Raw genomic sequence first — 72089 nt, forward strand, 5'->3', positions numbered from 1 at the left:
AATTTCTGATAGAAAAGCCAACAACTCTTTTTTTTTTTTTTTTTATTCATTCTATATGTGAATGAAGGCTTCAGTACCTTCTCAAGGAAACTGGTGGCATGTTCTTCTATTTTCTTCAAGATAATGACATCAATTTTAAAGGAGCTTGTCTTTAGCATTGCTTCCAACTCTAATTAGAGCTTTTTTTATTATACAGATTCTCCAGAAAAAATAACTTTGTATGTTTTGGGAATGTAAAAGGTTAAGAAAACCATATCCAATTCCAGAATCAAACTAATTGATATATTTATGCATTCAGTTCACCAAAGCAATGCTAACAGGTGCTTCTTTGCATCACATTCTGTTGAAAAGAGGTCCAACAGAAGAATTCCCATCCCATTTAGGAATACAGAAACAAACAACAGAGTTCAATAAACACAGGCTGGAAATAGAAACAGACTTGAATTTCTGGAGGTGTTCCTCTTTTCTCACGTCTGGGAAAGTAAGAATCAGCTCACATGTATGATCTTTGTTCCTGTCCTGCTCTATCAGTTAGTTCATTCTGTTTTCTCCAGAACATGATTTTTTTTTTTTCTTCTCTCATTTTCCAGGGAGGTTCAGCCTGTCAACCCCAAAGTAGTGCTTATATGATTATTACTATCCTACAACCATGGGACCATTCAGAAGGATAACCACTAAAGTCTTATATAAAAGAAGGGCACAGTATAGTTCATATTGTTTTTCCTGTATCAGCAAAAGCAGTAAAACAACTTGCATGGTCTTCTCTCTGTATTGGTGAAGTTGGAGTTTTATAACTTGAATTTGGAAACAGGCAAAGAAAACAAGATGCAACTCAGTACCTGACAACACTGTGTGAAACAAAAGGGGGATCAAACACAAAGCAAAACATCTTTAAAACTAAAATGAATTTTTACTCTTGAATTAACTCCTTGCAATTAAATATCTTTATAGTCATATTAGCCATCATACATCACAAATGCATTTTGTCCCTTCATAAAAAAATGCAATCAATCATGATTTTAAAAGAAAAAAAATACGAATTTCTTATTCCATTTGGCAGAACAATGAGTAGCAGGTTAATTATACAAGTATCATCTCACAAGCCTTATTTTCTTAAATGCCACAGTTTTCTTCTACTTTAATTTTTATTTAATGATACCACTTTCCTCAGACCTACATCCCTGGTCTTACTGTTTTACCAGCTGATGGTTGAATGAATCAGCCTTAGATATAAAAGACTGGCTTCTGGAAGGCAAAGTTACTGGGGACAACTGATGACAAACCACTGAAGGTAGTAGGTGTTAGCCATTAAATTGCTCTTAGTGAATGAATCCCACAAGCAAAAGCAGTATTCACCAGACAGTGACACTACAGAAAACACAGTATTCTAAACTGGAGCAGCATCCACTTCTCATTCAACAAAAGCATGTAGTGTACATTTATTACAACAAAAGTAAGCACAAAGAAAAAAAAAGTGATAGAGATGTTTTCTTCCACATGCCACAAATAAAGACCAGATATAAAATACAACAGGGAAAGTTAGGTTAAAATGAAAGCTGACATCTCACAGACCTTAATTCATGCATAAGTGTTCCAGTCAGATCTCTTGGATCAGAGCCAAGTTATTGAATTTTAGCCATATAAGCTAACCTGAACTCTAAAGCATTTCAAAAGAAGAGAATATAGGAGGTAGATGACAAGGATGTGATGTCCACATTGTTGGTGACAAGGATGTTGTGTCCACATTTAGTTTTTAATGTTTTCCTGAAAACTAGGCCTAGCCTGATCCTGCTTATTCCTCTAAGGTCAGCAAGGGAATTCACACTCTTGCTGCTTATCCAAACTAGAACACCTAGACATAAAGTCTATAGATGTGTCTGCCTTATATCTGTAGTGTCTACCCAGCTGTAGCTTTAGGGAACTCACATTTGTGAGACTACATTCTCAGCCTCCTTCAATTACATATATACTATTAATAAGGTATTATGACCCAATAGCTCCTACATTCTTTGGCTCCAATTTTATGGTAGCCCATAAAACAGAGTCATATCTTCCTTTCTGCTAAGGAACTGATTGAACACCTGCTGAGCTTGTGTGGAAGTCTTTCTGATGACTTCAAGCAATTGTGGAACAGCTTCCAGGTAAAATGCTCACTCAGTTGCTTTGAGCTGGGTTTTTAAGTGAATTTAATTGTTATTCAGTAGTGCTGCTTTGTCTCAGAATCAGTGCAGGACTTATTTTGTATTGGCAGGAGCAGAGATTCCTTCTGCTGAGAAGACAGGAGATGGTACAGAGCCAACTATAGTTTCTGTAGTTCCAGCACTTTTCCAACACTTTCCAACACCAACACCTTGGCAGCTGTTGCAGCAAAATCTGACCTTAAGCACTGTATTAGTTTTTTACATCTACTGCTCTCTGCAGTAACATCTTTTTTTTTTTCACTTTTGCCATGACTGGGTGTATTTTGTACTGATCTTTTCCTCTAGTGGCCCAAGGCTTGACAATAGTGTAATTTCACAACTACTACAAATACTATTTACATTTAAAAAATATTCACCTGTATGAAACCCAAAATTGCTCCATGCTTCACGTTGGTCTGTCTAATGCTCTTCTTCCCTCTGTGACTATATTCTTACACCATTGCATCATGAGGCATGTACCACAGTAAAGTACTGCCAGCAAAGCCACATCTCTGTCCAGGGAACATATCCCTTTTCACTCAGCAATTTCTCTGCTGCAATGGGTATGGTTCATTTCCTCTAACTGAAAAGCAGGTCCCTAGAGGAAAGTGCCTGCTGCACATGAAAATACACTGTCAGGCAAAAATGATGCATACTTGGGTTTTAATGTCTAATGTGATTCCATGATGACCCTGAGCCCACACAGCAGGAACTTTTAACCTAGATGATACTGGCCAACAGAGAGAATCAGTTAAACAAATGTGCTTTCCATTCAGCAAGTCACTCCCTGTATGTTCTACCACTGAGCATTTTTTATTGCAAAATTAGGTTTGTTTGAAGTAAAGCTGGCAGATAATTTTGTCAGAAAATTTTGTCAGAAATTTTGGCAGATAATTGTTTGTCAGAAACTATTGATGTGTCCAAATAGAAAGGTATTACTGAGAAGTACTCCCTCTACTTCTAAAGGACAAAGCCAGACTGCTCAAATTCAGACAGAACACAGATGTTCACTGACCTTAAAGGAGTTTTAGGCAGGCACTCAGGGGTAAAATCCAACTATGACGTTCTTGCCTTGCGTATGTCAGTTCACAGATCTGAAACTCACACACCCACATACTCAGCAGGTTTTCTGTTTTCTGGACTATTAAGTCATCTTCCCATATGCTCTCTCCAAACAGACAATGCAGTTATCGATGTGAAGTGTAGTGTCTCCCAAAGGAATGACTGAGGTACAGAGATCTACTCAGAACTGTGGGAACCCAGGACATCCCTCTGGCTGCCCTGGCTGTCTCAAGACCTTGGCAGGGGACTTGGAGACCTTGGCACGAAGTCAAAACACCTGTGGCTTTGATTTTAGCCCATGGACAAAACTGTCAACTTTATGTGAAGATTTACAGGTCACAAGAGTTTATGTAACACAGGGTGAAAAAGTAGAATTTTGGGGTTTTTTAGAATGGGGTTCAGGAGGCAAGATGGAGGAATTTGGGTGTGTCTTGTCCTTCTTCTCCTTCTTCTTGTCCTCCATCTTTCACTGTGATGGTGACACTTTTTATTGGTTTAGAGTAGAGACACACTGTCTAACATAAGGGATAGGTATTGGGAATTAATCATAAATAAAGTACATAAAATGTAAACACCACCCTAGAGGGCACACAGAATGCCACGATCCAACTTGCTAGACAGAGCTCAGCAGGTCAGAGAAAGAATGTTACAGATAAGAGAAAATAAACAACCTTGAGAAGCAAAACCGATGCATCTGGGCTTCTTCTTTGGCTGTGGGGCTGGCAAGAAAAACTTTTTATGATCTCGGGGAACCCCAAGACAGAACCATGATTCAGGCATTTGACAAGAAAGAAAAGAAAGAGAGAGAGAAAGGGAGAGAGAAAGGGAGAGAGAAAGGGAGAGAGAAAGGGAGAGAGAAAGGGAGAAAGAGAAAAAGAGAGAAAGAGAGAAAGAGAGAGAAAGAGAGAGAAGAGAGAAAGAGAGAAAGAGAGAAAGAGAGAAAGAGAGAAAGAGAGAAAGAGAGAAAGAGAGAAAGAGAGAAAGAGAGAAAGAGAGAAAGAGAGAGAGAGAGAGAGAGAGATTCAATCTTCTGACATACTTGAACAGAACAGAGACCTTAACAGAGCTCTAGATTCCTAGGATGCTAGTTGTTGAGATATTACATAATATGGTCTGTCTTTTTTACTGGGAACTTTGAAATATCCTAATGCCATCTCAATGTATAATATCTACACATGCCTCAAAACATCAAATCTGCACCAAAAAAAATCACCATGGAAGATGGAAAAGATTTTTTATGGAGTTTAACACAACTGTCTGTACTACAAGAGTGGGAAAATCAGTACTGCTTTGCACTTGTGTGATCCTTTGAGAACTCATATTCATTTTTAAGGAGTGAATGGATTCCTTGAGGTAGGTATTATCCTCATTTTGAGAAAAACATAGCATCAGTGTGAGTAGTTCTCCATACTAAATAAATATTCATTGACAGAACTGCAAAAGTAACATAAATATATTGATCTCGGCCTTACCTATGACATTATCCTTTACTAAAAATTGTTCTTCCCTCTGAAGATATCCCAGTTAGACTTGAAAGGAAAGATGCTCTTTCAGCTCATCTATCCTGAGTTTTCTCCTTTTCTCCTGTTCTACCAAAGGGGTTCAAGTGCTGCCCAGGAGGAAAAAGAGAATTACATAGACTATCCAGTACTCTGTATTATAAAGTGTATCCATAAACAAAGCAGTTTGAAATATTTTGGCCTTGGATCTCCTTTCCCAATGTTGAACAATCTCTACTGTACACTAGAGAAATCATGATGGATTTTTTTACAACTTTTTCATTAGAGCATCACACTTCAACAAACTATTTCAATGAATCACCTTCTTTTTTTTCCAATGAAAACACATTTTGCTGAGAAATTTCTAACTACTTGACTTTCAAAATAAGTTAATAACCTGGACCTAAATCCTGAATTTCTTCTTGAGGCACACTTCATCCTTTCAAGGGTTTGATCTGCCAAATAAAAAAAAAAAAAATGGAGTAGTACTAGAAATAACAATGTTTTATCGTTTGTATTTTGTTAAGAAAGCAATTTTATTCATAATGAAAACCCCCTGATGAGTTTCTTTTGACTGCAGTGACATCTACTGGTACCCAGAAAATTTTATGGACATGAAGGAAAAAATCAAAATGAAACTAAGCATAAGGCCCAACAGCTTGACATTTTTACTTCTAAGGAAAGACATCAAAAAGCAGATTTTCCAGAGTTCAAGCATATATCCTCTCAAGGACTGCAGGCTTGTTCATGTGTCTTGATGTCAGAATACATGGTTAAAATGGAGAGAGAGCAAATGCAAGTGTTTTAAAAGGCAATGGAACCTGATGGATCACCTGATGAAGGGGAGGGGATCACTGCTCACTTTCTATTCCAAAGTGAACAAAAGAAAGGAAAAGACTGTATCAGGGAAAAGAATTCAAGAACGCTGAGCGGTTTATAGAAGCAGTCCATAGTGCTGGCAGATGTAGCAGTGGGCTAATGGCTTGAACTGTCAGACATCTCCTCCCTGAGACTAAAATCAAACACCATTAAAGTGAAACCAGCACAGTGGTTAGCTGAGGAGCTGAAATCCTGCACAGACCACCTTTGGGAATCCAAACCCCATCTCGTGCTTTGTTTGAGTGGTGCATAGTTGATTACTGCATGTACCCTCCAGGAGATTACATCCTCAACAGCACTGGAGTTGGTGGCTACACCTTCCTTCTCCTCACTAACATAGTCCTTGTTCTGCCTCTACCTCTCAGATAGATATTGGGTACTATACCATAGTATACTATACTATACTATGCTATACTATACTATACTATACTATTCTATACTATACATAAGGATTTTTATAAGATACTCATTTAGCTATTTTTCATTGTAAATTCTCTCCTGACATGTTTTTTCTTTTGGGGTTTAACTGCAAATTCATAAGAAGTACATACTACATTCATAAGGCATCGTCAAACATGCTTTCGAAGCAACACCACATAGAGTAATACCCTCAAAAGCTATTTGTACATAAGGATCTCCCCATTTTCTTTTTCAAACAGAAAATCTTTTATACTTTAGCTGAACTCTATGTGGAAATATGCACAATGAAGAAAGTATTTACAAATATGTCCTTTCTTTAATAATTTTGAAAATCAGTACTGAGCATATTTAGATATCAAATTCTTACTAGATATTTCTGACATGACTGAGAAATGTATCAATAAATATTGTCCAATGCCAATAATTTAATTCCAGTCAAAGTAAGAAAGCTGTCTTGTCTAATGTATTAAATTCTTCTGTTCTCTTCTGCCCTTCAGTGAAAATGAAGAAGACATACATTTATGAGAGCCACCTCTCTAAACTTCCCAAGCTTCCACATTATCTATGCCTCTATCCTGCAGCCATTTGGAGAAGCACTGGGAGCAAATGAGTTATGAGTCATTGGAAGAAAAAAAAGTCATGTCACAAATATTGAAATTAAATGCAAAGGGAAATGACAAGTACTGGAAATATGAGCTGCCTAACAAACGACAGATAGTAAAATAATGCAAGTGCTGGGAATGGCAAATAATACAAGAAGACAAATGCTGGTAAGAACACACAATAAGAGAATGAAAACAAATGTAGAACTAATGGCACCGTTGATCCTAAGGATTCTTGAAAAGGTAAGACAAAAACACTGAAACAAGCAATGCTTTAGGGAAGGTGTTAAATTAAGGCACAGTACAAAATAAGACATCAAAAGATTCACTTGGAGGCTTGATCAGAAGCATCAGATTTGTCACTGATGAGCTCTTTGTCCTTTTTTTCCTTTGTTGTTGTGATGATGGTGGTGGTGGTGGTGTAACTTCAGTATACTCTATTTCCAGGCATATGAAAGTACACTCTGATACTGTTTCCAGGACCATGGAAAAATTTTTAAGATCTTTGGCCATTGTTTTAATGTGGTCATTGAGATTTTGATTTACACCTTGATTAGTCTTAATGACTTACAGAAAGTACACTTGCTAAGCAAAGTAGAAATTTCTCCAAGCTCATTTATTGATTCTAAAGGAAAAAGAAAGAGACCATGAAAATAAAGATTGAAGGCCACAGCCTCAGCTGAGATGCATGAATGTAGTTAGATGAACTTCTGATTTATATTACTCAGGAACTCACCTTGAGGTTCTGTCACTGGGACAGAAGTTCTGAGGGTGAGATCTGCTAACTGAGCAAGGTCTAGGGAGGAAATAGATTTGTAATTAAGAGCACTATTTACTTTGCCTAACCTAAGGCAGCTTCATCAGGCATCTGTCCTGAGTCCCACTTGACTGGACACTCTCTATGCACCGACTTTAGGTGGAATCAAGGGAAGATACAGCAAAACTGAAAAAGCTTGGAAGTAGCTACACCAACACATTCATGGAAAACCTTACTAGTGTGAAACTAATACGTGAACATGAAATATTGGAGAACTTAAGGAAAAGGTAGAAGGTTGACTTACACCACTATAAAGATAAAAGTGGATAAAACAGTAAAACTCTCATCAAGACAAACACTAAAATTATCATAGTTAAATAAGTAAGAAAACTACAAGAAAGAAGACTACAATGATAATTCAACTTCCTAATATTTTGCTTGATTTTCACTAATATAATTTCTTCCGTGATTTTCACTAATATAATTTCTTCCTGAGTCAATATATCACCAAGAAAAGTTTGTAGGTTGTATTTCCATGATCATGGACTCTAATATAATGATGGCAGGTATAATAGATCAAGAGATTACTGAAAATTCAACTTTATTTTACTGAATTTTATAAAATTTGTCAAACTAGCACATTCCAGGAGATTATCTTTTGCATTGATTTACCTTTTAATTAAAAAATAATTATCTATATTTGCTTAAGAGGCGCATGTAAATATCAAATTTCATTGATTTCAGCCCTATCCAGGTTGCCTTAATCACGTGATTTTTTCCCCACAAAACCAATAATGAAACATGAACTTTGTTGAAGAGGGTGATTTCCAAGACTAAGAATTTACAAGTTTGCATAAGGAATGAGACATATAAAAATAATGCTCAGCCACAGGATTCTTGAACACATAAAACTTTTTGTCATCTGCTGAGATTGCACAGCCAGATTAATGTACTTGGGACAACTTACTTACACTCTGAGTTGCATCATTTGTTAATAAATACATGAACAAACATGGCCATGTGCAATTCTTACAACTTTCCTGCAGCACAAGCCTTTGAAAATACATCTAGAAAAACAAATGGTAATATTTAAAATTACTGTAGAACTACATTTGAGAACTTGCTTTAGTCTAATAAGAATTTTGTTTGTATAATAATACTGATTTTTTATTTCAAGGATAACCTTTGAAGCAGGTAAGAAAACTGTTAATATTGTAAACTCAGAGAAAAGGTTATTATGATACTTCAGACCACTACAAATACTCTTACGTGGTAATAAAGCCAAAAATTACAAGCCCCTCTGTATTTCCTTGTGGTTAAATCCATATGCAAAATTAATTCTAACCAAACCAAAGGTGGCATGTCAAGATCAAAACATTTGTATTTTAGTCTTCCACTCCTTAGTGCTAGAAAGAACAAATTACCAAGTTCATAGTACCATGCCTCTTATCCAAAGATCTTGATGTGCTTCATAAACTTTAATTAAGCTTCACAGCATGACTACCAGTCAGGCAGAAATCTTATCATTTTCAGAAAAAGCATGGCAAGGCCTTCATTCCTTGCACAGTTGCTCTGACTACATACTGCATTTTCTCTGCTGTGATGTATTGTGGTTAAATATATAATAGCAAAGCAAAAGGCCCCAGTGTGCCCAACATCTATTAGCTTAACTTTTTTGCTTTTATTTCTTTTTTTTTTTGATAATACCTTTCATGGACTGTTGTATTTTTAACTTTACCACTCGATTTTGTGTATGTATATCTAAACTGATTTTTTAAGTTAGAAAGAATTATAATTTAGGTTGCATTTTCCTCTAGAATCAACTGTAGAAAATACATGTGAGAAAAGCACACAGAGTCTACACAGATTTTTTAAATTAATTGCTAGGGCAGTTGTACTTCTCAAAGCACAAACCCTTTTTTGCCCACATTTTCATGCACGTAAAGCAATACAACCAAATTTTCTTTTGGGATACCAGAACCCCTCAATAAAAGAGCCCCATAGAATTAAGTGATCTTTTTCCTTCTTCAGAGTGTGCCTAAATGTTTATGCTTCTTTTGAATACAATGCTATAAAACAAGCCACCAAAATGAGAAGGATATATTCATTAGCTTTTTGCTAATTGCTGTTGCAATTTTAGTGATCTTGTGATACTTCTGACCAAAAACATGTTCATCTGGATACAAGCCATTTGAACCAAAGTTTGATATAAATAAGAAAAACACATTTATGAAATGCTGGATTTAAACCAAAGTGCAAATACCTTGAAAGAGACACTAAATTATGAAAGTGTATGTGATCAGCTTTCCTAGGTATCCATGGTTCAGAGCAACAATTAAAAATATGTCTGAAATGTAGCATATGCAGCTCAGTCAACAAAATATAAATCAGAAGAAATACTGTGCAGTGTGAAAATTTTGCAATAAATTGTAATATTTGATGAGTTAATGAAAAATTCCACAGGACTGTTCTTAAAGCATGGAGATGTGAGTAAAAATGCAAAGCCCACGGAAAAAAATAATTTGTGATAGAGCTCAAAGTATTTCACAAAAATATTGAGAGACTATGTATTGTCCCAATTTATTTGAGGAACAGATGATGTTAGCATTTAAAATTGAACTGTAAGGCAATATTTTCTTCAAAGCCAAAACAAAATAGGAGCTGGTAGCATGAAGAAGTTTCTGTTTTAACAGACCAGGTTTTCTCAAAAGGACAGTATAAGCAGTGCTATAGTTCCAGTTAGCCCAGGGTCACTTCATGGGCTCTCCTGGTGGCAAATGGTCAGGTTCATGTGCAGGAGATACCTGTATCTGTGACCCTCCATGGTGTTATTCACGGACAAGGCAAAGGCAGGAAAAGGTCCCTTTCTAATCTTTTTATGGAAGTACATTTCAATGTTGATTAAAATGTTATCTGAAAGAATTTTTAGCTTACATGTACTTACTGCAGTATTTTCTGAGAAGGAACATGTATGCAGATCTGTGTCTGTATGTTTGCTTACATTATTTTTTCTGTTATGAACTCTGATAACTTGAAGCTGTAATTGCTAAATTTTACTTTAATAAAAGATGTTATCTATAAAGCTATGTGTACCAGCTTTAATGAATCACATAAAAAATTTCTGGCAGGATATATTTAACGTTCATCTCATTACAATGTAGCAGTATCGATGATGTATAAAATGCTAGCAAACGGCTGAATCTCTATTTTTAATTCCATTACCTACAAAGTTTACTTTGTAATGGAGCTCATGGCTGTCACAAAAACCTCTTTATTGCCTTTCTCCCTCCTGCGGGTACCTGCACTCCAGAAGCGTCACTCTGGGCTCTGCAGCCTTGCGGGCTGACGGAACTCGCTGCAGCCCGAGAGCCGCAGTGAGAGGCTGCCTCTGGGGACTGTCCGTGCGCAGGGACAGCTCACGGCCCGAGGCTTGCCCCGTGCAAGCTAAGCACTCCAGCGCTGCCTCTGCTGCAGCAGCCACAGCCTGCCAGGCCACGAACATGCCTCTCCTCGCTGCTGACAGGCTCGGCGCTGGGATATTGAGTGCTTGCTCAGCTGCTTTGCTAATGGATAGGGATGAGCTGGCAGCCGGCAGCGCGGCCGTGCCAGAGCGGGGAGCGGGCTGGGCCGAGCGCCCGGCTCACCTGCAGCGGCCCAGCCCTGCCGGGGCTCCGGCACAGCGCTGCGCCCAACACGTCAGCCTTTCCCTTCTCTGAGACTGGCAATTAGACAAGCGCCACCATCTCCCTTCCTGTAAGACCTGCCCTCATATTATTGGGAAAAAAACCAACCAAACAAACAAACAAACCAAAAAAAACCCCACCACCCAAAAAAAGTCTTCCCCAGCCTTTCATTTCTTTAGTTTTAGGACATGAATGTTTTCTGCCTTCAGGTATCTCAGGTTACATGAGACACTTTGCCAAAGCATTATTTTATATAAGGGCCATTCACTTAAGAGTTGGATTTAACAGTCCTTGTGGGTCCCTTCTAACTCATGTTCTATGATTTATGAGTATCTATCTTTAAAATTCTTTTGCATGCAAACAGAAGAATTAGTTGATTGCTTTCAGTCCACAACTTCTGAACTGAAAAATCTACATCTCCAGATTCTACACATATGCTATATACCAGTTTAGCCTCTTAAGACCATTTGGTTGCTGAAGAGATAACAAGGAATCATTAATAATTTTTAAATCTATCAATTTTAAAAATATTTAAGAACATGCTGTCATGGCAATAACTGCTTGTGATAGCAGCTCCTAAAAATACTCCTAAATTTATTATACAATTAGCATAGACATGATTCTCAAAAGAACCATTTCATAGAGTACTTTTGAGGGCCTGATGCCAGTGCACTAATGTTTTTGGTGCTATAAAATCACTGGAAGAGAGTCTCTGTTATGAATGGAGACATTTCCTTTGCAGTGAAGGAAAGTCTAACTGATTTTCATGATCAAACCTTTCACAGCTTCTTGGAAAATCTGGTACCTAATAAAATTATATAGTAAGGGAAATTCCCCCCACGTTGTAATTTTTTATCAACAATAGTAAACTTTCATCTATTAAAAATGTCTTTAAAATCAGGTCAGACACAGTTTCCAAAATGGTTGATTCAGCATTTAAACTCACAATAGCTCTTACCTGTAATATTCAGGGAATTCTGCTGCTTTATTGACATACAGGGCAAAGAAAAAAATTGAGATCTCATTTAAAAATTGGATCCAAAGGGGTATTCTGATGTTCGCCTGGAGGAGTATGGCATAATTTAAATATGATTTTTATGTGCAGAGATAGAGTTTCAAAGCAAGGAATATAACTCACTAAATCATCATGAGTGCTTCACTTGTAAAAAGCTGCTTGCCTGAGCATTTTGTCAGTAGCTTAGTTATATCCCTCTGCCTGACAGATGTGGAATAGTGTGTAACAATAGGAGACTGATGCAGCATAAGCTTACTCAGCACTTTCCTGATGGCAAAGTGCATTAGTGGTAAAGTTGTCACAAAGTACCCTGAGACAGAATGGAAACTATGGCTCCGATTAGTGCCAGATACATCCATCCTACATTCTTATATTGTTAAACAGAAGTGGCATTTCAGGCAATCGTTTAAATGTCTCACAAGATTTAACTGGAGAAATGAGTTATTTTTTCATAGTTCAGAGAAAAGGAAAGTTTAAATTCCAAACAATATTTTCTTATTCATCAATCAAGGACATCAGCAATCATAATTGCTAATCAACTGGTTCCAGAACAGCAGGGAACAACACAATCCCCTTTTTCATAGAGTAGCTGCCACAGCAAAGCCACTGCTGCATTTCATTGGAAATGCAATACTAGGTTCTGGAAAATGTGTCTTTGGAAACCAGGCTACAGATCTTCCAGCTACTCCTAAGACATTAAGAATCAACAGGACAAGCAGGTTGTCAGTGGGCTATTTTAAAATTTAGCCAGCCCTTCTACATTAATAATTAGGAAGAGAATCCAGTCTCCAAAAATTTAGTTCACTAAAAGCAAGAGCAGCAGTGTGCACTGGCTGTGGAAACAACAGTTACAGTCCATTACAGGTTGAATTATTTCACAAACTAAATATCCCTCCCAAAATTTTAATTGGCATTGGTTAACAACAGATTGAGTGTACCACTGTACAGGTAGCAGGAAAATGCAGAAATTGCACTTTTGAAGCACATGTCCTAGGCATCTACTTTAGAATGAGATAACTGGATTCAGAAGTGGTGATTTCTCTAATGAGACCATAAAAGGAATCTAACTTGTTTAGATGAAGACACATCTATATTTGTTTAGGTTATTCACATATCAGACTCTACAAGAAAAGAAAATCAGTGTATACTTAAGAGAATGGGACTTTGCTGAAAAGCAAAAGTCTTAAAACTGCAGGTAACTTTGATGTGCCCCTTGCTTAGACTTATGCAGTACGTTGAATGAGAAGCATCTAGGAGCCAAAAAACCAAGCAAACAAAAAAAAAAATCAAAAACAAACAAACAAAATCCAAAACAAACCCAAAAAACCCACCACACACACAGCCCTTACAGTTGATCTTATACTGAGGAAAGCCCCAGATAAAATGGAGAATAGAATCTGATAATTTATTTGACAAACTGCTGCTTCTACTGCTGTTCTCACAGAAACTATTGACAGTCAATTAAAGACCTTTAGGTAAAACAGCATATAGGTACAGGTTACAATTATAAAGAAAGAGATCTCCCTGCTTTTCAGTGCTGTGACATGCCTACATATACAAGCCTTTCTATCGGCAAGCTGTGCTGGCATTTGTTGTCACTGGCACTGGAACTAGATGATCCTTCTAAGTCACTTCCAACTGAAATATTCTAAAGTTTTAAAGACTTTTTAGAAGGAACACAGGGCTTTCAATTTGAATACTCAAATAACAGACATTTGACACCCTCAAGGAGTCAACAGAAAGAAAAGCAAAACTCACTTCCTGCTCCTTGGAAAATCAGAACAATACAGTCCTAAAAACAAAGATAAACCTCCTGGAACGAGCACACAAACACTGAGAAAACACAAACACACAGAGACATTGTGAATACACCCAGCTAGAATGGCTTTACAGAGCAACATTTACTGACCTCCTCTGGGCCAACGGGCTTCATAAATGCACCTGTCAGTGATAAGTACACAAGTCATGTCTCTTGAGTAATGCCCAAGTTCATGCAACATGTCCTCTTCCTGCTCGTCCAGCTGTTTTATTGCTTCTATCAGCTGTCAAGGCTCAGGTGATGGTGCTGCAGGCAGCACTTCCAATGGAAGCCAAGCTTAAATAAATAATTGATGCAATTGCAAGCACATGAAAAGTCTAATGCAAGCACATGAAGAATGACTGACAGAAAATTACCACCAAACCAAATATTGTAATAGCTGTCAACTTATGGTAGTGAAGTTTAATTTGTAGAATACCCTCAACTGCAATGTTTTTTGATGCAGGAGATTCAGCAGCTTGCTTCATTAATTAAGTCTCTCCAAAAAACAAAAAAAATCTTCTTTCAGCACAGGTAGGGCACAGGATTTTGAAAACTTCTTTGTGATCTTTATTAAACAATGCTTTTATCAAAATCATGAAGAGAAAAGATATTTCAGATATAAGGCCACACAAATTTTTTTTCCAAAAGAATGAGTACCTCAATTAAACTGAATACTCATCTGGATAAGAGAAGTTATGAAAAGTTATCTTCTTGGCCTTAAAAGATTAGATTTTCATAGTATGGCAAAATAAAATACATTCTTTTAGAAACACCTCCTAGAGTTTAAACTCTGAAAAAATAAGATAAACCAATGATAAAGAGGTGAGATTCACCACCCTCAAGGATGCTTATTTTGTATTTATCTGTTTTGATGTCCTTTAACTTAAATCTTTATGGCTGCTACAGAGAGAACAGGCACATTTCAGCAGGGAAGTATTGGCTTTTTGGTAAGGGTTTTTTTTTTTATTTTATTTTCAATAATTTAAATGAGATGTCTCAAGTCGTGTACTTCCAAATTATACTCCGTTTTTCCATCTCTGCTAACAAAAGGTGTGGAAGGAATTTCAAACCTTATTTTTGAAAGCATTTATTAACAGTATTAAAACTTCTGTTACTGAGAAAAAATAGAGCAGCACATTCATATTTTGAATACCTGCCTTAAATGCACACTCTCAGATATCTAGAAAGTTCAGTGTGTTCTCTTAATAAATTTTTTAAAGGAATACAACTAAAAATTAATTTCTAAGATATCCTTCAAGAGATGTGTTTCATCAAACTGCCACAGTACCTAGCACCTTTCCCTCAGTGGTTATCCTTGTTTTACAAGACTCTGTGGCTTCCAAGCTGTTCTGCCAGTGATCAAGTAAGACAGAAAACATACATTAAAACATCCCCCTCTTCAGGATAGAACTTCTTTGGCAAAGGCAGCACAAACTCTCTCATACAAGCTTTGGCACCAAGGGGAAGGAAGGACAAAGCCTTTTTTTCCACAGCTAAATAAGGTTCCCAGGGGCTTAAGCTATGCTAAGAGTGAATAATATGTGTCAACAAGTGTCTAGTCTTCAAGACTTTATGCATTTTTCTGTAGAGGCCATAAAATAAATACCTGACTCAGAGAAATGTATCTAGGTCTGAAATTTCTTCACTCTTTGTAAAGTTCTTCAGGGATTTAGACAATTATACCTAAATGGTTCTGTCGTTCTGGCACTTCCTCCCCAGTCTGAAATTCATGAGTACACTGAAAGAGACTTCTCTTTAATCTCTTTCTTGCCCTCTTAAACCCTTTGATACAGAATTCAACCAACTAATGCAAAAGCTGATCAGCATTTATTTTGATTTTCCTTTCAAATGCAAATTAGACAATATACCAGGAAAGAAATAATATCTGAGCGATTATTTTAAAATATTTTTCATCTCTTCTAATACAATAGTTAATAGCAATTTATGGCAAATAGTTACCAAAGATGATAATAATGTTGTTCAAAGTTGTTCTACCAAAAAGTCATGTGTTCTTTTCTAGCACTACAAAATGTACATGAATACTTAAAACTGCATCAAATAAACACCTCTATAAAAAATTAAAATACTGAAAGATCTCTTGAAATGTGCTTGTGTATGAAGGATAGTCACTAAAAATATACTAACATGTAAAAGCTTCTACCCATAGATATGTAATACACATAGCACCTTAAATTTGCCTTTGTATATTTTAAAAGGGATTTTACAAAAAATAAGAAATGTAGATCACAACATTTTTATACTTATATTCTAGAAGTACTTGAGGAATACACAGAAGAAAAATCTGTCCTCGAGTGTGTTTAATAAAGCTGATTATTTAAACAGCAGTTTGAAAAGATGTGTCAAGCTGCTCATCTGAAATGCCACATTCACATCCTCACGAATATCAAAACACAGCTGAAGTCTTTTCAAGTCTGGATTTGAATGACAACAGTGACATCGAGCGGTCATTGTTAAGCGCCGCTGTGTACTGGCACGAAACCCCTGCTGCGGTGGCAATGCCAATGTGTAGACAATGTGAGTGGCACACAGCGCTAGGTCAGCTCACACTGCTTGTACAGCAGCTGCAAAGGATTCATTACAGATTGTCAGCGTGCAGTTTAACTTCACTCTTTGCTCTCTTGGGCAGCAGGAGAGGGAGATCACACTGTACCAATTCGTGGTTTTGGTGCTCACTAAATCATGTTCCTAATATGTTGATTCTTCACTCCCTTCCCAGTGCCCTTGCCACAGTGAGACAGGATTTATACTAAAAATTCCCCATCCTTTTTAATTCTGTATTTTTTCATTAGTGTGTTTCATTTCTACATTTTAAAATGCTGCTCACGCATTAAGGCTGTATGTAGCCTTAGCTGCAAGGGCAGACACCTTCCATCAGTGACAAACTTCAGAAATCACTGGAACTCTTCACAAGTTTGAGTGCAAACATGGCTCTCATTCAGAGCACATCTCAATAACACATTCTCTCCTCAAACACACTTCCATATCATGCCCTGCATTTGCAGGCTGTGCCTTCATCAGAAAGTTCTCGTCAGTATCTAGAGCTATACTGAGGGAACATGCTAAGAGTCCAATGCAAAAACTTCGATCTTCATATTTCAAGGAGGGAGTGGTCTTTTGTCTGTATGACATGTAACACCTTCTGCACATGGTATGAGATTTTAGACGAGCTGAAGGATAATGCAGAAAAGGAAAACCTTTTTATCATTGTAATAACAACCCATATGGATAAGCAGACCCCTTCTCAAATTCATATGGTATGCACAAAACATCCTGTTTCATTTGCTTATTGTTTTCTTGTTCTGATGTTCCCAAGTCATTATTGCCTGATATGCTACATTGGAACAGCATTTCTGTAAGAAAACTAATTGAGAGTACTAAAATAATGAATATTTACAATGGGGCTTAAGGAGATGAAAAAAAAAGCAGACTTTGGTGTGTACACAGGAGGTTGAAGTATCAAAAAACTTTCTGCAACAGAGATTATTCCAGCACAGACCTGCAGCAGTACCCTTCCTGGAGCACCTCAGTGCAGTGATAGAGATAACCAGCACAGGAGGCAAGGGAGATGTCTCTCAAGCTCCCAAAGAACGTACAAAAAAACAATTTAAAAGGATGGCTGTTGCTGTAGGCTCCTAACTGGGTAATAAGTAGTATTGACTCTATGATTGCAGAAGGCTGATCAATTGTTATATTAATCATATAATATCATATCATATTATATTTATTAAGAAACTCAGTAACCCTTTCAGTTAGTCCGATACAGCTTTGGCTTAATTGGTTAATCAATCTCAACACTATCTAGTATCTAATTAGGAAATTATCTTTTGGTAAACAAATTTTTATGACGCATTTTACATGCGTACAACAGCAGGTGTAACAAGTGGAGATAAGAATTGTTTCTCATTCTTTCTCTGATCTGTCATGATCCGTTCATGAGGGGTGTCATCATGGTTCATTAACCGATCCCAAAAGTGCAAAAAGGCAAAGAGCAGGGGATCATCAGTTTAATACAACAAATGCACCTTTATTTAGGTACCAACAACAAATGCAGTAGAGGGGACAGAAAAGGGAAATAAAGAGTAAAGAGGGGAAGGGGAATATAGCTACCACCGTCTGAGACGAGATCCTCAATGGTCCAGCCATGTAGATTCACTGTCATCCGTGGGGGTGCACCGAAGTCTTTCCAAAAAGTTACAGTTTATATAATCTTTACCCAAAGCGAGTGGCATCTGGCCAGAAGGCGGGAAGATTGATGGGCCATTGTGAAGAGCCCGTTGGTCTGTGAAGCAGGTGCAGGCATGCAGGGACAAGCCACCGCTTGTCACAACCTGTTGGAATGCAGCGTTCTGTAGAAGCACCACGAGTGCACCTGCTAACAGTCACTTGGCAAGCGTCCACGTCCACCTCGGCCAGGCCAGAACTCCTGTCAGGGGTCTTCAGGGTCCTTGCGATGGTCATGAGGCAAATGAAGGACACTTCGGACTGTCTCTCACATGATCTTCTCACGGCCTTCCCCAGGAAAATGCCCGGGAAAGTCTGTGCCTGCTCTCTGTGGTCAGAGAGCTGCTGCCACAGATGGCAGCTGGCTCCAAAACATAGCCTGTATTTATAAACATTTGGAGGAGTGGAGGAGGCCCATGGAATGGGAGAATAATAAGTATCTGTTAAGTGACCCAGGATAATACTTAATGAGAATGTATAAATCTGTACATTGAGTATAAAGATCATTTAAATAATGTACCATAAGCTGTGTTGCTGAGATTTCAGTAATGAGATTTAAACAAAAAAGGATGGTTAGAAGATGTATAATTGTATTAAATTATGTGGGACATAAACATGATGCAAATGGTATGGAATAAGGCATGGAGATTGTGTTGAGTGTGGCTGGGATGGAGCCAACCTTCCCATAGCACAGTGCTGTGCTTTGTACCTGTAGCTAGAAAGGTGACAGTGTCACACACAAGTGTTTTGGCTGCTCCTGAGCACTGCTCCCACAGTATCAAGGCTATCTCTCCAACATCTCCCCACACCCCTAAAGGCCAGTAGCCTGGGGGTGGGCAAGAGGCTGGGAGATGACAAAGCCAGGACAGCTGACTCAAGCTGACCAAGGAGATATTCCATACCAAATAATTATTGTACTCAGCACTAAAACTAAGAGAAAGAAGTAGGAAGAGGGGCATTTGTCATTTAGGTGTTTATTTTCCAGAGAATCCACTATGCATACCAAAGCCATGTTTCCCAGACATTGGCTGGATGTCACCTGCTGATGGGAAGTAGAGAATCGATCTTTTTGTTTCCCTTTGCTTCCTTGTGCAGCCTTTCCTTTTTCTTTATTAAACTGCCTTCATCTCAGCATATGAGTTCTTCTTACATTCCTCCCCTGGGCCCTGCTGAGGAGTGCAGTGATAGAGCAGCTGGATGAGAACCTGCAGACAGTCAAGGTCATCCCATCACTCCTTTATACAGCACAAAATCAGCTCTTTCCAGCCAACCATTCCCTGTGAGAACATTACACAAAAGTACTTCTGAAAGGTCACAGCCCAATTACAGCCCAATATATTCTATGTGTGTCTTTCTAGGTCTCCTGGCCATTTCCATCAATAAGGCAATTAATCATGTGTATTATTTGTCTGACACCAAAATAGACTGCTGCAAAGGTATCCAAAAGCTTAGAAGCAGGCATCTACTCTATAACAGGATAAAAATAAAATCTCAATTTGTACTCCAAAATGCACAATGACCATGGTTTTCAAAGAGGTATGAGGCACTTAGATATCAGAAAAGGCTGATAATTCCCTTTTAATTGTCAGGCAGACATAGCACATAAAAAGCAAACACTTTTAGAAGAGCAACGTATGATGATATACATTCACGAGCACAGAAGTTTTTAGTGAGTTTAACATCTTACATAAGCCAAACTAAAGCTGTTATCTCCTTCCCGTCATCCAAGCTGATGGTCTTAATAAAAAGAATTGGACAACTAACAGTTGCATAATAAATGAATAATTAGGACACTGGAAGATTTTTTTAAATATCAGATGCACAAAACTCATCTTACCTGTCCTCTGCCTTGTTATTTTCTCCCTCTTTCCCATCTATCCCTTGTACTCATCAATTATCTTTGATCAATTTAGACACTATTGAAGAAAACAGAATATATCTTTTGGGTTGTTTGTGCTATTTGAAGTACAAATATTTCTAACCCAAGCTTAAGCCTTTGAGTCCTAAAGACATAATGAATTAAAAAAAATATATTTATTATTTCCTGCTTAAAGAACTTTAAACCCTTCTAGCCTTACAGAAACAGGTTAGACTAAAATTTCCAATCTCAACTTCTCTCAGAGGTTCTCATTTACCTGACACATAAATGAGATAAACTTCCCATTTTGACACTCAAGATGCAACAGGAAAACAAACTTCTTAATTGTTTTCAAACTGCAATGTTTTCCCATTTGAAAATCTAACTCTTTTTTAGGTAGTGAAAATCTTCTATAATCCTAACAATTTGATAGATTTTCCCAAATCAAGTTCTCATGACAACAGTTCCTGAAAAGTCAGTACTCCTGACTAAATCACAGTTGTTTCCTTGCCTATGCTTCTATGCTAGAGCTGAAAAGGATTCACATCCTGTATATTTCCTCTTTTATTTTGCCTATATGTACAGCACAACGTCTACAATATAAATACCTTCATCTTGAAGGTCAGGTACTAAACTAATTTGTATTTGATGCTATTATTGTATATTTTACAAAAATATACAAAATATACAAAATATTGTATATTTTGTATTTTATAATGTTGTGTATTTGTATTAAAAGATATTCTTTATAAAACTCTTGAAAAATTGGCTTCAATAAATTTACTGAGATACTAATCTATACTAGAGTTTTTCACTTATTGAAAATATTTTCACAGAAATATATTTCCAGTTTGCCAAAGCATACATAATTTCTCTTTTTTCTTGAAGACCACAAGGTGGCATGTGAAACATACAATAACATCAACAACATACTTGAAAGACTACAGTAGAGAAGTGGTATGCAGTTCTATCAGATGACCACAACTTGAATATTCACACAGTTTTAAGAAACAGTCTGTCTTTTGTAGGAGCTTGCCTTTTTCAGTCCAAGCTCTTTGCATTGGAAAAGGAACAAGATATGCAAGCCTTTTATTAATAAGGAGGGATTATTCTTTTTAACATAAAAGTATATTAAGGCATTCTAACAGACAGTGGACCTCACTACCCACAGAGTCATCAGAGTGAACTCCAGCAAATTTCTTCCAGGATTTCCATTTAGCCATAAGAACCAGATGATCATCATGCATGCAGCTGTGCAGATATGCAGCTGTGTGGTGTGCTAAATCTTCATTTTAGTGAAAAGTTATTAGGAGGTTTTCTTAAGCATGAAACTTTATTTTAAAATGAAGACTTATGGAATCTGGCACTGTTTTGCTTCACCATGGAAGTTCTGAGCCTATTCACACTGATGTCTGAGTACAATTAAAAGTTTTTCACTTATCTCACATACTTCTAAATTCAGCAGATTCAGGAGATGCCATTGGGATGCCTAAAGGACACCAAAGATCCAACATTGTTAACTGTTAGGAGTGATTGTTGGGGTTATCTGCTTCTCACATGCTTTACCCAAGATGATAATATTACATTTTTGCCATTGCCAGCAAGAATTGAATCATGTTGATGTGTCCAGTTTTCTGAATTGCACTCCAGAGGAACACCTTCATTCCTCAGATCACTTCAGATGCGTTCCAAACTCAATCTTTCTGCTCCAGCCCAACTACAATCTCAGCCCTTCTGGGTTATTTTACCCTGTACAAAGGTGAGATGTGGTAACCCCAGGCCAGTTAAATCTTTACAGGAATTTCCTATATTGACCAAGTGTCAATATGTTCATGGAAGACAGCCACAGAAAAGGTCCATCTGCTCCACTCTATAAACAATTGTGAAAGGGTCATGTTAATGACCTATGGGCATTCAGACAAATTGAAACTGTAAAAGTGTTGTACTCTGTATAAACAGAGCCCTCACGTAATACAGGTTTTGCATATATATTGTTCAAGAAAATATTCCACCTTCATTTCTGTTTTGTTTTTTTGGTCTGGTTTGGTTTGGGTTTTTTTAGGCTTTTTTTTTTTTTAATATACTATTTTCTAGAATTTACCCCACCGCTAAGTGTTACATTTGTGATGAAAATATGCCTTACGTTATTCCCAGATGACACATGCTAATCGTTTATGCAAACAGGAAGTGAAGGCCATGTGTTTATGCCTGAAAAAATGATTAACAGGTTGATTCATTGTGGCTTACCATAAATCCTTCAAAGTATAAGCGCTGTTGCTAAAAGTCAGAGACTTTCAACATAATACTCATTAGGAAATACCTGCTCCTAAATGAATGAGAAGTAATTGCACTTACTAAAAAAAATTACTGAGGCTTTGACTATCAGAATCAAAGAATCTAGGCAAAATTTGACCTTGAAAGGTTTTCAAACCTGGAGCTGGAAATTTGGGCTATTTTTCCTATTATGAATGCAGTTCTGTATGCTACTAAGTATGCTAAGTTCTTACAAGTCTTAACTCCTCATTTACAGAGAAGTTGCATCTTAATTTGATTTCAAAACACATAGATGTTTGTCAAACAAACATGCCAATTTTCCCCTTATTTAAGTGCCAACATAAATCACAAAAAAAAAAAAAAAAAAAAAAAAAAAGAGTAAATGTATAACATTTCTAACTCCCACATTTCCCACCTGGTTCTGTGCATCCACTTGATTATCTAGACCTTGTCTTGCATTCTTGTAGTTAAGTAATGAATGTTGTTCTCCTTTATGACTCTGTCACGACTGACAGCTTGACAGCTATTTGGAAAGAATTGTAGCTATTCAAGCTAGAGGACAGAGCTCCAACACTTTATGTATTTCTGGGAACTGAAATTACAGACCTAGCAGATTTGTAACACTTCAGGAGGTGCCTTGAATCACAGAATCATAGAATGGTTTGGGTTGGAAGTGACCTTAAAGATCATCTAGTTCCAACCCCTTTGCCATAGGCAGGGACATCTCCACAAGATCAGCTTGCTCAAACTCAATCCAACCTGGACTCGAACACTTTCAGGGATGAGGCATCCACAACTTCTCTGGGCAACATGTTCCAGTGCCTCACCATCCCCACAGTAAAGAAATTTTTCTGATATCTAATCTAAGCCTACTCTCTTTCTATTTGATTTTATTTCCCCTGTAATGACATGCTTTTATAAAAAGTTCCTCTCCATTTTTCTTGTACAGTCCTTTCAGGTACTGGAAGGCTGCAAATAGCAAAAAGCCTTCTCTTTTCCAGGATAAACAAACTCAATTCCCTTGCCTTTCCTTGTGCGAGAGGTGCTCCATCCCTCCAATCATCTTGCTGGCCTCCCTTGGACTTGCACCAACAGGTTCATGTCTTTCCTGTGCTGGGTATCCCAGAGTTGGATGCAGCACTCCAGGTGGGTCTCAGCAGAGCAGAGCTGAGGGGCAGAATCCCCTCTCCTGACCTGTTGGCTTTGCATCAAATCTGCTGCACTTGTATAATAGTTTAAATTTTCAAAAAGAAAATAAAAGGGGGAAAAAAACTTGTTCTAATTCACTGATTAAATAAATTTTTTCAGCTTTCTCTCAGCTGAACTAATTTTATGGGAAACACCAAGAACAGCAGCATTTTAGACTGAAATACAAAATAAAGGTTAAAACCTGGGAGTAGGGGGAAGGGGGAAGCTGAAGTGTTTGAGGAAATACCCAGCGTAAAAAAATGCACATAGATTAATCCTGAATGCAGCAGACCACTGAATACCTAATACTACCCATGCTTGTAAAGTTGGAGGTGTCAGGAAATGCTCCTAGGCCTGGCACTCATCTTCCAACAGGAAATAATTCTGTAAGAATTCTATTAGAATAATCCTTTTTGGTTCATGAGAAATACTGCTCTCCCAGTAATCTCTGTGGTTCAGGAATTAGAGCTAGAAACTACTCTTAACAGGCATTTCTGATGCAGATTCTGTTTCAGATGGATGACAGTCATCCCATGCTAGTCATCCTTGTTGCTAAAAAATGGTCAAACACATTTTTATTGGATTTAGCACCTAGGGTGGACCTGGGCTTCACCTGGCCCCACTGAATCCACATGCTAAGAAAGGTACAGAAGACTACCACAGTGTTATTGTGTCTAAGGAGAATCTTTCAAAATCACCCCCTCTTTTCCTTCCTCCTCTGCCAAACTTTTGCCTCTGCATTACTTCCACAATGAAAGCTTCACTGAGTTCATGCAAAGCCAGAGGCTAGAAAGAGGACTACCTTCATAAAGTTGCTCAGGTCCCACAAGCAAGTGGAGAAAAGAGGAAGCTCAGTGAAAATAGCAAAAAAAAAAAAAAACAAAAAAAAAACAAACCATTGAAATGGTTCAAGTGTGAGGTGGCTTTGTTAAACTGCTAGGGCTGAAAGGAAATATAATTTACCTTCAAAAGAGCACTAGAGTTTATCCTGGTAATACACTCATGATGTGTCATCACCACATGGACACCAACATTAGCACAACATGGAAATAAAAATCCAGGTGACTCAGAAACATCAAACCCTAAGCACTCCCTCCCTCCCTCCTTCTCTCCAAACTGCTAGAAAATTTCTCAGCAGCTCTGCTCCTCGTTTCAGTCAGCTGGGTAGTGTCAACATGTTGCAATAGCTGGTTACAAGTACTTTCATGCAGCTCTCTTAATATAAAATTGTGTCAACAGACATCTAAAACCATAGGTAGCAACTTCCAAAAGAGCTCAGATGCTCAGGAACAGCCCACCTAGAGTGTGGCACATGCTAATAAAGAAGGGTTGGTTGAGGCTGGCAGGAGAATACACAGAGGATTTCAAAGACTGTTGGTTTCCATGGTTGTAGTACTCATTACCAATAGATCTGAGTAAGTGTATCATTACATTGCCAGCGTGACAGCAGGCAAAACAGGATCTCAGCCAGAATCTAAGAACCTGATGCATTATTTCAGAAAAAAATACTTGTTTCAGCAAGACCAAACACAACTGAAGAGGTTACTACCAAAGTCCTTCATTCCTGCAATGTGGATAATTCAAAATATTCAGGCAAAATATTCCTTTTTAAATGCTATTGTAACCAAAAATCCCTTATCTTTTTATGTAAAACTTGAAAAATCCACAAAATAAAAAGCAATGTGCAATGTGGATAGTACAAAATATTCAGGCACAATATTCATTTTAAAAAGGCTATTATAACCAAAAATCCCTTGTCTTTTTATGTAAAACTTGAAAAATCCACAAAATAAAAAGCAGGGACGAAGGCATTGTGATTACTGAATGAAAACTCATTTTCTAAAGCAGGGTATTTTATGCAGCTCCTAAGACACAAATAAGATTCAGAGACTATCATGTGCTAAGGTGAAAAAAGCACCATTTCCCCAAATTTTTCAGAATATTTAGTAAGCAACAGAGTCTGTCGAACAGCAAAAATATAGTAAGGTTGTTTGGATGTAAAATCATCATCATGCAACCATAGCTTCTTTCAATCTGAACATCTTGTCTTGACAACAAAGTGATTCCTGCCATTGTGGAAACACAGTCCATCAGGTGAACTGCAAAAAAACCACAACTAGATGTGGTGCTTATCCATAAAAATGAAGGCACTATAATTTTTTGGTGGATGGACAAGACTGAAACAAACTGGAAAAAAAAGTATTTTACATGCAGGTTGTGTGAATTTTTTAAAACATACACATGACTATAAAAGGATGCATGTATATCTATGTATAAGAGGCCTGGTTTTCAGGTGGAGATGCACAGGGAGAGATATGTATTTTATGCCTCTTCTCAACATCAATGTGAATACCTGTTTACAGTAAAAATGCCAAAGCTCTTTCCAGACTATGCTGCCCACAGGGAAGAATGTCAAAAAGCAAATATCACCTCAGTATGGAAAGTGTGTTTAATTTCAGTAGTTATTTTACTTGATCTTTTACAGAGATACAAGGAATAGAAAGTGTTTTACAAGTCAGCATCATGATGTACTGATCACATAGTAGCTGGCTGCCCTCCTGGATTTTGCAAGCTGACAGAAGACTAAGCCCCTCACTATAGTTTTCACACTTTCAGAACCATTTTATTCCAGTTTAAATTCAAGTAAATTACAGTCACAACAACACTAATCAAACCACTATGAAAACCACACACAGAAAATATATCCTCTTTGCTGTGGACTTTGCTTACCTCATTATCAGTGGGGATCTTCAGGAAATTTCCATGTGAAAGGACGACTCAGATCCAACACTTAAAAATGAAAAGGACTGTGTGGGAAATCTCACAAGTTTAAATTTCAAAGAAGTAAAACACAGGCTGCCACATGCTATAAATACTGTTTCTATCATTTAGAAACAGTATTTAACAAAAAAACTTTAGTTTTATCAAAAGTTTAATCTATTCTAGGACCTCAGCCTTGCCCCAAGCTGTCATTAGGGTTGGGGTTAGGGTTTGGGGTGTCACAAGGACTACAGCTCCAGGAACACTGTACCTGGAATAGGCATGACAAGAGAAGCATGGCACTGCTCCAACAGTGCTGCCTCCACATCCACTTTTAGAATTACAATAATTTTCCTGGGGTTTCAGTCAGTGTACTTAACACTATAAATATACGTTAAATCAACACAGCACACAGTAACAAGATGCACAAATAAATCTTCAGTATAGGGACATTTTAATGGCAAAGACTGTAAGTATGTATTTACACAGTGGTTTTATAATGCAAGCTCATGGTAATTGTCCTTTGCATATCATTTTCTTTTGAAAACAAAATCTTCCTTATACACCAAATTTAAAATTGTATGACTAATGGTACTACCAACATGGTTAATACAGAGAGAGGTATGCATAAACAGATACCCAAAACTTCCATATTGGAAACATTGCCTCAAGATTACAGCTTTGGGAAACTACCTAGCGTGTCTAGAGGATACAGACTAACTGAAAACTGAAAGTAGAGTAAGCCACTGGTGGCTTTACATGGTTGCTCATACGTTCATAATGCTGAAGCATTTAATCTTGAAGCATAAATAATCCAAAATACAAGACAATTGTCAAAGTCATAAAGTGCTAGGATGTAGACAGAATTGAAAAGTTGCTGCCATGTCTTAAAATGAATGCTGTGAAATATTTAACATATTATAGCCTGAAAAAGTAGGTATTTTCCCTCATTCTCTGGTCTATATCCATGAGTGGGAGAACAGAGAGGTAAAAAGCTACAGGCGCTTAGCCCGTGATCCACATACATGGAAAGGCAAGTGAGTTGTTCTATTTACCTTTATTTCATCCTGTGGAACTGTCAATCCTTGTGGAAAGCTACAAATCTATACCTTTAAGTTAAATTACTTCACTAGTCTGTGAGAACTTGGCTTGGTGAATAGGCATTACAAAAGCTTCCTGAGCAACCTTCACATAAAGCTCTCATAAATACATCCATGTATCAGGGAGCTCTCTATGAGCATGGGCAAGGGTGAACTTGCACTTACTGGAAATTGCGAAATTATCTTTTTGAAATACTGTTATCCTGAAAAATCTTCCTAGGACAAGCGTGGAGGAGATAAGCGACTGCATGAGACAAAGCTTTCCTCACTTCGCCTGAGCAATGAGTATACACCGGATGGGGCTCTGAGCAACCTGGTCTAGTGGAAGGTGTGTCCTATCCTAGCAGAGGAGTTGGGACTAGATGATCTTTAAGGTGCCCTCCAACCCACATCATTCTGTGATTCTATGCAGCGAACAATTTACTGCGGCGATCTGCTCTCGGCTCTGACATCCTGCATCATTTTTCGAGCGCAGAACTCGCCCGCGCCCCGGACGGAGGGCGATGCTCCTCCTGTGCAGCGCAGGGGACGCTCCTTCGGACGGGATGGGGAGGATGCTCCATCCACGGCCCGAGGGACGCGGCCCGCCACAGCGCTCCGGCGGCTCCCGAAGGGCGAGGCCGCTGTCCCGGCACGGCGCTCCACGGCACGGCAGCACCGCGCTCCCCCGCCTCGCTCCTCCCATCCCGGCTGCTCCGCCTTTCCCGACCCGCAAACCGTGGGACGCTTTTTCCGTGAGGAAGTGGATCGGCGGTGGGGTAGAAGGAGTAGAGAAGTGCTGGCCAGCTGGAGAGCAGGCGGGGCAGGGAGGTGCGGGGGGAAGCGAGGAAGTGGGGCCGGAGGAGCGGCGCTCCGGGCCCCGCTGAGCCCGGCGGAGTGCGAGCATGAGCGGCGGGGGTGGCCGGGCGGGCGCCCTCAACTACGGCCTCCCCTCCATCCCCTCCAGCAAACTCCCGGACTTGCGTTTTATCAGCCGGGGCGCTTACGGGACCGTGTCCGCCGCCCGCCACGCCGACTGGAGGGTCCCGGTGGCCCTCAAATGCCTGCAGGGGCCGCTGCTAGACAGGTAACGGGGTGGGCAGGGGGCACCACCGGGGCAAGGGCCGAGCCGAACCCGCCTTTCCCTAAACCAGCCCCCAGAAAGGGTCGAGGTGCCGGTCGAAGATGCCGGCGTGGGTTTCTGAGGTCTGTGGATCAGATCCTGGTGTTTCCGTAGGCAGCCTTGCTTTAATTCCACGGGGAAATGGGATCCCACGAGGATGATTCAGCTTGAGCCAAGAGAAAGCACGGACCGGCCCTGGAGCTTCCTCTCTTTCGATTATTGTAAAGGAGTGGTTTCGATCTCGGTCTCTGAGACACTGAGTTGTTTCTTTTGGAGTTTTTTTCTTCTGCACTGTGCACCTTGAGCCCTCCTTATGGTGGGATTGACAGAGTTTGGCTTCATGCTGGGTCTGTTGGTTGCTAACCATTTTGCTGAGGTATTCTCAGGATATTGAAGTACAGTGATTACTGTAGATTTGGTGTTTACGTAGAGAGAGGAATATCGGGAGTATACTGTTCTATCCACTAGAGCTTGCTTTTAGAAGAAGCTTCTCTGAGACCACACGAAATTATTATTTTCCCGCAGATCTCACAGTACTAAGAGAAGCTGATTTAAAATAATAGGCTTGTAGATCCTCCCCCCCGCCCCGGAGAAAACTGGTATTTTCCGTGTAACAGTCGGGTTCCCTATTTTCCAGGTACCCAAGTGGCAGCATATTTATTACAGGAGCTGTCACTTCATGTAAGGGGACAGCAAGTTGTACTTGTCTTCTAGTCTTCAAGCTTTTGCCTCAGGTTTCTTTGATCTAGTATTAGGCCTTTAGGTAGGATAGCTTCACCCAGAAAGGCTTCTAGTCTTGTGACTCAATATACTCAAATATAAGACAAGTTGTTTTAAGCTCTTTCACCTCTTATTGCCCAGGTTTGTGTATACACAGGCTTTATCTCTGAAATCTTGCCAGAAATGGAATTTCAGTTATGTTGTGTTTTCTGATAAGTTGGGGGAGGGAGTGGACAGACAGGTGTTGTGGGAGATTTTTTGTTTTGGAATTTTTTTTAATGTCTGCATAAATCCCAGCTAATTGGAAATACAGCATTTATCCTCAGAATAACAGCTGGGAGAAACCACCAAGGCTATTTTTAGACTTGTAAGAATTTGGATTAGTGGGACATCTAACCTGTGAAATTATGATTAGAAGGGCAAGTGAGGTGATCAAAATAATTCAGTCACTTACCATGATGCCTTAGGTTTTAGCTTTTTTTATTTCTCAGATCAGTACTGCTTTAGGATGTAGTTCTGAGCTTCATATTAAGGGATAGTAAGCTCTCTTCACAGAGTAGCTAGGCAAAACAATTCCTTTCCTAGCTTGGAACCAAGGACAACCACCCAAATTTCAGTCCCGAGAGCATAAACAACATGGACTGAAGAGGGAAAAACAAGAAGGATCAGACTTCATAACCTAAAGCTATAATTGGACAATTACCTCCAATATGCTAATGGAGCAGAACTTATAAAAGTGTGAGACCTTGTGACTGGTCACACACTTTTGTGACCATTTTGGCTTCATCTTGGATGTAGCGTTGGCTGGGCTCTTGTACTGCCTAAAGTGTGTCCATTGAGGCCTTTTAATAAATACCTGCTTTATTCTTTAACTCTGCCTAGCCTCTGTTCTAGGTCAGCCTTAATAAGGCATCACCATATATCGTGCAAAGCCCAGAAATGCTGTCAGAAAACTCAAAGCTGTAAAAAAATCCATCATACCGAGTCTCAGCAGCAAGTGCTTTGTTGGTTGTACAGTAGGCAATATAAAATGCTAGCCTGTAAGTGTTGTCAGGAATAGGGATGAGTTCATGATGCCATTAATTCCCCAAGTGAGAAGCATGTGCTGTGCATCCCAGAATATGGTATGTGACCAGGCAAAGAGCAAAGCCAGTTGGGAAGCATTTGTGGGAATGTGCTCATTTAGGCATTACTCAGTGCCCTTCTGGCATGGAGCAGACAAAGGTGAAGTGACTGACAGGCACAGGAATAGACTGCAGTATATCGCAATTTGTTTCCCAGCCACAGCTGAATCCCATGCTAATGTGCCTTACTGTCTGGGAAAACCCCAAACTTTCTCAAACTTAGTCATTCTGGAGAGAGAGAGGAAGGTATAGAGTTGTCTCTTCCATCCCATGCTTGTCTCAAAGGCTGCCTTTTTACTTCTGACATTTCCTAGAGTTTCCTATAAGTCTTTTTCTATCACATAGATAAAAGGACCTTAATTTCATATCCATCTAAATTCAAAATTTCCTGCTGCTAAGAGCTGCGGGCTTTAGTTCACTCTTTTCCCATATATCCTGACGGCCTTTTCTTTGTGAGTGCTAAGCCTACCTTGATGGATCCAGATTGCTCTGAGTGCTTTGGGGTGTGCCCTGAGCTCAGTGGGCACAAGCCAGCTCTCAGCCTGGAGCTGTGCTGTGCACATAACACAGTGCTGTGCTGAACAAATCATGATGGGCATAGCCCTGGCCCCAGCACAGCCCTATTGCTTCTGAGTCAGACTGGCTCACATCCAAAGGATCAATATGCTGTAAATGTCCTGTATTTGAATATCCTAGTCATGTACTTGTACCTGTACCAGTCTCCACTAAGATCAATTTTTGTTGAATTATGCTTTGTGATCCAACTATCCTCACTGACAACAAACCCTTTTTTTTTTTTCAAGACTATTTGAGATATAAGGCATACCAAATAGTTTCTATTTGCAGGGATGGAATCGTACTCAATCTTAAATAAAACTTGACCTTCTCAAATCCATGTGCTGCAAGGCCTGAATTTGTGAAGATGCATCAAACCCACAATTATGAAGAGTTTTAAGGATGCACACAGTCAAATTCAGGCATCCAAAGGCACTCATCATGAGGCTGGTCTATTCCTGCTTGCTGTGAGTCTAGGGGATGTTTTTTCCAGAGAGTGATTCAAAGCAGGAGCTGTTTGAGGGAACACTTTATGTGAAAACAAAGGATAGTTAGTTGTTCCTTTTCCTTCAGGAAGGAACTTACTTTCTTTCAGAAGTCAAAAGTACATTCCTTTAACCCCTATTATATTAGTGTACATCAGAATCCACTAGATTTAAATGGTTGGAGAATCATGTGTATTAAAATCTCCACTCTCTAGGAGATAATTATCGGGCTTGAGTGAAAACTCAGGTTTTGAAGGTGTTCAGTAAAGTGGGAGAAATGCAGCTGGCTGTTAATATTATGGTTACAAGGAATGGTGGAAGCTGGAAGTTCTGACTTTATTTATTGGAAACATGGATGAAATGTGTGATGGAAATAGATTTGTGTGGTACAACAAAACCAGGGAAGCCGTCTTGTCTGCATTTTGCAGATTCTGATTTGTCTTACACTGTCTTGTTCTCAAAGCAGCATGGTAGAAATCAAGTGGTGAAAAGGTGGTGCATACAGGGATATAACTGATAGAGAATATAGTGAACCCAGCATTTGCTTGGAGTTTCGCAGTACTGGTATGGTAATGTATATTATTTGTTTGCTTGTTTTCTTTAAGCGATAGAAACCACCTTCTAAAAGAAGCAGAGATATTACACAAAGCCAGGTTTAGTTACATACTGCCAATTTTGGGAATCTGCAACGAGCCTGAATTTCTGGGGATAGTAACAGAATACATGATCAATGGGTCATTAAACCAGCTATTGCATGGGGTAAGTGTACTTATGGTCTTTAAATATGATACCTGGCTGCTTCAAGTAGACTGTAATTTTCATACTTAATTAGTACAGTAAAGTATTTTATTTATAATATTTCATGTTAGAAGACAGTATCCCTAGTAGTTTTGGTGTTCAGAGCTTCTGTATCTCAAAAACACAACTAAATTCAGCTGATTTAAGTTTTGTTAAACTTTTCCCTTTAATGTTGTGACCTATAATAAACTTTATGTTGAATTATTACATACAGTCACTTTAAAAATCTCAGTTATTCTCTAATTAGATTCTGAAATACTTATGCTTGCTTCAGTCTGGGTTTCTGAATTACTGCCAATACAATTGATTTTTTTTCATGAATTTGAATTTTTTTTAAAAAATGAAGATTTTGACTTTTGTTTATAGAAGCTAAATATTGCTAATATAAACAGGTATGATTATTCAAAGCTAATTCAGTTGTGTCTCAATAGAACGAAAGTCTCTTCTCCACCTTTCATCAATACACATGCCTTAGAGAACTCAGCTGTGTTTTTCATAAAGGCAATAGTGTCAATATAACTTTTAAGACTTCAGTTGAGTTTTACTGCATTTTTCTTGCTGTATTATTATTTATAAAGGCAGTATTTTGTGCATAGTTTTAATACAGTTTTGTTTTGTTCTCCAATTTTAATTGCAGATATGATTTTTGCCATTCTTTGTGTAGGACTCATAAATTGTGGGTTACAAGTTTCATGCAGAAGTTCATCTGTAATTAATATTTCCATATGAATGAGTAGTGTAGTAAATGTTCAACATGATGTATAGCAGTCATGAACTACTATGTGAATGCTAGGGAATGGAAACATAGCACTGCATAGTTTTTTTTTTTTGATAATGTTTCTTGTAACAGCTTATGAGTCTTAATGCACCATTACAATTTTTTAAGGAGTTTGTGTAATGTATGTTTTAAAAGATTACTGTTTGCCCAAGTCACTTTCTTCTTTTTATTAAATAAGTCTTTGTGTGTGCTGTTAGAAAAGAGGATTATATTCTGGTTTTGTGGTTTTATCTTGGCAGAAAGATGTATATCCCGACATTCCCTGGTGCCTGAGATTCCGCATTCTTTATGAAATTGCTTTGGGAGTAAACTATTTGCACAACATGAATCCTCCATTGCTGCACCATGACTTAAAAACCCAGAACATTTTGCTGGATGATGAGTTTCATGTCAAGGTAGGGTTATTTAATTCTTATGTTCTTCAGCATCCAGAATGAGTGTAAGTGTTTTCATTATTGTAGAGGAGGAAGGGTGAGTTATGGCCATACAGAGAGGATGTAATTGTATGGTGGATTTTTTTTTTTAATCCTTGCAGACAGAACTTCAGAGTTTTTCTTTTGAAAACTCTGTATTTTATCTGTCTGAAAAGACCAGAAAGATAGAATTTAGGCTATTTCTGCTATAGCAGTATCTGATACTCAATAGTGATGACACTCTTGTTTGTCAGCCTTCCAAGGTTAGTTACATCTGGCTCTTCCTGAGAAGAAAATAGAAAGTGTTCCTGCCTGAGATGCTCTGACAAGTTACTTCTGATAGGCAGTAGGTCAAATTCAAAGCTTAATGCTCCATTTGATACTTATCATGCAATATGGACATATCTGTTCTGTTGGTGCTGTATAAGAACATGTAAAACAGGACTTTAAAATCCTAGTACGTTGGAAGGTGGCTTTTGTGAAGCTCCTTAGAACAAGCAAACACATGCAGAAGTATCAGTAGTTAAAAACTTCTGCCTTTTAAAATACCACTGCCGTGATGTGAAAAAGAGACTGAAAGTACTTCTGACAAAATGTTTAGGTGCTTCCATAATTGCAAGAGTTGGTTTTGTTGTTTCTTTACTTTAAAAAGACCTGGTTTTACAATTGATAGAATATTTTACTCGAGTAAATGGAAATAAGAGCTACTTTGCACTGAATTTATACTTGAAAAGTGAATGTTTCAGTTGCTACTGTAAGTTGGGTCTCCTTGTGAGTCCTTTGAGCAAAGATCCACTGCTGGTTTCTTCTTTCTCCATTTCACAGAAATTTTTCTTGGCAGCAAAGTTCCTCACATGGCATTGTCTCCGCTCACACCCTCAGCAGGTCATACTTCCTCCCACTCAATTGTGCTGGAATTGCCATCTCTCAAGCTTCCTGATAAACCTGATCAGGGAGTTAGTCCAAGTCATTTTTTTATCCACTCTCTTTCTAATCCCTAACAGCTTTGGTGTGGTCTGGTGCTCTGCCTGATCATATCTGAACAGTTTCTTTGCTGAGATACTTGAAGGGAAGAGGTTAACTTTTGCATACCTGCCCTGCCTCCTGTAAGGAGTGTCCTTAGGGTTTTAAGTGAAGCAAGATTCTCTAAATTAGTACAGTTTACAGGAAATGCAGAAAAGGTTATTATGCATGCCAGTTAGAAGAGACACTGCATATGTATAAGAGTAACACCGTTCACGGGAGTGCTTCTAACTGTCCCTGATTTACTGAATGAGCATGAGTTAAGACCAATTACAATGAGGAAGACTTGATAAGAGTGAGTTGTAGAAAAGAAAGGTTACTTTTCATTGTGGATTTTGATGTATGCTCTTCAGAAAGCTTGTTTCTGTTACCTTAATTGCCACAGCACTTGCACAGGCATCTTTGTTGAAAATGTTTTTGCTGTTGTGCAAATGCTGGACAAGTGCAGTGCTGGTAGCTGGCTGCTTATCTCCCATGTATGCCAGACACTGCAGCTCAGCCAGCAGGTGCATTCTGCTAAATGTTTCTCTTCTTATCCATAACCTAATCTGACATCTGGTGCCCTGGCTCGTGAATGTCTGAGGATGTAAATGCAAGTCAGTTACTTCTTAATGTAGATGCACTGTGTCCTGTAGAAAGGAGCAAGGCCCCAGAGTGCACAGTAAAGAAAATATTCAGCAACTTTTTGCAGCACAGAATTTCAGAATATCAAATTTATTAATTCAGGATTAATACATCATAGTTTTGGGAGTGAGGTGAAGTGCGCTAAAATTGTTCTGTGAGAGGAGCTGCCTTGGTATATTGGCAAGCTGAGTTATGTACAACTACTACGATTTATACTAAACTTATGCTTTCTTCACAAGGGAGCTACAAGTAATCAATGATTTTTTTGTTTGTTTTTTTTAACACAAGGAAGTGTTTTGCTTCATATGGCACAGGTATCTACAGCAGATTCCTCAGCCATAGTGTACATGAGTCCTTCCTTAAAAGAAGAGGATAGGGAAGTGCTATAGGGATAGCATGAGTCACGACCTGGGAATGCTTTATGGACTGGAGTTGATGTTTCCTGTTGCTAGGAGAACCACATACTTTTTGTGTGTCAGGTTAAGAGATTTGGGTGACTCCTTTTTCTGGATGTATTTCAGGAATTTCTAACAATTGTCAGCAGATAAAACCAGTTTTTCTTCTCAGAACAACTGATTTGACCTTTCCAGATTGCAGATTTTGGCATGTCCAAATGGCGTGTCGTATCCATGTCCCAGTCCCGAAGTGAATCCTCCTTGCCGGAAGGAGGGACAATTATCTACATGCCACCTGAGGATTACAACCCCAGTAAGAAAACCCGGGCAAGTGTGAAACATGACATCTACAGGTAACTCCTGTTGTCCTCTAGTGGGGCTTGAAATCTGAGCTCAGATATGATTTACTGAACTTAGATTTTAACATATTCTCAGCAATTTTATTATTTTCAAAGATAATATCATAGCTATGTAGGCTAAATTAATTTGGAAATAGAAAATTGAGTGATAGCTGGATTTAATGACTCATTTCTTTTGTGCTGTGACAAGTGTAATGCTCCAAAATTAAGCTGAGACTACAGAAATAGGTGGGGGACTGGTTTCTGTAAATGAGTGTACACATACAGACAATGCAGGGAAAGAAAAAAGCCATTCACACCATCAAGTCAATGCACATACTCTTATAATTAGTGCAATCAAATAATATAATTTTCAGAATGTACTTGGGGGAAAGAAGAAAATGTAATTTTGGAAAGGAGGTAGATAAAAACAGAGTAGTGGGGTTGGAGAAAGTAGTTACAGTTATCTCGTTAAGGAATAATTTACTTCATGAAAGTTGTGGTAGTTTTGTGTTGTCCTGAGTACAAGTAGTAGAATAGTAAATAGAGTGGTGGTGATCCATATAACAAAAGGAAATCTCTCTGAGGATATTGGAGTTACAGTCGGCTGGTCTAAAATGGTTTGGAGAGCTCTGAGATTACTTGAAGAATTTTGAGAGGAATTATCATGTGTAAAGGAAGATTGAGGAGGCATGAACTGGGCAATCACTGTGACAAAGTCACATTGTCACATCATTGTGGTGCAGTCTGCCACCTTTACCTTCACTGATCTCTGACGTGGTTATATCTTGGTGAGAGATGACTCAGTCTCAGAGGGTCCTACTGATTTCCAGGGAAACCACTATTTCCCTTAATTACCCCTTACCCTTAAGAAACACGTGAAGTTCCTTGACATTCCTTTCCAAAGACTACAGATGACAACACACCTGCTTTCTTTACCCTTTGATGAGAAGATATGGATAAGGAAAACATTGAAAAGGAAAAAAAGGTGTATTGAGGGGAAAGAAAGGGTGACTGGCAGCTTAGTGAATGGGTGGAGAGGAAGAAGACAAATGTTTCTTAGAAAGAAAATAATATTTTCAGAGGAATAACAACCAAATAGGAGAAAATAGGAGAACACATCAGAAGGGCATAAAAACCAGATAAATTTGGAAGGAAAGACATTATGTGAGAATAAAGAAGAGAGACTGAGACAACATTGGAAAGAGAGATGTTCAAGGCAGGAAGACATGAAGTTGCAGAGACAGTGAAGGACCACCAGAAAGGCCACACAGGAGGTTCCATGCTCATGATCAGAACGAAATGCTGCAAAGCAGAAATAAGAAAGGAACACAAGAATAGTGTAAAGGGGAATGCTGCAGTGTTGTAGAACTGAGAAAATAATCTTTAACTGTAGAGAGAATCCAAACTGAATGGAAGATATTATTAAATAGCTGGATGTTTTCTGGATGTCAAACTAATTGATCACAGCTGAGTGTTGTTGACATATTGAAGCTAATTTGTGAGGAAGGATCTTTCTTAAAGAAACAAATTGTTTAAACTACAATCAAGCAGCTTAACTTCTACAAAAGGGATGATTTGCTATACCAAAAAAATCAACCTGCATGGATTTGCCAGAATACATCAAAAGCAGACTTTTCTAACAGGGAGGACTGCTTTTATTAAAAGATACATGAGTAAATTTTGTCATTGAAGAATGTTAAAATGTAAGCAGAATAAATAGCTAGGAAAACTCAGTTTATATTATTTGATTTTAGGCACCAGTTATTTGTTTTTACTTCATTTTTTAAATTCTTACTTGGTAGCTGTTGGATGGTACAGTGCTCTAAGGCAGTTAAATGTAACCTATATGCAAAATTTGGTACTTCTTAGTGGTGTAGGAAGGAACCTCAGTACATTCATACCAAGGGTGGGGAGCAAGCCTTAACAGCAGTTGGTCATGGTGGTTATTTTCTGGAATGACACTGCTGCAATGCTTATAAAGACTTGGACTGAAAACATGGAAATCCACACTTGTCAACATCTTGAGTGTATTCTGAAGTTTTGGAAGCACTGAAGCTTTAGCCTGGATTGTCCTTTGTAAATCTGGAACCAGGTACTTGAACACAGTGCTGCGATTAATACTAGGAGCTTTTCATGGAATAGAGCTTCATTCAGATATGGTAGAGTATGTAAGGAAAAGTTGAAGAGAAGGACTGAGAATACAGTGCTGCTTTTAAATGAAATCAGCTAACCTTATTTAAATTACAAAGTTGTTTAAAATTACCTCTTTCTAATATATCCTGATGGCTGAAGAGAGTGACTAGTTACTAAAGATGGGGCAAGTTTGTACTCACTGAGCCACCTGCCATTTGTGTTGGTGTGAATGGAAAAGAAGGTCACTGAAGCACATGTGTGTTCAATCTTGTGGCATTTGTTCAGAGGAGTCTTCCCAAGAGTCTGTTTTGGAAAGTGAATGCTGTGTGTGAGTGACATCTCTTCCTATGGAGAAGACTGCAGACATTGAAAGCATATATGGGGAGGGAGGAAGCTGGAGTGGGCATCCCAAGGGCAAATTTGTATCTTACCTGTCTCTGTGAGGATGTATTGGGATAGAGCTGTGGATCAAAGCCATCCTCCCTGTTAATATCCAGCTTCCCATAGGAATGTCAGGAAATGTCAGTCCATAGTGGGAAGATGCCAGAATACTGCGTTTAGGACAGAGCAGTTGGCTCTCTGGGGCTCACTTTAATTTGTGTGCTGAGATTTAAACTCCGTGTACATAATTCACAACATATTAGCAGAACCAAGTTGATACAGATTTGGAATAGGAGTTTATATGCCATGGATCTTGTCTGTACTTAATAGTATTAACTAGTTCTAGATGAAGTCACCCACTAGTTTTCATATATTCATGTCATCATTTTAGTTAGCTGTAGTCAGTTCCATGTGTGCTTGAGGGACATTTACCAAAATGTTTTAAATACAATGTAAAGCTGAGCATATTGTGTTGTTAATTGTGTGTAGTCTAAAATAACATCTTGTGTACTTTTTATACTGTAAACAGTTATGCAGTTATCATATGGGAAGTGATGTCAAGGAAACAGCCATTTGAAGGTAAGGACATGTCTTCCTTTAATTTATTTTTCCTGCCTTACCTAGAGGTTAAACATGAAACCTGCAGACTTAATTATAGAGGTTACTTTCTAATAATTCAATTTCTAAGCTTGTTGAAGAACACTTTGAAATACTTTTCAAATTAGATTATATTTTTAGTATCTTTTTAATTACAGTGTTGTTTCATAAATTAAGAATACCTTTTCTTTAATCAAGAAATGTGACCTTATTTTGATTATTTAAATTCTATGTCTGCAAATGGAATTACTCCTCCTATACAGTTAGCTCTTTATATTGTATATATTTCTAATGACTTCACAATGTCTGTTTTGACAGAAGTTATAAACCCCTTGCAGATAATGTACAGCGTGTCACAAGGACAGAGACTAGACTTGAGTGAAGGAAGTTTATCAATGGACATTCCTCATCGAGGGCTTATCATAAGACTGATGGAAAGTGGATGGGCACAAAACCCAGATGAAAGACCATCGTTCTTAAGTGAGTTTACCTTGCCAGATTTCTGTTGAACATGGTACTTACAGAGCAAGGCTATAGTCTTGAAAGGGAAGTGTTAAAGATATCAGGAAATCTATGTGCTTGGTCTTGCTGCTTATGATAAAGTGCTTGGCTGCTTCCTTCATGTCTGCAAACAAACTTTTATGAATGAAATTATGTGTGTGTCATAAAACCAGGTTGGCTGTTGGAGTCTTGTGCATTTATCATCTCTTAATTTACCTGTAAAAAAGCAGCATGTTTTGTTTAACTACTTGTGTTTGGAGTTTTTTGTTTATTGTTGAAGATAATTTGGGTTTTTTTAAGGGGGAAGTGGAAGAAGTGAAGTATAAAACAAGTACTGTGGGATTTATGAGCACCCAACCAACACCAATGAACCATTGCACATTAGATAAGTTGTAGAGACTTCTGCTTGTATTTGCATCTCAGTGTAAATCTTTCACTGACACTTTAATTGTTGCATCTCCTTTATCAAGCAAGAACTGGATTTTTTTTTCCAAGCAAGGAAATGTATCTAAATACAATATTTTCTAAAATCAAAAATAAAGTAGACACATCATGACATTTCCATATGCATTCTTGTTTTCCTATGCCAATTAACAAAAAAAAAAAAAATAGTAATTTAAGTGTGTGGTCACACTGAAGGGGAAGTTAGCTGGGCTACGTACCCTAGTGTGAGCTAACTTGGATTCTCTTTTTAGTGCCATGTGTGTAGTAAGATGGTCTTTGGAAAAAAAAAAAACATGCATTGCTTTTGCCACTACTTTACTATCATAAAAAGAAAGAAGAAGTTGCAAAACTATTGCAAAATTAGGGGAAGTCCAGCTCACTGATGGGGAACTTAAGCAATTACCATAGCATAGGGACACAGACACACTGAGGCCAGTGTCATTTGGTTTCACTGGATGGGATAGGTCAGTGCTTTGACTATCCCATCTTCTCTGGCCCTGCCTCATGCCTTAGGCATATATTCTGGATATTGCTGTGTTGGGGGTGTGTTTGTTTATTTTTCTGTTATAAATCTTTACCACCTCTTTTGGAGTGGGAAGACAGCAGCCCACTCTATGGTGTTTGGGTCCTATTCAGCTAAATAGGCTTGACGGGGCTACTTTAAAACACAGCAAACTCACCAATATCTCCATTCCATGAGTGTAAGACTTACATTATCCTGGTCCAGCATTATCCTGGATCTCTTTTGGTACACATTTCTTTTGGTGGTGTGAACTGTTCTAAGAGAAGCAATCAACTTCTGTTTTAGCAGCATAAGTGGTTTGATACATGTCAATAGACAAATTATTTTTGTAAATGTCAGAAAGACACTTTAGTACAGTGACAACTTGATTTCCACTTCAAACCATTCACCAAGTACTCTTCCTTTGTTTAGAATGTTTAATAGACTTGGAGCCAGTTCTGCGAACTTTTGATGAAATAGCTATGCTGGAAGCAGTAATTCTCTTAAAGAGATCAAAGGTAAGAGGCTTGTGTTACAGTCGTGAGTTGGTCAAATGAGTTGGTAGCTTTCACTTGCTAAAAGAAGCCTAATCTTGTCATTTCTCCTCAGTTTCCTTTGTTTAATCTTGTATCTGGTTGAAACGTGTTGTGTGGTGTTGTCATCTTGTCTTATAGCAGAAATTTAATACAGGTAAATATTTCTCTTCCAGTCATTATATGAATCACAAAGTATTTACAAGAGTGGAAAGAAAGCAAATATGGAGCAGATATCTCTAAATATACCTCTGAATCCTGAAAAGGTAAATACTTTGTGTTGCTTTTAGTATGTCAGCATCCTGAGAGATTAAAGGAAGTTTAACTTGGTAAGAGGAGCTGTTCTGCACTTTCCTTTCCTGTGCAGTCAGGAAAGGCATAAGATGCATTACTTGAGCCAGGGTGAAACAAATGCAAAGCCATGTATGTGAAGATAGAAAAGGGCACGCATGCAGAAATCAGAAGGGCGTCTAAATACGGGAAAGCTCTAAATATGGCATGAAGCTGTCCAGGGGAGGTTTAGGTTGGATATCAGGAAAAGGTGTTGCACCCAGAGGGCGATCAGGCACTGGAACTGGCTCCCTATGGAATTGGTCACAGCACCAAGCCCAGCAGAGTTTAAGAAGTGTTTACACAATACTCTTGGGCAAATGAATCTTGGGGTGGTCCTGTGTAGGGCCAGCAGTTGGACTTGATGATCCATGTGGGTCTCTTCCCACTCCACATATTCTGTGAGTTGGTGATCCCCTCAAGGAGGAATGCAGCACATAATGCCTGCCAATAGTAAGAGATTGTCTACTGCTCCCTTACACCTTTATGGAGCTTGCTTGTATAGGGTAGTATAGATTTGCACTTATATTATGATTCTTAATGTTGCTGCTTTTGGTTCTTACTAGTAGTTAAACTTGTATACAAGATTGCTGTCATCTTTGAAAATATGTAAGTTTTTTGGGATTACATGCTTTCTTCTGATTTATCATATTTTAATTGTGCTGTCTATTGAGCATTTAGATAGCAAGGCAAACATGGTGATGGGAAGGTTCTCTTTTAAAGAAATTGCAACTTCATATTTGTTTCATGTGCCTGTTCAATATACACCTGGATTTCTTTCAGCCAACATACTCTAGCTCCATACAGTGCGATGCACTTCCCCTTCGGAGCATCTCTCCAGATACATCAAAATTCAAGTCTATTCCCCAGTGTAATATCCTCTCATCAGGTGAGATGCTCTTGAGTTTGTGTAAATTTAAGTTGCCATTGCAGCTTTACATTCATGCTGTGACACTGCATTTGTAGTAGAAAGTTGGGTCTCTTCATGTCAGGAAAACTTAATGCTTAACTTTTAAACTTAATGCTCTGGGTAAAAAACTAGCATTTTAAAGCTCTGACTTTCTGTTCCTATCACCTGAGAAGTCTCTACAGCTCACAGGTTCAGTTTTCCTATTCAGAGTTTTGAGTGCAGAGCTAATATTTTCTTGTCCCTTCAGACTCTTGGCAGATTTGACAGATTAGTTAACTGCATCTTCTTTTTTTTTTCTTTTTTTTCTTTTTCCTTTTTTTTTTTTGTGAACTACTTCTGAATATAAAAAAGGCTACACATTTTAAGGCATTCTAGAAGCTGAGTAAACTCAAAGTTTCCAGTGCAAATTTCTACATCATTTTTAATTCAATAACTAAAAATGTCTCAAACAGACTGCTTTGCAAAAGTATCTGCACAGACCTTTTGTAGCTGTCCCCTTTTATGAATAAAAGTTGGCAAAATTCCCTGAGAAAACTCAATTTTGAGGTTTTGCTGACATCTGAAGCCAGAAACATAAAAGGGAACCCAGGTGGAATTGCAGTATATTTTGAAACTAAAACTACATTTGAGTTTCTTCCCTTGACAGAACATCAACATATTTCAAAGGAATAGAGTGTCCTCTGGCATTGCAGGGACCAGGAGTATCAAAGCAGACAAGACTATTGACTTCACTGCTATAAAATAAGGACATTAGAAAGTATTCTGAGGTGCTGCAAAACCAGAGGTACTCTGGTAGAGGTAGGAGAGCACAGGCAATTCCTGTTTCAGCTCCTGTTTGAGCGCACACACAATTCTGAACTTCTACTCACTGTACTAGAAATGTATAAAAGAATTTTGATAAATAAATAACAGGAGGCTTAAGGACTTCCAGTTACTGGAGAAAATGGCAGAAAGCAAGTGCAGGGTACTTTGGCTGTACCTCAACTGAAGCATTTATCTATACAGCATAAAAACCTCAGAGACAAAGAATAACTCATATTTACCTAGCTTAATAAGTATGTTTTGGTGAATTTTAGAACATGGAGTATTAGTTTGTGCATGAGCATGGACTGTAAAGGTAATCACATAAGATAATGATAAATACTAGCCTTTCTTGCTGCTATGAATTCCTGTTATGAATTGTTGTGTCTGTTTGTGGAGAGCATCAGTGAAAATTTGTTGGTGCAATTAATCTGATTGGGCAGCTGGTGGTTGTTTTATAGAGCCATTGTTTAGATTTTATTGTGTTTATGTATAGGTACTGTAAAGCTTGTGAAAATAGTGCCTATAAAACCTTACTGCAGAAGAGTTTGTTACTACTTTGCCAATAGCTGCGTCAGGTAGTGTTGTAGTGGGAAGCAAGACTGACATTCATCTTGCTTTTCAAACTCAGATGCAATTGTTACAGGTGCAAATTCCATTCCAGGTAGCTGTTAGCAAGAGAGGGGTTTGGCATGGCACCAAGGCAAAAGTTAATGACTACAGAGTCTAGCTGAGTTAATGACTATAGATTCTTGTTTTTTCCATCAGTACAATCAGAATACTTTTTCAGAAAATTGCTTCTTCAGAGTTAAGACATGTCTTCTAGCCTTTAGCCTTTGTTTTCATCTTTACTTTTTTTTTCCCCTTCCCTAGTGAGCTTTTCTTGGGTATTTCTTTAAACAGATCTTTTCCCTCTTCCCATTTCATTTCTGATACAGAGAATGGGATGCACACTTTCGAAATCCCTTTGTAAAATAAACTTTATTCTTGTAGTATCCTAACTAGTCCTCCTGGTGCATGTTCTAACTTAAGTCAGTGAACTAAGGCTGTGTAGCATTATGAGAGACATGACAAACTTCTTCTGTCTATGAAATCCTATATGAACTTACTATACCTTAGAATTTTATTTTCCTTTCTCACAAGATCCTTCATTACAGAGTAACCTTCTTAGGGGTTGTTTTTATTCCTCATCTCACCTCTAATCATCAGCCCCAACTTGAAAGAGAAAGTCTAGATCTCATATTTTTTCCTTTTTTTTCTATTTCTGTTACTCCAATCTTCTAGGTTACCTAGGCTTTTTTTTTTAGTAACTTGAGTCAATCTGTTTTTTTCTGAATAACTCTCATTAGCATTTTTTTCTGAGGGAATGGGGTTGTTTAGCATGGAGAAAAGGAGGCTCAGAGAGGAAATTTTGCTCTTTTGCTCTCTGCAACTACCTGAGAGAAGATTGTGGCCTGGTGGAGGCCTCTTAACTGACAAGCAATAGCAGCAAGCAGTAGGATAAGAGGAAATGGCCCTGAGTTGTGCTGGGGGAGGTTTAGATTGGATATTAGAAAAAATTTCTTCATGGAAAGAGTTGTCAAGCATTAGAACAGGCTGCCCAGGGAAGTGGTAGAGTCACCAGCCCTGGAGGTATTTAAAGGATGTGTAGATGTGGCACTTCAGGACATGCGGCAGTGGTGGACTTGGCAGTGGTGGACTTGATGATCTCAAGGGTCTTCCCAATGGAAACAATTGTGTGATTTTATGATTGCATTTTCTTATGCTGTGTTCACTGGTCCAGGTCATTCTCTCATACCAGTACAATCCTACTGCTTTTGTCTTTATGTTAGGAAGTTAAATATGTGTGCCTAAAAATGTATAACAATCTATCCCAGGACCGCCAATTGAAATACTTTCCTGAAATGGTCTTTCACTCACAGTGGTTGTGTCCTAATCCCCTTTTTCATGCAGTAGATAATATCTGCTGCTTCACAGTACATAGTTCTGCCCACCTTTCTCCTTTGTTCATGAAATAAAATACTAGTTACTATGAGTTCTAGCCCACCAGTTTAAAATACTGAGAATGGAGTTTCTTCCACATTTTCCTATTCCTGCTCTGTGTACTTACAGACATATTCTTCTACAGGTCAAGAAAGAGCTGGGAATACAACTTCAGATTTCCCCATTGGACAGGTAATCTTGAGTTGTCCATGGGGCTACCTCACTGTGTCTTTAGATATTCATCTGAATTCTTGCAGTTAGTTAACATAGTAGTTATTGTGTCTTTATCAAGTGACACTGTGAAAGTCTAATCAAAGTTATTTGTAGTTAGGCACATGTCCTGTAGTCGTTTCTCACCAGCTCTTTGTTATCTCTTCCTTGTGTCATTCCTACTACTGCTTTCATATCTGTCATCTTTTTCTACTATAAAAAAAATTCTAAAGGTAGAAACAGTTAAACTTCCCCTCTGATAGAAATCCTTTTTACTTTTCTTTGCAAAAGTTTATATAAAGCTTTCATGAAGTTATATCCTGTTTTGATGGACTACAAAAAGTTTCCATTGGCTTCCCACTGAACGTTAACTTCTCCCACTGCTCTTCATGTCCTTTTCCCCCATCTGAATCTTTATTTTTATATTTTCATCTTTGTTACACTGCCAAACTTCATCAAAATAAATTAGTCTGCTTTCCTGCTGATTTTTAGTTACCACTCCAAATACTCAAAGGATTTCTTCTGTTCTTCTAGTCCCTACAAAAATTTTCTCTTAAACAGAGCTTTTTTGTTGAAGTTCACATCTACCAGATGTATACTCCCAATATTTCTTTAAAATAAAGCAGGACCCCAAACCATAGTCAGGCCCTTATAAAATATGAGGGGCATAAATACAGCGGCGCGTCACGATGTAACACATAAATGTACTCAGAATTTGAGTATAGGGACTAATTTGTTGTATATCATGTAAAAGTAGTTGGTTTATGACTTCTTTTGTGAAATTGCTCTAAATAGTCTCCGGTGGGTGTATGTTATTTGTGCACAGCAGTAATACAGCTTGTTCTTTTTCTTTTTCTTCTCCTTTTTTTGTCTAAGATGGAAATTGTGGGTATCTACACTCTCTTAGCAGCCAGAGCATGGATGAAAATCTGTCTGTAACTCAAAGTGCCAGACTCCTTGTGCATCCATACAGTGCTGTTCTCTCAACTGACAAGAGAATTTCAGATGCCTCAAGTTCTGCATCCCATGTGCTGCAGTCATCGCCGATTCCTTCAGGTAAAGCAAACACTATTTGATTCCAAGACCCACAATAAGTGTTCTAACACTGAATGTATGTCTGTATGAAATGGGTACTGGAACTGTTATTCACAAGCAAAATGAAAACAAAACATCTGCATATTAATAATGCAAAATTAAGTAATCCTGTCCTTGTTGACTTATATTACAAAGTAAGCAAAAACAGTGAAAAATGTGACCAAGTACAGCTACCTGTAGATACTAGCTTTTTTTTGTCCCCTCTTAATCAGATTCCTGCTGCCATGGGTCTTCTTTATCCCATTCCCTTTGCTCATAGTATTTCCATTATTTCCTACTGCTGTAGCAGTGCTACAGTCCAGCAGAACAGGAGAAAAACTTAGCTCAAACTTAGTCACCTTGTTGCCTGTCACTTCTCACTTTTTAGGCTTTCCAGTCTTCCATTTAGTAATGGTGGGGCTGAGAGAAGCAGCAACTGTCAGCATATCACCTGTAATGATCCTCTGTGTTAGTTAGGAGCCCCCTACATTATATTCTTATGCTTCAAATAACTGTTAAAAGTTAGCAAAAAAGTTAACAAAAATAAACTTTAATGATTAATTATTCAGATATATTTTTTGAGGGGCCACACAATAATATGCAACTTTATAAAGATCTATTGCATCATCCCTCCTCTAGAAATATGAGAATCAACACTCTTTCACTGTGTGAAACCTCACCTTGAGAAAGATAGCAGGAAACTACAGGGATGTTTTCAGTAATCTTCAATAAAAATCCTCCTGGAAAGTAAATTACCACCTGTCTCTTTTTAGTACCACGTCAGGTTGAACACTGGAACAGGTTGCCCATGGAGGCTGCAGAAGTACCATCACTTGGAGATGCTCAAAATTCAGCTGGACAAGTCCCTGAGCAACCTGAGTTATCCTAGAAGTTGGCCCAGCTTTGAGCAGGACATTACATCAGATGACCTCCTTGAGGGTGCCTTCTAACCTAAATTATTCTGTGATTCAGATAGAATAAATACTCTAACCACCAAATTTGTCAAATTGGAACATTTTAACTTTTTTTTTCCCAATTTGTTCTTTGTTCTGTGGCAATATTTGTTGAGACAGTTACAATCTCTTCCTTTTTTCTAATCCTTTCCAATCTCAGATTTTGTATTGGAAACCACACAACAGAATGTAGCTCATCAGTGGATACAAAGTAAAAGAGAAGAAATTATTGATCAGATGACTGAAGCATGTTTGAATCAATCACTGGATGCTCTTCTGTCAAGATTTTTACTCATGAAAGAAGATTATGAACTTATAAGCACCAAACCTACAAGGACATCAAAAGTACGACAACTGCTTGATACTTCAGACAGCCAAGGAGAGGAATTTGCCAGAATTATAGTACAGAAGTTGAAAGATAACAAACAGCTAGGACTTCAGCCTTATCCAGATATTGTATCTAATTCTCAAAGACTGCATCTTTAAATTTATTCTTTCTTTATGAAACCATGTGAATATTTCTTACAACATGATTCTTGTTTCTATATAGTATTTTATTTATATGCAGCTTTGTCTTTACTGTGCCTTTGTAGAGTCTCAGAAATGACCCTGAGTTCTTCTGTCCTGCATTTGGTCAGTGATCAATTAATAATTTGGAGTGCAATCATAAAGCCAAACACTTGACAGTTGTTGACTCATTTTGTAAAAATATTTTGTTTATACATGACAAAGAAAAACATTAAAGGTTTGCCATTTTACATATTTGCCGTTTATACACATCCTTTCCTTTCATCTCACAGGACTGAGACATTTCATCTTAACATGGCATGTTTGTTTTTCTCGTTCCATCTGCTCTTTCTCACATAGGAGAGAAAAAAATCTAGGTGCTCTTTTCCAGGGCTGTTCTGCTGTGTGTATAATAAAATTCCTTCCTTAAGCCATGCTGGTGTGCATACAGGAGGGGAGTGGTAGGTGAGAGGAAGTTTATATTGCATTTTTGCAGGATTATTTATTGGTTTGTTTTGGTTGTTTTTTTTTTTTTTTTTTCCCATTTTGTTGCCAGAGCAAGTGCCTCAGACCACGGCATTAGAAGAATTTTAGTCCAAAGAGGAGCCAAAGGGGAAGGAGGACGTTGTGCTTGTCATCTTTGTTCTGCTCAGAAGTGATACAGTAGAAAGGCTGCAGCTATAGCATTTTACATTGTGTGGTTATAACCACTTCAGCTATTCCTGAAATCATAGTAGGATGAGATCCAGGAAGAACTTATATAAGGGCATCCTCAGTTAATACCTCTTTAACATTTCCTTGGTCACCTGCTTTACCTTTGTCACCTGCTGTTTTACCACCCCTTACTTTGTCACCTGCCATAAATACTTCTCATGTCATGTTGCTAGACCAAACTTCTAACTGAATTTTATTTTTGGTATTTATATAATGAACTACATAAGTAGTTGGGTCTGTACAAAGATCAATAGTGCTCTGCCTTGCCATGCTGGAAGTAATGTGCAGGGCTCTCTTCTGCTATCCCCTGCTTTAACCTTCTCCAGATCACATCTCTGGTGTCCTTTTTTATCTGAAGGTAACATGCTGAGGCACAAGTGGAGCTACCTGAGAGGAAAAGGTATGTGGTATTTTTTTCAGTTCATTTCACAAGCCCTTAGTGACTTTATCTAGATGACTTCAAAACTAGTAAAAAAATTACTTGCTTGAATTTGTCAGAACACAGCACAGGCAGATTATTTTTGCAAACATTAATAAATAATTACAATTTCTGCTCAGGCTATCTAAAATTTTGTAAAATCCAAACTCCACATACAAGAATAGTGAAATATACCTAAATTACCATGTAAAAAGGAGGAGATAAATGAAAAATCCTAAGTGATGACTGTTTCAAAACCTATGGAGATGTGAGATCTGCCCCATTTCAATTATTCAAGTTTCAGTGTGGGCATTATTGGTTGCCAACAGCTTACTTTTTTCAGTATCTTTATGATTTTGTAAACTGAATTACAAGAATACAATGTATAGTTTATTGGATAGCAGAGGTTTAAAATTGTTTTTAGTAAAGTAAGTTTTTGACATGAACTGGGTATTTGCCTTTTATCCTGCTTCTCTCTGGAAGCTGTAAAATTAAAGTTAGCTGAAACCAGGATTATGGTGCAATGGATGGCTGTGGTTTTCCAAGAGCAGACCTAATCGTGTCTAGCAGGGAGAGGTCTGAGGAAAGCTAGTGCCAGAACTGTGTGTTTCACTGCACATCACATTTTAAGCAACAATTGTTCATTATTATTGGTGCTTAAAATAAAATTTGTGTCTTGCAAGGTGGCAAAGTAACATTTCTTCAATGTGTGTCTAAAATTCATCATGTAGTAGGAACTTTCCTGAGGACCCACTGTAAGACAGCTACGTGAGGGAAAAGAGCATCCTGCAGCTTTCAAAGTCTCCCTGCTTACTCCTGCCTGTCAGTGCAGAACTAGCTTGGTTTCCCTTAATTACAATGTTAAATGTGGCCCTGTGAAGTCACATTCAGGAATGGTGCTGTCATACTGCTGCAATCACTATGGGCTGCTCCTCTTCATGTGCCATCACCCTGAGGTGCCACAACTGCAGAAAAAGTAATTTTCTACCCCCAGCTCCAAATATGCCCATGTCTGTAAAGCCATGAGCATTCCAGCCAAAGCCCAGGCCTCCAAGGAAACCCTGAGGTTATTCAGTATAAAAGCTCGGGCCAATCTCCCTCCTCTTTCCTTGGACCCTGAGCCTCCCTCCATGATGGAGTACAACCATAGAATAGTTCAGGTTAGAAATGACTGCTAAGGGTCAGCTTGTCCAGCCCTTCTGCCATGGCTAGGGACATCTTCAACTGGATCTGGTTGCTCAGAGCCCTGTCCAGTATGACCTCCAGGAGAGACACTACCACTCTGGGTGACATCAACCAGCCCTCTCCTACGTGTAAGGCACACACAAATTTCCTTAAGTGAAAGGTGGGAAGGGGCAGCCACAGCTGGGGCTTGAGAGATACAGACAAGGGCATAAGAATGATTTGGTGTCAGCATGGGAGGAGACAGGTTGAGGTTGTGTGCTTGGCCACACAGAGCTAAGGGTGTGTGGAGGTGACAAATGTGAGAGTCAGTATGAGCCACAGTCTGATGCTTCTGTTGTTTTACAGTTGTTTTAACAGTATTTTGCACATTCCTCACTTCTGCATTGCAATTTCTAAAAGATTTTTCTGCTTATTCAATCCAAGGGGAAATGCTGCTGATGTTTCAGACTTGACAGTAAAAGCTTTTCTCTGCGTTGTACCAGCTCACTGAAAGCCTTTCAAAATGTGCAAGTAGAAACATCTTTTTATGTGTACATGGGGGAAAATAGAAACATAGGACTACACATATTATTTTCTGTGTGTTGGCATTAGATTTTGTATGATATTTTAGCACCTATAGTATTTTTGCCACTTAGTAATGGCTGCTTCTTGTGCTCTGCTCCCATACCTGAAGTTAATGTGGTTGGAAGAAGTTTGTTGGTCTGTGAGCTATGTTCTCTCCTGCATCAACTTCATGGCAAAATAAGTAAAGATCCAATTTTACCAAGATGACACAAATGCTGGCCTTTGTTTGTCATTCAGAGTCTTGCAGCTAACGGTAGAGGGTGTTTGGCAGTGTGTTTTCAATCAGGGTTCAGTGTAAGTGCATCTGTTGTGGATGAGGACTGCAGGGCCCTGTGCTGGCTGAGGCACAGAGGGCAGAGTTACGGAACAGGAGGAAGCAGAGGACTTAGCAGGGGCACCACTGAGATGTTTGCTGCAGCTGAGCAATGGTATGAATGAAGAGGGCTCTGGAAATAATTAAAGTAGTCTTGTTTCCAGTGCAGAGTATGAAAAGCTTTCCTGACCAGTAATGGAAGTGTGGGCAAGAAACCAGAAAATGCCACAGGTTTATTCAGGCAAGCATGCCTTACTTTGCTGTTCAATCAGGAAATGTGTGTTTATATGTAACTAAGACACACAGAAGAATTACTGTGAACAGTAAGTTGGTATAGGAGCAGCTTCACAGCAAACATTCTTATCAAATCCTGAAATACTGTAAAAATGAGTAAGAAAAACTTGTTACAAAGGCATTCACATTCACTTCTTTACATTATCCATCTATGCAAGATTAAATGTAATTTTCCTTGGCAAAGGAACTAGATTTTGTGTTTACAGAATAAATGTTCAGGAAAAATCCTTTTTGTGCACAGTACATGCTTTATGATTGCTCAGTGTTGATTTGTGTCGTGTTCCTGTAAATAAATCTATGGCAAATGTCCAGTAGTGTGTAACCAGGAGGGTCAGACCAATAGAAACATGGGAGACATTAATGAAGAAAAAACTCTTGTTTCATGTTCCAAAATGCAGCTTCTACAGACTTGAAACAAAGGGCTGAGGCTGGCTCAGGAGCAGGATAAATGGACAATATAAAGGTGGTCTAACAGCAAAGTCCTTCAGTATAACACACAGTCAGAAAACCAATTTGATGCCCCAAATCAGAAACAGGATAAACTCAAGTTCAAATTTCAAAGTGAAAGTAATTGTGCATTCTTGAAAATATACATTCTGGGCTTTAGGCTATAGTTTGTGAACATTGCTTGGCAGAAGAAAAAGAACTTAAGATGACAGAGGCCCTGATTAAGGGACATGGTGCTCAGTCTCTGTTTGTCCAACAAGGAACAACATCCCTGCAAAACAATCCCGTTGCCAAAAGGCTTCCTGCTACATTATAATGTATGTAACCACAAACCTGCAGGCAGCTGGAATTGTGCAATCTTTTCAGAAAGACTTAGAGAGCTCTCATCCTTCATAGATAAAACAGCTTGAAAGCTGTTTATTCAAAGAATTTGTCCTATACCTGCTTTGAGTAGGGTTTTAAAAAAGCACAGCCATTTCTATGTAAACATTAACTGTATAGCTGTCTCAGTCTATGGCAAAAAGCATGTTTTTACCAGATGTTACTTTAAAATGAAGAAGCAGGAGGAGCACTGGCTCATAAAAGAAAGAAGATTACTTCATTTGGTCATGGTGGGTTACAGAATGGAACGTGCAACACGATTCTATGCTCCTGCTTGTTTTCTGGTTGGACTGCTCAGGTGTGTTGGAGGAATATCTGTGCTTGGATTCAAATATTTTACTTTCCTGTGTGGATTAGTGGTCCAATATGATGAAGTGCTGTTATCTCCTGCCTCAGCTCTAGTGACAAGACTCTTGACCTGCTGGATCAGCTCCTTCCAGATGCCCTTTGGCACATGAGTACATCATTCTTCACGGAAAACAAAAATCCCAGGTTAGTGCTCTTGCATTCATTAACTTTTTCCTCTGCCAAGAAGATTTTATTTTCTGGATGTTTACTTGTTTCAGTAGATATATACCATACTGGCTTTGCTACAGGATGTCACAGGACAACCTATTACTTCAGAAGACTAACTGAATACACTGGGTAAATAATTTCTTTCTTATATTATTTTTATCCTAGAGTTTTTTTTTAAAGCTTATTTAATTAAAGTAAGATCTTAACACCAGATCAGCCTGTTTTGTGTCTCATGCATCATGTCATAAATTATTATAAAAGACACAAATCTATAATACTGAATATAATAAAAATAATTGAGTTTATTAATATTTAACAATGCATAGATTAAACTTAGAAGAAAATTTGGAAAAAAAAAAACAGAAAAACATTTGGTTGTTTGAAATTAAATAATACCTATGAATTTCAGTTAACTACAACTTTTTTCTAGTCTACCCCTCCGAAATACTTTCTGATTTAGCAAGTTATGCCACCAGCATATACATCTTTGTGTAGTGGTAGTAAAAATTCCATTGTGGCTTTCTAAATCAGCAAGAAGGAATTAGACTGCATTAGTTATTCATGGTTTCAGTAACATACGGATGAAGGATTTTTCCCCCCCCCAACTTTCCTGTTGTTTTACTTCTATCACAACTTTCTTAGGAATAGAGAGCAGCAGTTGCCTGCTTCTGCTGGCTAATATCCTCAGTTGAGGCTGTTTGGGGAAACCACATTCCAGGAGAGTCAGATCTTTCCTGAAAGCTCCTATTGATTTTAATATTCATGCTACTGTAATAAAAATAGCAGGTAAGGCAAGGCTAAACAGAGAGTGAGAGAAGAGGCTATTCATATGGGTGTTAACTTACTCATCCTGATGAAACAGAGGTGTTTATTTAGAGCAGCAGCTTCAGAGAAGCACTGTTCTATTCCAGCAGCCTTTCTGCTAAAGGAAGCAAGCATATCACCTACCCTCTGGTAAGCTGCTGGCTTCTCTTTTTAATCCTTTCCTTAGGTTTGGGCTACAGTAGATTTTCTCTCCTGTGGGACCAAGACAGCAAGGACCTTCCTTAGCATCAGAAAGCTTTTATGCTTTGCTCTTCAGACTTCATATTCAAGAGTTACTAAAATACCTGTACTGGTAATTTTGCTGCCATAAAGTTTTATCATCACAATACCCAACCATGTTAAAACAGAATGCGAAGAACCTCAACTTTTTAATTAATGCATAAATTAAAATTTTCTGGTCTCAGGAAGCCACTCTGAATACTAGAAGATTCTCTGTAAATATTTGTCATCTATTATAATGCAGGATTTTACAACTGAAAATGGCCACCTCTGTAAGAAATCACCTTACAGCTCTGATGTTTGTCCCCAGTAAGCTATCTCAGTTAGTAGCTTTTGCTGTCTCTCACTTGAATTATGTGCACCCTCAAAATGTGACCTAAATGTCCAAATGATGGAGAAGAGCTATTGAAGCATTCTTGAACATGTAAGCTTCTCAGCTTAAGCTTCTTAACAGTTCAAGGCAGAAGCAACAGTGATGGTCCCAGAAAGGGGACATGATGGCATGAGGATGAAGTGACAGTGACAAAAGTAGGACAGGACTATTGACCAGGTTCAGTAGGAAAAAAATAGCAGAAGTTATAAATGAGATAAAGAGTTAGACAACAGACACTGGGTATATCCTTGAATAGTCTTCATCATTGCCTGGAATGTAAATGCAGTATATTCTTTATACGCTTGACAAAAAAATTATTCTTATGCTATTATACAGGGAGATCTGTACAGGAGATTATTTACCATATCCCACTAATTTTCTTAATAGCATGAAAACTTTGCTGAGAACAAGCATCAGTCACGACTCGGTGACTGTTTATTTAAGAATAAGTGACTTGTTTATTTAAGAAAGACATAGTCCTGAATAAAGAAATCTGTAACTGCTACAACATTGTGATTGCACTGAATGAAATCAGTGCACTGTCAAAGCTGCTAGAAATTGTTGTCTTGGTGGAGAAGGACAGGCAGAAGTTGTTTAAAAAATTTTGTTCAAAAATTTCTATTTCCAGGTGATATAAATTACTTACAATGAAGTTGCACATCTTGGTTATGGAAACTGAATCTCTTACCCTTTGATTCTCAGGCCATACCTATTTGTGGACTTATTTGAGGGTCTTGGTAAATGTTTTGCTGTGACATGCCCCAAAGTACTGAATTTTAAACTGTTTCTTCTAAATGTTTTTCCTTTCATAATGGTTTCATCCACAGTCACTTATTTGTGGAACAAATACTTCCCTACACAGTTCCAGTTACACATTTTTAGAAATTGGAAATAATCTTTTGGTTGCAAAAGAGATAAGAGAAAAATATGCAAAACATTGTGTTACTTAAGAATATAATTTAAACTTTACCTTTGTGCTCTCATGAAAGGTGCAGATTGTAAAAGTGCTACTAGGCTTCAATAGTATTGCAAGTTTAAATGATCAAATTCCCTTTAGCTAGCAGCCCATCTGTACTAGACATCCAAGTTCAGGTTTGATACCATGTACACAAGTTACCTGTACCTACCAATTACTTGATGTATTCTTTTTTACAGGAAAATAGCTGTATTTTACTTATCAGTGCGACTTCATTTCAGGAAAAGTGATAGCCACTGGGTTTGATCACTGCTTGCATAGCTCCACATTCACAATTCACCCGGGTAACAACTGCATTTTAAATTCCCATACCCTTTGAGCTGTGCTGACTAAAATAGTTGTGCATTTCAGCTCACAGCCAGAGCTCGCATTTAAAAATCTGAAAAAAAAAAAATTAAAAATCATACATCAAGCATAAGAAGCATGCAATCATTTTAAACCAGCTATGCTATAAAATGAGTATTATGCCCAGATTTTTAGCATGCTACTATCATGATGATCTCTCCAAACAGCTGCCATCATGGGAGGGGTTTCTGCTGATATTTCACGTAGCCATGAAGAACAGAAATGGAGGCTGCAGGTTCTGGAAGTATTGGCCTCTATTTTGGGGTGGGAGGGTGACTTTTTTCTCCTTTCTGTTACACAGAAGGAAATAGGTGAGGCTCATCAGGAATTTAAAGGAAGATACATGAATGGTGTATTGGATGCATGAAATTTCTCCCTGCAAAACAGGAGGTTATTTTTTATTCATAGAGGAATGATGTGAGAAGTAACAGGAGTCACTTGTGTGTGTGAGGAGGAGGTCAGGAAAAAAAAAGGGGAGACTGCAGTCATGCTTGGACACTTTTGACAAGAGCTCATATTTAACTTTATTCCAGTGTTCCCACAGTGTTCCTGTGGTTAGAGAAAGTGCCACTGGGATGAGAAAAGCATGTCATCTTTAAAGAGATTTGGTATCTTTTAATTTTTAGTACTCATCAGGCCTCATTTGTTATTTGATCAATTAGGAAAGTGAGTTGCATCAAAAAAGCTGAGAAGGAATACATAGAATTATAATATATTCAGGGTTGCTAAAACAGTCATACTTTACAAAGGAAAGCAAACCTTTCAGGAACTTTGGGGAGGGCAGGTTGTTTTAAACTGGCCACTGACCCACATTTTAACAACATACATTTATGAATCATGTGCAATGTATAAATGTAGTGTGTAAACATTTGTAATCAAATGGGTTTTGTTTTGCAAGTGTTGCGTGGATGAGCTTTGTTCTACTCAGGGAACTTGGATCTAGGTCATAGGATTTTGAGGAAATTATCTTCAGAAGTGTTTTAGAGTGTGTATGGAGGGGAGAAGGGAAGGAGAAATACCTTTTGAGATACCGTTTGAGACAGACACCAAAAATTAGCCATTGGTCTAAGCACCCTTATACATCAGCGGGACCCAAGAACTGAGACAGTCACTGCAGTCCAGGGTTCCTCATCCCCCGTGACCTCAGCCCTAGAGCAGTGCATGTGCGCACAAGGCAGAGTGATCCATGGAGCTGTGCAGTCAGGTCGTTCTTCCCAGCTCCCAGCACACTTGGATCTTGTCCTGTGAGCACCAGAGGGAGATGCTTTTACAGGCATGTTTTGTTGGACTCTTACACAGAAGCATTCCAGGGACAGAGTGTTCCAGACTCAGTCCCTGTGAATGTTAGTGGCTTCTCCTGAGTTAAGTGAGGTTAATAGCTAACCAATCTGCATTATTCACTGCAGCAGCAATCTCATCACTAGCAGCAGTAAAAGTTTTTTGTTTTTTTTTTTTTTTACCTTCATATTAACATTGATATTGTGAGGTTAGAGGTTTTGAGGCTTTTTTTTCTGTCTTTTCTCTGGTGTTTCCCAGCAGAACAGTTTTCAAGTGAATGTCACTTCATGAAACAAATAATAATGAAATTAAAATTCTTTCTGGGATAAGAACAAATTTTAGGAAGAGGTATTCTTGTAGAAGATACTCCAGCTGTATTAGAATGTGTTTCCAGGGATACAGTGTCTCCTTCTTCCTTAAAATATTTTCAATAACATAACGTAGAATTACAATTCAAGACAAATAATAATAGTGAACTGAGAGTTAACAAAACCTTCAGAGTCTATAACCAAAGACAGTGGCTTCATATTTATGCGTTGAAAAGGTATGCAACTGTGAAAGTTAAGAAAATTCACTAGCGTGCTGTTCCAGAACAGAATTTTGCAAGATAAAATCAGGCAAAATAGTTGTTCTTTGTATCACTTGTGCCTTGTATGTTAATTATCTTATCCATATCTCTGATGTCACATGCATCACAAAAGATATTCTCTCCTCTTGTTTTCAGGTAATGTGGTTTGAAGATGCCAACCCCTTGGCAAATATGCTGCAATAAAAAGTCCAGAACTGAGAATGCAAAAGCTGAAATGGACAATATGGCAGAGACAAGTGAAAAAATGCAGATGAAAAAAGAAATCACATTACTAAATGGAGTTTCTTTAATTGTAGGGAACATGATTGGCTCTGGTATATTTGTATCACCCCGAGGTGTTTTAATGTACAGTGCTTCCTATGGACTCTCGCTGGTCATCTGGGCACTTGGTGGGATTTTTTCCCTGTTTGGAGCTTTGTGTTACGTTGAACTGGGAACATCCATCATGAAATCTGGAGGCAGTTATGCCTATATTCTGGAGGCATTTGGGGCCTTTGTGGCCTTCATCAGACTCTGGTCTTCCTTGCTAATTATTGAACCAACAACTCAGGCTGTGATAGCAATCACATTTGCTAACTATATTGTTCAGCCAATTTTTCCTCACTGTGAACCACCATACGATGCAGTCAGGTTGATTGCAGCTGCGTGTATATGTAAGTAGTGATTGCCAGAAGTTAAGAACTGTAATTGTACATGGCCAGAGAAGGTTTTTCTATTTATTTGCATTCTGTGAAAATAATTATTACCTATCTAAAACATGTTTTTAGGAACTAATAATCTTTTATTCGGGTGTATTGTATTCGGGGCTGGTATTACTAGAGAGGAGAGGAGAATTACAACAATTTGGCAGAGAGAAATTGTGACTGCTGATTGAAGATACATGTATGTCTATGGTTTGCTGGTCTAACTGGCTGTTAGGACACTGTCATATGCACAGATTCATTTATGAAAATGAAGGCAAGAGGTTCTTTGAGTATGTGTGGTTGCATGCTAGTGCCCTTACTATATAGAATGATTTCTAAATTATTTTTGGTTTGAGCATTACAAAACCCTTTTTCTTCCTTTCAAAACTGAAGTTTAGATTATAGGAAACAGTAGCAAAGACCGAAATGACTTCTAGATAAGAAATTTGATCCATGCTTGAGAGCACTCTGGGTGACCATGCCACATTTGCTCTTCTCCAGCAGCTGGGCTTCATACCTGATACCAATGCACACCATGACCTTTCCTTTCCTCATCTATCTCTGTTTTGAATCATGGGATTGCAAGAGGGAGAAGTTGCCTGTGTTGCCCTGTGTGTGTGCTAGAGTGAGAGCAGATGGGCACATGGCTCAGCCCCTGGCTGGACCTGCTGCCAGCCAAGGGACAAACCTGACTACAGAGAATATGACAAAAGGAGGAAAGGAAAACTGTTTGATCCCACCCACTCTGCAACCAACTAATTTGGTATTTTTGTTAGATTCTGTCAAAAATGGGACTTGAGAGGACTCTGTAAGTGCGTGCTATGCAATCTTCAGACTCTAGGCCAAAATGTGAATGGCACAACTTCTAAACCATGAGCACAGAGTAATAGCATGCTAGCCTGGCTCAATTCAGTATCTTCTCATAGCATGCAAACTGTTTTTGTGGAGTTGTCCTTATTCTGTACCAAAACTAGAGCTTAACTCAGCATGAAGAAATTTTTGAAATACAGGATATAAAGAAATAATATCATTTGCATGTAAACAGCTCTTGTTGAGTTTAATAAAATTTAAATATTATTTAAAAGGAGAAGGAGTTAGTCCTAAATTTCAAAAATCAATATGTTTTGTCTTACCTACTGTCATGAAATCAGTATTCTTCAGAAAACTGTTGTGTAAATTTTAAACCAAGTATTTCATTTTAATAAATCTGGGTGGTCCTGAAGCAGTGAAATTTGATTCAGTTTTACTCCTTGGAAGAGTAGTGGTATCTGGATAGATGGGTTTGAAATATGACTTAAGTCATGTTAAACATCCAGTGCTCCTTTCATGTATATTCTTTTTCTCTGCAGGTTCCTTAACATTTATTAACTGTGTTAATGTAAAATGGGGTACCCGTGTACAAGACGTTTTCACATATGCAAAAGTCATGGCTCTTATCTTGGTGATATCGGTTGGCCTTTACAAAATTGGCAAAGGTAAGAATAATTTTCATTTACCTAAATTCTATGAAATTAATAATATATGATGATTTCAAAATCCATGTAGGGAGATCTTTAAGACTTCCATATGAAGGGTTGCTTATTCTGGAAAAAAAAAAAAAAAAGTCTGCCATAGAAAGATCAGATGTATTTTATGGCTTGTCAAGCAATAGGGGGTTAATTATTCAGGCCAAGTCCTGTGCTGCTTGGTCTGAATAGCAAATAGCAGCTGAATTAACATCACTTTACTACTGATTAGTTAAAGTCAGCCTCAGTGTCTGACTCACGCATTACTACCTGTCCTATAACAGGACAGGGAAACAAATTGCATTGCTCCTCACAGTTCCCCGCACCACCATTCTCTCCCCACCTCACCCCACCAGCACCACCCCCCAGCCAAAGAACCCTGCCCAGAAGACGACCAGAGGGGGTAAATCATAGCTGGGATTTGTGGGAGGGCATGTTTGTTCCTAGAAATAAAGACTGTAACTGCAGTTCTGTGAATCACTGTGGTATAGTGTTACTGTAAGGCATCACAGGGCAGATGAGCCACCTCCTATCAGCAATAACTGGACTGAACTGAACACACTGAAAAGCTGGAGAGCAATTTAGTCTGGTGTTACCTCAGAGCTTTGCATATGGCAATAGATTTGATTTTATTAATTTGGACTGCTGGCACAGTGAATTCTCTTCTAGTTCTACCTCTGCTGCCTAGATTACTAAGGTTTTTACATTTTCATTTCCTTTGGAATTCTTAAATCTCATAGCCATTTGACCTTTATTCCATTGAAATAAAGGTAGTTTCCCCTCCTCAGTTTAGGAATTATCTTTTTCTCCTGCTAAATTAGCTTACAAAACCTAACAAGTATGCTTTCTTTTCCATGTTTGCTGGGCTCCTCCTTTGCTTGGCTGCAGTTGCATCAGCTGTTACACTGTAAAGCTACATTAGACTTTAGGAAAGCTTTCTTGTCTGTCTAAGCCATTACCTCTGCATGTCAGTTGTCACCAGTTGGTTGAAGTCTGAAGACACCTGGACAACCAAACCCAGCCCTAAGGGCAGAGACATGAAAATTCAAAGAAGCATTACTTAAGGGTCACAGTTGCACGAAGGAGTAGTTCCCCTCATAAAACTGCTGCAGTTTTGCAAAAGTGTGATTCTGTGATGTCACCTCTGTAGCAGCACTGCCCCTGCTTTCAAACTGCCTCCTTCAAAATTCCCTCACCTCCTGCTCACTGGTGTGCTGTTGGATCTAGGGGCTGCTCCCTCTGGTCCCACATACTGCCTATTTTGTTCCCTCTGCATTGCTCTATGGGCTCAGAGAGCGTAGAGTAAACATTATGGTGAGGCACACAAAATGTTGAGAGCTTTTACTGGTAGTAAAGGTCTTATCTCTGCTTTGTTTAAGCAGAACCAAGCACTTAAATATAGGAAAGACTGGGAGGAGGAATTATGTAGATTTCCGGAGGAAGCTGTGATCAGGTCAATGACCCTTTTAAACTCAGCAGCTCTTTTAATGAAAAGAACAGTTATGTTTTAGCCCTGCCATATTCTTTTTGATGTGCTTAGACACACTTTTTGTGTTAAAAGACTGTAAATATATCTGATTTCGAGTATGAGCTGTCTTTAGCAAAAAAAACCAAAAAACTTTTCTTGAACATTTTGGGTTTTTCTTTCCTTTACCTTCCAACCATTTGCTTCTCCAAAGTATGTGTACATCTCAAACTTCTCTTCTTTGGTTCAAACAGTCTCCTGCTCTTCGATGACTGAATTGCTTTTCTAGTATCTGTAAACTCCTTAGTTGAATAAGTGCTTTCATTTTACAAAAAAAGACATTAATTTCTTTCCTAATTGAGGTTTCAGCATGTTTCTGTCTTCTCTTAATACTTAACCCACTTCCATTTTCATTAGATAGTGGACTTTCCTTCTGCAATCTCAGTAAGGCCTTTCTTCCCCTTTCCAGCATGGCAGTGAAGGCTTATGCAGTTTCACTAACATTTTTCCTATTCTGCAGACTTCTGTAGGCTGTCATCTCAACCGATGGAGCTAAACTAAAGCAGAATTTTGAAAGGAAAGATTTTTAATCTCATCTCTTAGTTTTGGGGAACACTCTTGTGGGTCAGAGCATCCCACTGAAAACCAAGCCTAAAGGAGGTCCCCCTCTAGTGGCCACTAATTCATCTGATGAAAATAAAAGCACAGCTATTAGGAAGAAATACGAGACAGATTCAGGAACTGAAAATGGCTTTGCCAAATACCTCATCCTGGCTGGCAGGGTACTGCATGCCCTTGGTATGGCTCCCTCCTTCGGTAGAGTCAGCAGTAATGTCAGAAGAGGACTTTGTGAATTCTGGTAGAATACAAAAGTCACATCCAAATAACAAACACATGAAAATGTTCTGTTTTCTCCCTGTGCAAGTGTAGCTGTCTGAACATCTGGCTGAAACTCTCTTGTTTGTTAATTAAAAATGTAATTTGTGCATTTTTAGATACAGCAATGAAACCTGGATGCAGTGGGGTGTTATTTCCTTTTGGCTAGCTGACACTTCAGGTGTAGTGCCCTTCTAAATTGCAATCCTTGAAATGTAACAGCCAATTGGCACCTGCCATTTGTACAGGGGAAATCGAAAACCTGAGAGATCCGTTTGAGGGTTCAGCAACAAACCCAGGGATGATCGCCCTGGCTCTCTACTCTGCCCTCTTCTCCTACTCAGGATGGGACACGCTCAACTATGTCACTGAGGAAATGCAGAATCCTGAGAGGTAAACACAGGCTTTTCCTTTGAACCACTGACAGGTGATGGCAGGACAAGCCACTCTGTATTTGTTTCTGATTAGTCAAACTATTTTCTCTTCTCTTCAAATGAAGGAGTAACTAGGAGAACTCTTTCTGATTATTGTGCTCATTTATCAGTTGTATCACACTAATGAATCAGTTACCTGTATATATGTATTCTAAATCTTACACTTCAGACTACAATTTTTAAAGAAGGAGAACAAATCCCTGCTGAAAGCAAGGAAAAGCAAAGGTACATCTAGCCCTCTAAAATTCTTTGCATCTTTTCAGTTAGGCATCTTTTCGGTTAGGCAGAATTATTTTTCCAAGACATTTTTTTGTCACCAGTAGAGTAAGACTGTGTCAGATTTATGGCTTTTATGATGTGATCTTCAGCATTATTGTTTATGGGCACATACCATCTCCTCCCTTCTGCAGGGATGTCAGCCCTGTGGGAGTTGGTTTGAGTCAGCCACTCAAGTCCATCGTGTCTTGGGACATGCATAGGTTATGAGTCAGGGGAAAAAATGCCCCAATCAAGAAAATACCTGAGTCTGCACTTAAATCTCATTGTTTCACAGCTCTCTTAGATTGCTGCATATAACAGACAGTGTATTAAATTTACATGTATGAATGTTATAAGGATTTTTTTTAAACTTGTGACAGACACACAAGCAACAAACTAAGCTTTTTATGGCATTGTTTCATGCATGGCTGCATGTTATTTTGTAACCCCATGATTCAAAATGATGGATTGCAAGACATGATGGAGGTATACATTCTGGGAATAATCTTCTATTTAAGTATTTCTCATGTAAATAACATGGAATAATTTTTCCATTTTCCTTTTGCAGGAACCTACCTCTTTCTATTGCAATTTCAATGCCTCTTGTAACTATTATTTACTTATTGACTAATATAGCATACTATGTAGTGCTGGACATGACAGCTCTCCTCACAAGTGATGCGGTGGCTGTGGTAAGTTGTGGAACATAACCCAAACAAAAGACACCACAGGAAAATGTCAGGTAGCATGCTTGGCAAACAGTTGAAATACTGTCATGCTGAAGGCTGCTTAAAACATTTTTTCATGTAACAGTACCAGTATATTAGAAGGTGCATATCAAGAACATATCCAATAAAAATGCTCTTGAAAAATTGTCTTTTATACTTTGTAAATCCTGCTCTTAACACTACATCATAGGAAAGATGTTTTTGTCAGGATCAAAGAGCTTTAGAAAGTCTGGGTGGTTGAAGAAACAGTGTTTTTTGTCATCATTCTAATGTACAGTGTGTAATGTTTAACACTGAACGACCACAGCAATATTTTCAGTGCAGAACTGTGCACTGAAATGTTTTTTAAAACTTTTTCAGTATTTTATACAGAAATAAAATGATAATTCATGGATTACTAGAGTTGGGATTTGTCAGAATACTTTAAAGCCAATACATCATCCTCTTTCCCATAATTGAATTAATCTAGGCTTGGATTTTTTTAAAATATTTTTTAATGTATCTGCCAATTTTATTTTGATGCTGATCAGCTTTTCCAAATTCTAGTTTTTTAAGTCACTGTTGGGTATCATAGAAAAGCATGGCTATGACACTACGTTTGGGATGATGTGTTTTCATGAGAGTTTCTCATAATTATCCATGTGCCTAACATAAAGGGCCTCACCATTATTTTTTTTTTCTGTTACAGACATTTGGAGCTGAAACCCTTAGTCATGCCAAGTGGATAATTCCTATAGCAGTGGCCATGTCTTGCTATAGTGGCTTAAACTCATCAATTATTGCAGCATCTCGGTATGAAATAAAAGATTTATTTTAAATAGTTGAAAATGAATCATTAATCTGCATGCTTTACTACTGTTTGGTAATTTTTGACATGTGAAGTCATACATTTATGATGGAGGTATTGTTACAATCAGATGTCTTCTCATGATCAACACCATTTGATAAACTAAAGCCACTTGAGAAGAGAGCAGCACTTACAAGAGAGTAATAAAAGAATTATTTCTTTGCTTTGTCAGGAAGCCAAAAAGCTATTCCTATGGTTGAGTTTCCTTAGTCTTTTTTTAGGCTTTTCTATGTTGGAGCCAGAGAAGGACACCTCCCTGTCAGTCTGAGCTTGATTCACATAAAGTGCTTCACACCAGTCCCTGCTCTGCTGTTCAACGTAAGTGACACCCCCGCCTCGTGCCTGGCTGGGACAGCAGGGGTTTGGACCTTGGGTAAAATATCTCTGCTCTGCCCTGGACTTCTCACAGACTTCTCCTGCCCTGGAGACATCTTTTGTATATGCCCACAATTTCTAAAACTCATTGAGGGGGTGGGAGTGGTGTTATTTTGTCTGATAGAGGGGTTTTTTTCAGTGGAAAGAGAATGGCTTGATTCGTGTTCATATGCTCTCCAAACACTATTAGTGAGAAGTACAATAGCATTGCTGAGAAAACAGAGAATAGCTAAAGATGTAATGGCATAGAGAAGAGCTGTTTAAGTCTTTAATATGAGCTGTTAAAGAGGAGAATATGTCAGGAACATCTCTTTGACCCTGCTGTAGGCTGATGTTCTACAACTGTAGTTATAACAGGAGAGACAAAGCTCTTAAAATTAAATTTCTACCATTGGATGCCTGTAGCCCTTTTGACTTTTTTTTTTCTGGTGTCACTATACAAATGAGCTCTTGTGACACAAAATTGTGGAACCATAAGTTATAGAATTACAGGAAATTATTTTCATAAATAATCCATGTATTTGAACGTGCATTTTATTTGGTGTCTGCCATTGTCCTCTGTTACATATCTTTTATGATTAGATTGCCATACTCATCCTGTTTGGCACCAAATAATTTACTAAAAATTATAATCTCATTATGAAGACTCTTCTCATAGGGACTCTTGTTTGCACTAGCAAGTTGATTTATGCTCTCTTAATATACCACCATTCACATTTTTCATGTGGAAAGTGGAAGTTTTTTCTGCTCATCTGTTAAAATAAACATTGAATTCCTAGTGGTTTAGGTTTTTCTGTGCAGACAGTATAACACACCTGCAGGGCACAGAATTTACTCTAATGGTCTCAATTTATGAGTGGACTGATATCCTAAGCTCATACAAATAGGTTGGAAACAGGCCAGTTTATAATTTTACTCAGTCTTTATTTTCACATTAAAAAGTCTTTGTTTTTATTATCTCTAGGGCTTAATGACTTTGCTTTATCTCCTTGTGGAAGATGTTTTCCTCCTTATTAATTACTACTGCTTCAACTACTGGCTCTTTGTGGGTCTATCTATTGCAGGACTAATATATCTAAGATATACTCAGCCACACAGACCACGGCCTGTTAAAGTAAGTAAAAAAGACAGGAAGAAAGCTCTAAAAGCCAGCTAATGCATGTGTTTATATGATTTTTAATATCACAACCATAACAGTACGAGTTAATATTATAGATTATTTATTAGCCATAGAAATTTTTTCAAAATACAAGATGATGGAGCAAAACCCATTAGAGTCCGCAAGAACATCTGTTCTGGTAGTTTTGCAGTGAGATTGAAATGATATATACAGTTTATTCTTCTTTTATTCAGATTTATAATATTTTTTGTTTCAAAACAAATAAGGAATAAATAAATGTCTGAGGTTTCTAGCCCATCCTGGAAGAACAGCAGACCTCAGCAGAGCTGGTGATGGAGGCTCCAGAGAGGCTAACACTCTGATCAAACCTACATGATTTAACAAGAACAGTAAAATGCCTCCAAAGCCCATGAATGTCCACAATTCTGCCCACACAGAAGTTAGCTTAAATAATCAAATATATTTTGAATGTTCCCTCCCACTGGGTAGTGGTCATAGACCATAAAATGCAAGTTTAATGATTGACTTAGAAGAGCATTTGAATATCGGTTAGACATGGGAGACTGCACAGAAACAAAGTGTGCCTAAAGCCTGTTTCTAGTTTTAATCCAGTGATTGTCCAGGAAGCAAGGATGGAAACACACAGCAGGCACACAAACCCATGCACTGGTTCCTGTTTGTTGGCTTGGTAACCTGCATTTTGGCTCTGCAGTGATGCAGTAAAAATCAAGAGAATTACAAATTAACACCCCCCAAATATTTCTTCTTTGTCAATATCTCTTCCTAAACTCCTGCATCATTTTTACAAACATATTTTCTTTCCATTTGTGTAACATCCTGATTAATTTTTTAAAAGTTCAAACAAAGGCATAGAATATCCTAAGCACCTCCTGCTAAAAACCTTCTCCATTTTCCACAGCAGACGAAATTTTCCTGAAGCATGCTCACACTCAATTTCCAATCTTTCCCACAAAATATGTGTAAGACAAAGACTTATTGGCAGTTTTGCCTCTGACTCTACTAAGGATTACAGTCAGATTTTACACAAAGACTGTTTAATTCCTGTCAGCATTTGCCAGCTTAGTCAACACCACAACTCCTCCTACACCATTTCCTTTTCTGAAATGTAGCAATTGGTTTTCATCAACTTACATTTTTAACATTTATAAGGAAAAACAAGTATTTATACCAGTAAACTCTCACCAATTTCAGCTGGTATTCAAATGTCAACTCCTGGACTTTTACAAGGCTCACTACAAGAGGCAGTTAAAAAAATATTAGTGAAAAATAAATTGATAAAGAGGTTTTTGAAACTTTCATAGAACCATAGAACCATAAAATGTCAAGGTTTGGAAGGGACCTTGAAGATCTCCTAGTCCTAACCATCCCTGCCACAGGCAGGGACAACTTCCACCAGACCAGATTGCTCAAGGATTTATTCAACCTAGCCTTGAACTACTGCCAGAGTTGGGGTATCCACAACCTCCTTGGGTAACCTGTTCCAGTGTCTCACCACTTTCACAGTAGAGAATTTCTTCTTAATACCTAACCTAAATTTCTCCTCTTTCAGTTTGTACCCATTATTCCTTATCCTATCACTGTTCCTGATGAAACATCCGTCGCCAGCTTCCCTGTAGGCCCCCTTAAGACAGTGGAAGGTTGCTACAAGGTGTCCATGAAACCTTTTCTTCTCTTGGCTGAACAGCCCCAACTTTCTCAGCCTGCTGTCATAGGGAAGGTGCTCCCGTCTTCTTATCAGCTTTGTGGCCCATCTTTCCTTATTTGTGATATGATATTTAAGTGCCCGCAAAAATGGTTGTAAATCAGTCCATTAGTTCTAGAACATCAGGATGGTAATTGACGGTCTAGTGAGGTAGTTCCCAACCAAAACTACACATAACAATTCAGAACTGAAGTTGGAGAGAAAGCTACCCATTATTTAAAGTATCTCCTTCAAAGGTTGGTCTTTTACTAATTGTAAAGGAACTGAGTTTATGCAGACCTGAAAACAAGAAAATAGGCAGACGCTCAGATGTGCACCAAATAAGAGGTTCTCAGCAGTGTACACGGAAGCTAATAAATTATGCTGATTGTAAGCAATCAAAAAGATTCAGCACATGCTTTTATTATTGACATTTCTAACTTCAATCTGCAAAGCCTGTATTTTTACAATACAGTGTTTGTTGCATCTTTTAACAAATGCTGTATTTTTTTTTGTCTCCACAGCTTAGCCTCTTCTTCCCTATAGTATATTGTTTGTGTTCCCTATTCCTGATTATAATGCCTCTCTACAGTGACACAATCAATTCCCTTATTGGCATTGGTATTGCCCTCTCAGGCATTCCTGCATATTATTTGGGAGTCTATCTGCCAGTTGAAAAACGACCTAAATGTCTACTTTGGCTCTCTGGTAAGCAACATCATATCCCAGTCACCATGTCAAAACCTTGGTCAGAAGAAGGAAAGAGTAATTTTTCCCCAAATCCTTTTTTTTATGAAGTTTTGCTATGCTTTGGTATGTGGCATGTCTGAGATCATCTGCTTTATCACATGGTCCTGAAAATAAAACCATGCTTACCTGTACACAACATTCCAATATGTGGGTGTCATAACTATGCTGGCTCTATAAAAGCCATGTAGGATTGTGAATACTAAACCTAATCTTTTTAAAACCCTGATACCAGAATATCTTTGCTTCACTTTCCATCCAAGGAATGGAACAATCCAAATCAGAGGAGTGCACAGATTTTCAGAAACAATTAAATCATTAATTATTGGCTTGAAGGGTAGTTTCCAGTCCTCAAATTCAGGCAGTCTTGAAAAGCAAATCTTTAATATTTTTATTTATTATACTTTAAATTCAGCTATCAATTCAATGAAAATGTTGATGAAAATCAGATTAAACAAGAATTTCAATTTAATTATTGACTTCTTTTGCCTTTAGCTATTTATAACTTATGCTTAATTCTATTGATTAAAGTGTTTCAAGATTTTCCTAATATCTGTGTAGTGTTTTCAAATCCTCAAAATTCAGATGTATGTCTAAGATATATTTAAATTTCTGTCACACATTTTTGCCAGTACAGCTACAACAACAAAGTATGTTCAGATGCTCTTCTACTGTGCTCTGTCAGACCTGGACATAGACGTGGAACCCAAAGCAGCTAAGAGTAAATAGAGTTGCCTCAACATCGAGAACTGTGCCTTGATGTCTCCTATCTGGAACAATCTTTATCATGTGAAGTTCTCCCCATATGTTCAGTCATACTAGAGCACTAAGCACTGTACTGTGCATCAGTTTGATGTTAGTTAAGTTGTGATGGTTTTATAAAACACTCTGTTTCCCAGATTTCTTTTTAAAATTCTGTTTGTTAATATTGACTTATCATGTAAAATGTTGAAACTATCAAGCACTTGGTTGGAAAGGATGAAAGTTTGACAAGTCTCACAGATACGTATGCTTGGCAGAAAGCTCATTGAATGTAGAATCTGAGAATGAAATAGAGATGGAAGCAAGTTTTGATATAGAAGAACAATAGATGTCTAAATTGACAATTGCTGAGCCAGTCATTACTGAACAACTAAGAAAGCAAAAGTTAAGTCGAGTTCGAAGGGGGTTTTATGACTAGAGCAAAATATATGTTGACCACAAATAAAAAGATGTTTTTACCAAGCAGAAATAGGTCTTAGGAAAAGTGGAAAGACACCATAGGGAAACAAGCAAGCCGATGTGGCAAGTAGAAAAAAGGTCTAAGAATTTTCTGCTGCAAGAAAACTGAAAAACAACTTTAAGCTTAAACTGTAACATACTAGCTCACATGATTGGATAGTATTAACCATAATATGGTAATGATAGTAGTTATGATAGGCTATAGGTAATAGTAAAGGTATTGATTGGTTATGCATTAAGATGCTCAGCAAAGAAAAATATATAATGCAATGTAACCAAAACTAAAGGGTCTTCAGGTTTGTCTTTAGCTGGAGCTGACAGGTGTAGGTGTGGCTCTGTCACCCATGACCCAAGACTGCTTTAAAATCTTGTATACAATAAACAGCATTTTGAAGACGTGCCTGTAGTCCCTCATCTCTCGTCTCAGGCTCTTACTAATGGCGCCCACATTTTAGTAGGCAAACTCGGACTTTTAGCAGTAAGCAACCTCCTGGTGAACTCAGAAGGAAGCACCTGCAAGGACGAACAGGCACCTGAAAGAAGGTGACCAGGGCCCGGACAGGTGTTGCTGCTGGACAGTACCTGGATCGGAGATCAACGTACAACATCTGCTGCAAGGAGGACAGCAGGTGAGCACCGGGAAATTAACGAGGCAGAATACGTCTGCCAATCAGAGAGATGTGTATCAGCATTTAAAATCTTTAATTAAATCCAGTCCAAGTAAATTACCAAAACAAGACCTTAAAAATCTTCTACCATGGACTGAGACCAACTCCCCAAATGTCGATTCTACAGCTGTCTTTACCAGAGACGTTTGGGACTCTGTGGGGGTCAAATTATATAAAGCTATTTCTCTGACAAACCAGCAGATTTACTCCCCACTTGCCGCGTACTTGTAGCAATCTTTGCTGGGAACCCCCACCCATTCTGCCTGAACCCTCCCTGCCACTTCCCTCTGCCCACCTCGGCCAGCCTCCCCAGCCACCGGTGCAGGGAGGAAGAAGAGGGAGAAGAAAACAGCAACTGCAGCTGCATTAAAAGAGGTAGACCAAACTAAAAGCTACTCTGCCTCGGAGGATGAGGGGGATCCCTTAAATCCAACACCAATAAACTCCAAAAAACAACCAGATTTGTTTCCAAATAGTCCCAGGGCTTCCCCCCGACTGGAGATCTTTTAACCTGGTCGCTGCCGCCAGCAAGAAGTACTGAGGCACCCAAAAAATCATCCCCCAGATGTCTTACGCCTGAAGCTTGCAAGGCTTTAGAGAAAATTACCGATGCTCTGCAAAATAGACTAGCACATGTTCCAGATAAACCTTTTTGTAGCAGTCCCCCGAGCAGGGCACGCAGGGCAGCAGCGCCAGAGGTGCAACTGTCCCCCTGTGAGCTCTGCTGCTCCCAGTTATCAGCAGGTCCGGCGCAGGGACAGATAACGCTGACACGGGTCGTGGGGTGGAACGAGGTGAATTTATTCCTGGACTCCAAAACAAGACTCGGGGTGAACAGAAATTTTATCCAACAACTTGGGAGGAGCGGTCTAGGAAAGTGAACCAATGAGGATATGGTAAGGGAGGAGTCTAAGGTGGGGCAAATAGTTTACAAACCTATCAGGGAAAACAGGGGAGGGGAATAATACAAAGTAATGAATGGGGTGTCCAGTGCAACAAGACAGACATAGAACTATCTGGAAAAAGGGGTAGGGATAAGGAGGATTGACAAGGAACATTCTGGGGAAAGGGATGGGAAGGGGAGGACTGACAACTTGGAATGGAGGGGGTTAGGGAAGGCCTTGGGAAGATTGGCAGCTCGGGAGAGGAGGGGATTAAGGAGGAGATCGGGGGCAAACATGAATTTAAACAAAACACACTACAACACCTTTTTTTCCTTGCAGTTTTAGGAGAAACGCTGAGACTGCATGGCTGCGTCTTTCAATGGGACTCCTCTCAAAATGATAATTTGTTGAATTTAATGGGTTTTTCTTTCTTACAGGTCACCAAAGACAATCTTTTTACATCTTTAGAGATGATTTCTCAAATCATCATCAAAGGCAGAGCAAGGCTTCTTTCCATAGCAGGTTGCAAATTTACAATCATCTATTTACCTTTAATTAAATCCTATTTTGATTGGGTCATGCAAAAGTCAGATTTGCTATATGCCTTGTTAGATTTTCCAGGTGTTTGCTCCATTCATTATCCAGCACACAAATTGATCAAAGCTAAATTATGCTACAAAGATAAACCCCTGATCAATGAAGAACCTTTAGATGCAGTTACTCTCTTCACTGATGGGTCAGGACAAACACACAATTCAGTAGTTACATGACAAAATAAAAATACTAAATCCTGGGAACAACATGTTCAAAAAGTCGAAGGTTCCCCTCAGATTTTTGAATTGGCAGCAGTGGTTAAGAGCATTTCAGCTTTTTCCAGAACCTTTTTACCTAGTCACTGATTCAGCATATGTTGCTAACATTGTTAAGAGAATTAAGGGTCTGTTTTAAAAGATGTTAGCAATGACAAATTGTGTTTTTGGCTCACTTGTCTTTATCAAATTTTGTTACATAGAACTAATCCTTATTTTGTTGCTCACATTAGAGCTCACTCTGGTCTCCCAGGATTTATGGCAGAAGGGAATGCATGAGCTGATGCATTGGCATCAGCAGCATGTAGTGAGGGAGCTGCAGTAGACATTGAAAATTCCACTTCAGTGCTTCCTGCAGCTACCTTACCTAACTTTGTTGAACAAGCTAAATTGAGTCATGCCTTTTTTCACCAAAATGCACAGGCAGTCAGATGAGATTTTCACATTTCCCTAGAGCAAGCACAAGCCATTGTAAGGGCTTGCCCCAACTGCAAGCTTGTCCAACCTATCCCTTCTACAGGAGCCACCAGCCCAGGAGGGTTGGAAAGTTTGTAGAAATGGCAAACAGATGTCACAAAGTACCCTTCTTTTGGGAAATTTAAAAATATCCATGTCTCTATTGGCACACTCAAAAACACAATTTTTGCTTTTGTACATTCAGGAGAAACATCTAAGCATGTTTGCCAGCATTTTCACAATCATTTTCCTCATTAGGTGTCTCTCAAGAAATCAAAACTGATAATGGTCCTTCATATGCTTCACAAGAATTGGCCACATTTTTAAATGACTGGGG

At 38.4% G+C, this 72089-nt stretch overlaps 2 protein-coding genes across 3 annotated transcripts; both read left to right on the plus strand.

Moving 5' to 3' along the window:
• The first annotated feature begins 28168 nt into the window (after positions 1-28168).
• On the plus strand, positions 28169-49111 carry RIPK2 (receptor interacting serine/threonine kinase 2). 2 transcript variants are annotated; one of them, XM_053979057.1, is made up of 11 exons: positions 28169-28386; positions 31912-32065; positions 33122-33277; positions 35533-35690; positions 38722-38771; positions 39108-39269; positions 40669-40754; positions 40946-41035; positions 41883-41988; positions 45880-46059; positions 47191-49111. In XM_053979057.1, the coding sequence occupies exons 1-11, from the start codon at positions 28205-28207 to the stop codon at positions 47514-47516; spliced, it is 1650 nt and encodes a 549-aa protein (XP_053835032.1). In that variant the 5' UTR covers positions 28169-28204; the 3' UTR covers positions 47517-49111. The 2 variants fall into 2 exon arrangements, with proteins under 2 accessions (XP_053835032.1, XP_053835035.1); XM_053979060.1 differs by lacking the exon at positions 31912-32065 and having other exon boundaries at positions 28267-28386.
• Positions 49112-52439: 3328 nt separating this feature from the next.
• Positions 52440-68443, plus strand: LOC128807689 (Y+L amino acid transporter 2-like). The gene is made up of 10 exons (XM_053978230.1): positions 52440-52498; positions 57110-57627; positions 59007-59132; positions 61752-61896; positions 62764-62887; positions 63612-63715; positions 63992-64088; positions 65110-65259; positions 67492-67675; positions 68352-68443. Exons 2-10 carry the CDS (start codon positions 57126-57128, stop codon positions 68441-68443), a joined length of 1524 nt encoding a protein of 507 aa, XP_053834205.1. The 5' UTR covers positions 52440-52498; positions 57110-57125.
• The last annotated feature ends 3646 nt before the right edge of the window (positions 68444-72089 follow it).

Source organism: Vidua macroura, chromosome 1, assembly GCF_024509145.1.
Source record: "Vidua macroura isolate BioBank_ID:100142 chromosome 1, ASM2450914v1, whole genome shotgun sequence".
NCBI classification, from domain to species: Eukaryota; Metazoa; Chordata; class Aves; order Passeriformes; family Viduidae; genus Vidua; species Vidua macroura.

Bases quoted from the DNA above. Each gene is read 5' to 3' on its own strand.
- RIPK2 (XM_053979057.1), top strand. From the start codon at position 28,205: ATGAGCGGCGGGGGTGGCCGGGCGGGCGCCCTCAACTACGGCCTCCCC. The intron at 33,278-35,532 runs GTAGGGTTATTT...TGACCTTTCCAG, and splicing joins ATGATGAGTTTCATGTCAAG to ATTGCAGATTTTGGCATGTC. The intron at 35,691-38,721 runs GTAACTCCTGTT...TACTGTAAACAG, and splicing joins GTGAAACATGACATCTACAG to TTATGCAGTTATCATATGGG.
- LOC128807689 (XM_053978230.1), top strand. From the start codon at position 57,126: ATGCCAACCCCTTGGCAAATATGCTGCAATAAAAAGTCCAGAACTGAG. The intron at 59,133-61,751 runs GTAAGAATAATT...CCATTTGTACAG, and splicing joins CCTTTACAAAATTGGCAAAG to GGGAAATCGAAAACCTGAGA. The intron at 62,888-63,611 runs GTAAGTTGTGGA...TTTCTGTTACAG, and splicing joins CAAGTGATGCGGTGGCTGTG to ACATTTGGAGCTGAAACCCT.